The sequence below is a fragment of the Lactuca virosa genome, chromosome 9 (assembly GCF_052849685.1).
Source record: "Lactuca virosa cultivar CGN04683 chromosome 9, Lactuca_virosa_CGN04683_v6, whole genome shotgun sequence".
In the NCBI taxonomy this organism is placed as follows: Eukaryota; Viridiplantae; Streptophyta; class Magnoliopsida; order Asterales; family Asteraceae; genus Lactuca; species Lactuca virosa.
Genome location: NC_136434.1, coordinates 30,669,026 through 30,741,114, shown reverse-complemented (window position 1 = coordinate 30,741,114; position 72,089 = coordinate 30,669,026). Strand labels below are relative to the sequence as shown.

General features: G+C 37.9%; 2 protein-coding genes and 1 long non-coding RNA gene across 4 annotated transcripts; 2 read left to right on the top strand and 1 right to left on the bottom strand.

The window, feature by feature from the left end:
• The first annotated feature begins 10,170 nt into the window (after window positions 1-10,170).
• On the top strand, window positions 10,171-13,098 carry LOC145138748 (pyruvate decarboxylase 2-like). Of its 2 annotated transcripts, none has more exons than XM_079072775.1 (5): window positions 10,171-10,977; window positions 11,480-12,130; window positions 12,215-12,350; window positions 12,434-12,622; window positions 12,723-13,098. In XM_079072775.1, the coding sequence occupies exons 1-5, from the start codon at window positions 10,367-10,369 to the stop codon at window positions 12,891-12,893; spliced, it is 1,758 nt and encodes a 585-aa protein (XP_078928901.1). In that variant the 5' UTR covers window positions 10,171-10,366; the 3' UTR covers window positions 12,894-13,098. The 2 variants fall into 2 exon arrangements, with proteins under 2 accessions (XP_078928901.1, XP_078928902.1); XM_079072776.1 differs by having other exon boundaries at window positions 10,173-10,977; window positions 12,233-12,350.
• Window positions 13,099-13,745: 647 nt separating this feature from the next.
• On the bottom strand, window positions 13,746-14,256 carry LOC145135910 (uncharacterized). The gene is made up of 2 exons (XR_013720119.1): window positions 14,131-14,256; window positions 13,746-14,016 (listed from the first exon to the last, which is right to left on the bottom strand). It is a non-coding gene; the product is annotated as an uncharacterized LOC145135910 (long non-coding RNA).
• An 18,658-nt stretch (window positions 14,257-32,914) lies between these two features.
• LOC145137115 (6-phosphofructo-2-kinase/fructose-2,6-bisphosphatase-like) lies at window positions 32,915-38,726 on the top strand. The gene is made up of 23 exons (XM_079071252.1): window positions 32,915-33,322; window positions 34,006-34,069; window positions 34,267-34,559; window positions 34,647-34,847; window positions 34,929-35,138; window positions 35,231-35,320; window positions 35,405-35,503; window positions 35,809-35,838; window positions 35,949-36,002; window positions 36,201-36,254; window positions 36,324-36,401; window positions 36,517-36,608; window positions 36,691-36,748; window positions 36,844-36,918; window positions 37,057-37,104; window positions 37,230-37,327; window positions 37,517-37,592; window positions 37,677-37,739; window positions 37,821-37,912; window positions 38,025-38,093; window positions 38,177-38,240; window positions 38,343-38,408; window positions 38,527-38,726. Exons 1-23 carry the CDS (start codon window positions 33,137-33,139, stop codon window positions 38,602-38,604), a joined length of 2,238 nt encoding a protein of 745 aa, XP_078927378.1. The 5' UTR covers window positions 32,915-33,136; the 3' UTR covers window positions 38,605-38,726.
• The last annotated feature ends 33,363 nt before the right edge of the window (window positions 38,727-72,089 follow it).

Below are 72,089 nucleotides of genomic sequence, written 5' to 3'. Positions count from 1 at the left end.
TCTAGAAGGCGGTCGGATGGCCCTTAAGATGATATGGAGCAAAGATCTAAGGGATTGGAGAGCTGATTCATGTTGGTAATCATGTAGTTTGTTATCGTGACCATGTTTAGCATTCCATTGTGATGCCACTATGTGTTTACTTTCTAATTTTGGTGTTAAAACCATTTGCTTTGTGTTTATGATTGGATGAAACCTTGATTTATGGATTAATTTCTATTTGCATTGTTTTATTCGTGTTTAATTTATCTTGTTAAGCTTGTTAAAGATCCTCATGTATTGATGATAATTATTTTCTGTTAAATATCAAGTTATTGAGTTGCATGAACATCTTCTTAATTGCTTGAATCATATAGTTTTGTGAACATAAGATTATATGCCTAGGAATAGTGAACATGAAACTAGGGTTAACTAGAAAATAAGTAAATTAATGTGTGAGTATATGTGACGACCAACCACATATAAGTTGATTGAATTGACAAATTTAATTAACTATTATTACAAGTCTTGCTTGATACGAACTGAACACTAGGAAACATGTTAGTTTAATCAATTGATCACTGCTTGAACTGAATTGTTTGCTAAAGGATTAGTAATAGTGAACATGAACCTAATCATTTTAGAAATCGGTGAACATGAATAAATAAATCTGTGTGTGCAATTATCTATGATTTTAAGATGTAATCTGTCTAAACCAAAGTACCTAAAGAGATTTGTCTTCCTGTCAGTTTATCGAGATTTCCTATTTAGTTGTTCGTTTGAGATTTAATAAACCCTTTCTTTACTGTTTTTGTGTGTTTTGTGTAACCTATAATCAAACATTTTAAATTAATTCACTACCGTTCCCCTTGAGTTCGACACCCTTGCTTATCAAAGCTATACTATACTCAATCGGGTTCACTGCCTATAAGGTGTGGTTTAGATGCGATAAAATAGGAATTATAAATAAAAAACTAGTGCATTAAATATTCACATCAGCGTCATGTTGAAGGTCTCACTCTGGAAGGGCATGGTACGCTTTGGAAAGCGTGACAAGTTGAATCCAAGGTACATAGGACCATTCGAGATTCTTGCTAAAATCGGTCCAGTAGCTTACAAACTCCGACTACCCCAAGAACTAAGTAACATACATCCTACTTTCCACGTCTCTAACTTGAAAAAGTGTTTATCCGACGAGACTCTTGTTATCCCACTCGATGAAATAGAGATAAACGAGAATCTCAACTTCGTGGAAGAACCCGTAGAGATTTTAGACAGGGAAGTAAAGAGAACCAAACAAAATCGTATCCCGATAGTGAAGGTTCGCTGGAATGCAAAACGGGGACCTGAATTCACTTGGGAGCGGCAGGATCAAATGCGACAGACGTATCCACATCTTTATCCCTAGTGTTTCTGTAATCTAAATTTCGGGACGAAATTCTCTCTAACGGGGGGATAATGTAACATCCCGTTATTTTTCTATCTTGTAAGTCAAACAAATCAATCAAAAGTTAGACTTGTTTCGGTTATCTTTTAGCTGTGTTAAGGGTCATACATAGACTTTTAAGCCTTCTACACTTAAGGATATAGTGTTATGAAGTATTAGCTCGAGATCAGAAGGCTGCACCTGAACCAGAAAACCCAACATATGAGGTTCACGGTCGCAAACCCTGTTCACGGCCGTGAACACCCTTCTAGCCGTGAACCACCCTCCATATATAAGAGATTACTTTATTTTTTCTTCATTTCTCCAAACTCCAGCTGCGAACTATCCATTATCTCTCGAGTATCATCAAGTGAAGGCTCACTTTTCACTCCAAAATGTAAGCATCTCATCCCTATTCTTGTTCATGCTTAGAAACCCCTTTGTTCTAGCCTTGATTCATCACCTTTCATCATCATCTTCAAGATCTTCAAGGGTTTACGGTCGTAAACCCTTCATAAGGGTCGTAAACCCTTCATAAGATCATGATGTGGCCGTCAACCCTTCAAGAGAACAAGTCTTGGCCGTAAACACTTCATGTGTGTGGCCGTAAACACTTATAGTGTGGCCGTGAACCCCTTTCTTTCAATCGCATGTGATTGTAACACTTCATTTCAAGTGTTTCCTAGTGCCTAAGGTTGTTTACCTTACATGATTAGTTGTTATACACTAATTATACACATATATGTGTCATTATATGCTTAATAGGATTCATTTGTGTTCAAGACGTCACTTGGCATTCTTAACATCCTATATCGAGCTTACTTTCGAATCACTCACTACAGGTGAGTTCATACCCCCGTATTTTCATGGTTTTTACCGTTTTAGGGGAGGGGGGGATACAAGTCTAACACAAAGATTTTGTGTTACAAACAAATAGTTTCAAAATATCTTATCAAAATGGATTTCATATATCATCAAATCAAATGGTTTCAAAGATTGTGTTAAAAATAACATCAAGTCACCAAATGTATTTCAAAATATTATACTTCTTTTAAATGATTTTATAAACTTATATTTTTCCCCAAAAATCATATATATATATATATATATATATATATAATAATCGATACTATAGGCCCACATCCAAACAAGGAAAAGGAACTAAAGTGAGTTATCAGTCCTAAGCCTCTTAAACCTTATATATATATATATATATATATATATATATATATATATATATATATATATAAGGTTTAAGAGGCTTAGGACTGATAACTCACTTTAGTTCCTTTTCCTTGTTTGGATGTGGGCCTATAGTATCGATTATTTGTCCGAATGTCGTTTAAATTTTACTTATATATAATTGTATATGTATATAAATATAAAAGCTAGTTCATTCAGTTTAGATACCCTTTGTAGCATGTTAAGCAAGGGGTTGCATTTATGAACACTTAGTATCAATTCAGAAAGTACATATAAATTATAATAGGTATAATTTATGATTCATAGAACATTAATTCACGATTCAAGTATACTAAAATACACTGTTTTACAAGAACAAGGGTTTGATTCAAAACTAAACAAGAGTATACATTTTTAATATACTAATTCAAGGGCATACTATCAATCATTCATTTCAGAATGATTGGGTTTTCATAACTATTATACATGTAACGTCTATATCCTTTTTATGAGTCATTTGATTCAGGTTGTTTAGTTCATTTAAACAACATAGTTAAAGTCCTGACATTATAACTAGAATCTCCAGTCAGGGATCGAAACAATGTGTGTATAGATCTATATTGGGATTGACAACCCCGCACTCAGACTACTAGCTACAGTCAGGCATACACGCCTACGAGCAACAATTGTTATAAACAGTTTTTACGCCTTCAAAGCGTTGGGTCAGGCCATCTAGTCTCAGTATGGTTATAATAACTCATTAAAAATATATTAACAATACGTTAGTGTATAATTAACTAAACATAAACACATTTTCAAAGTATTAGTTTACAAGATACAATTTACAGTATTACATTACAGTTTACAATAACATCTGGTGGAACCAGACACACTCACAGTTACAAGTTTTACATAAAGGAATACAAATACAGAACATTGGTTTACAAATAGAACGATTTTATGAGATTAAAACTACTTTTCATATACAACAGAAAATATAGGATTTTCTGGAACAGTTTACATATTCAAGAAACAGAAAACATACTTTCTAACATAAATACTTATGCACTCACTCAAATTTATGTTGATACTCTCTTTTCAAATTACTTGTATTCTCAGGGAATCAGTAGACATGTACTCCCCGAGCTTTTGAGAAGATGGATCTATTTTGAGTCATGTCTTCTTCTTTTGTATAACTATTTTGGTTTCAATATACAGTGATTGAACACATGTAAATATTCATACTTTTTAAATACAATGGTTGTTTGTACTTTGATTACTATGATGCATGTGTTTTGATACTACAAATGAAGTCATCCACCCCCAGACATTTCCGCCGTCGGGTCCGGGGCTCATGGTACGAAATGCTTGTTCCAAGTCAGTTATGGTATAGGAATTTTCAGATGTGGCATATGCTTGTTGTGTAGAAGGTATCTGTAACGCCCCAAATTTCAATTGTTCAATGAAGGGTTTAAAGTGTAAATTTAGGAAGGGGACTCGACGAGTAGGTGCGCTTACTCGCCGAGTCGGAGCGGGATTCTATCGCGGTTTAAGTGGCCAACTCGCCGAGTCGGCGGCTGGGACTCGATGAGTTGGTGCTGAAGAGAGAAAACCCTAATCCCGGGGGTTGTGCCTTATATAAAGCACATTATAACCCACCCTCAGCCTCTTTGCTACCCTTTTGAGATCCAGAAACCCTAGAATCGAGTGAGCTTCCATTAATAAAGAGAATAGAGCTTGGAGGAGAAAATCTTGGAAAGGGGATTGAAGATCAAGAGGTTTGCTGCAAAGGAGTGGTGTGGATCTGGATCTACTTCAGTTGGAGCTTATTTTGGAGGTATTAATTTGTTGCTTGGGCTCTTTTGTATCTAGATCTTTTATCATTTGAGAATTGGGGCATTTTTGGTATGATTGTGAGCTATTTCGGGTTTGGAGTTTAGATCTGAGGTTGCTACTCCAGATCTAGGCTTGTGATGGTCCATAATGTCATAAAGTTTCTGTTTAAGAGTTGTTGGTGAAGCCCCTTAGTCCTTAAACCTAGCTATTGTGTGTTTTGGGCCTATATCTCCTTGGTTTCACGTAAAGTTTGAAACTTTATGTGAGGAATAGACTGTAGAAGAGTGGATCTATGGTTTGGAGCCCCTGCATGGCTCGAAAAGCCTCTGTATGGATTGAGAACTGGAGAGACTCGGCGAGTCACATGGGTGTACTCGGCGAGTTGTATGAACATATGCATGGACTCGGCGAGTTGGAAGAACAACTAGGCGAGTCTGTTGAAGATTGCCTTGGACTCGGCGAGTCTGTTCTTAGACTCGGCGAGTCTGGTCGCAGAACCCAACCTCTTGTGATTAAAGCTTCGGTTTGGTGAGTCGGTAGGCGACTCAGTGAGTCGGACAGGATGGGATTCCGAGATCGTTGAACTCGACGAGTCCTGGGGCGACTCGGCGAGTTGAGTCGTGTTATGGGAGTTTTCTGAGTATGAGAACTCGACGAGTCGACGGGTTGACTCGGCGAGTAGGGTCAACCAGGAAGGTTGACTTTGACTGAGGACTTTGACTTTGACCAAGAGTTGACCAGTTTGACTTCCAAGGGTACTTTGGTAATACCGGTATTTATGGAATTGGTTCTTTGGTAGTGTTCTGTGGTGAAAATCGTGTCGGTGGTCGGAGCAGCTTGATCTTATCTTTTCAGTCGGCAATTGCAAGTGAGTTATCCTCACTATATCAACAGGGTCTACGGCACCAAGGCCGGCCCTTTATGATTTACATCCTGGGCTAGGATGGTTGTTATGTTACTGCTATGTTAGATTTCATCCTGGTTTAGGATGGTTGCTATGTTAGATTTCATCCTGGTTTAGGATGGTTGTTATGCTAGAGATCGGTTAGATTGGTATCTTGGTATTTAGGGTGGTATTATGTTAGTGACCTGGTTAAGGTCGGTACCCAGTATATAGGGTAATGTTATGCTAGTGACCGGTTAGGTCGGAATCCTGGTTAGGATGTTGATATGCTATGTGATCTGTTAGACTGTTTGTCTGGTTAAGGATTGTTATGTGATTAATTGTTTTATGTGCACATGGTTGCTTGACGGGGGTTGGGTTGAGGTGGGTCCTGCTTTGTGTTGTAGGTCAACATACCCAGGGCGGACCGGATATTCCGAAGGCCCAGCGAGCGGTCCGGATAGGCTGAAGGCCCCAAGAGGGCGGACCAGACGTGTCGAGGCTCGGAGAGTGGACCAGGCCGACTGAAGGCCCGGTGTGGGCGGACCAGTCATACTGTAGACTCAGAGAGTGGACCAGGTGGATTGAAGGCCCGGTGCGGGCGGACCAATCACATTGTAGACTCGATGTACATGGCTAGACTCTGAGGGTGGACCAGGTGGACTGAAGGCCCGGTGCGGGCGGACCAGTCACACAGTAGACCCGATGTGCATGGTTGTTCTATTTGTGATATGTTATGAGTATGTTTATGTGTGGTTGGTATTTTGGGGGTAACTCACTAAGCTTTCGGGCTTACAGTTTCAGTGTACTGTTTCAGGTACTTCAGGAGATCGTGGCAAGGCGAAGGCGTGATCGTACCGCTCCTCATGTTTTACGATTTATGTGATATGGTTCTGGGGGATACTCTGATGTTTAAACTATTTTGAAAACGAGATGTATGAACTTAATGGTTTTTGAATGAATCAAAATGTTTTAATTTGGTTGAAATTTTATGGGTGTTACAGTATCAGACCCGACAAACCCGGAGCAGTGGAGCGGGGCTGGTTTGTTGGGTAGGGACAAGGTGGTGTGTGTGTGTAGGAGACCCTGAATATGGAGCAGCCCAAGGTTGGGAGAAAGGAGATAAATAGTGGGAAGTTGACCATTCCCTCCTCTTAAACTCAAACATATTCTTCATGTTCCTAATCTTATTAAAAATATAGTTTCTGTCCGTAGACTCACAAAAGATAACCAAATTTCTATTGAGTTTGACCCCTATGGTTTTAATGTGAAAGATTTGCGGACACGGACGCCACTCCTTCGATGCAATAGCAACGGCGATCTCTATCCTCTTACTCTCAGGCATCCTTCTCAAATCACTCATCCAGCAACTTTTGCAACCATCACAAGAGATCTTTAGCATTATCGCTTGGGTCACCCCGGGGCCGATGTTCTTAGCTCTTTAAATAACTCATTGTCTTTTCCTTTTAGAAACAAATTGCCATTTTCTGTTTGTGAACCATGTGTTTTGGGTAAACATATCAAATTACAGTTTCATTCATCTAGTTTTGTTACTATTTCCCCATTTGATATTATACATAGTGATGCTTGAACCTCCCAAGTACTTTCATCCGGTGGTCACAGTGATTTTTTACTTTTCTTGGATGATTACACAAACTTTATGTGGACTTTTCCGTTATCTCATAAATCACAAGTCCTCCCCACTTTTCAAAAATTTCATACTCTTATACAAACACAATTTAATAAAAATATAAAGTCACTACAATGTGACAACGGAAAGGAGTACAACAACAAACTCTTCCACGAGTTTGCCTCTCAACATGGCATTAACTACCGGTTCTCTTGTCCGTATACATCATCCCAAAATGGAAAATAAGAAAGAAAGATATTGTCCATAAACAATATAATTCGGACCATTATATCACACTCCCAGGTCCCTTCTCACTTCTGGCACTACGCTCTCTCCCATGCTACATATCTGCTCAACATTCTTCAATCCAAAGTGCTTTCTTACGACACACACACTCATAAACTTTAGCATCGCAATCCCTCCTACTCTCACCTAAGGGTTTTCGGTTGCCTTTGCTACCCTCTCCTAATCTCTACAACCATTCATAAACTTCAACCCCACTCTCATCCTTGTGTCTTCCTCGGTTACCCACCCGACCACTATGGGTACATGTTTTTTGATACATCCAAACAGAAAATCATTACATCTCGCCATGTCGTCTTTGACGAACATTCTTTTCCCTTTCAGCGTCACTCTCCTTCACATCCTAACTACTCCATATTCACCGACGAACCACATCACCCTCTAACGTGGCTCAGTTGTCCCACCGGTACTACTCCAACATCCCTCCCCCCCCCCACTCGACAACACTACTGGTCACTTCAAGACTTCCCAAGCCTCCCATACAATTCACCTATAGTCGGAGCCCCAAACAAAGTGGACATTCAGACACCGCAGAAACCACCAACACCACCGAACCCATCATCACCTCCAATATTCCTACCCGTACCACAAAAACCCGTAGCATGTCCGACATCTCCAAACCTAAATGTAACATTAATCTCCATGTCTCCACTCTTATCTCTCCCATTCCCAAAAACCCAACCGAAGCCTTGAACAATTTGGATTAGAAGAACGCCATGCTTGATGAATTTCGGGCACTTAAAGACAATAAGACATGGCAGCTTGTACCAAGACATCCTCACATGAACATTGTTCGGAGTATGTGCATTTTTCGCCACAAAATGACATATGATGGTACATTGAAAAGATATAAGGCACAGATAGTTTGTGACGGTAGGTCTCTACAGGTAGGAGTGGATTGTGGAGAAACATTTAGTCCAGTGGTCAAGCCAGCAACCATCAGAACCGTGCTTACCATCACTCTCTCACAATCTTGTCCAATTCACCAATTAAATGTTAAAAACGCGTTTTTTCTTCTTGTGACATCCTCAAATTCTCTACGACATAAATTAATGGGTCTCCTTGCCAAGGAGTTCACAATGAAAAACCTTAGGCCCTTAAGTTTTTTCTGGGTATTGCAATCACACGACAATCTGCAGGTTTGATGTTCCTTTCACAACAAAAATATGTTGCGGAAATTCTAAAAAGAGCAGGCTTCGAAAATTGCAAACCTCTTCCAACACCAATTAACTCATCCAGAAAAATTAGCGCCAACACCGGCGAACTTTTGGGGAATCCGACAAAATTTTGGTAGCTAGCGGGGGCTCTTCAATATCTCACTTTTACACGTTCGGACATTAGTTATGTGGTTCAACAAATTTGCATGCACATGGATGCCCCTCGAGTTCCCCATTTCATGACCATTAAAAGAATACTTCGATACATTTGTGGCACGATAGATCATGGCTTAACACTTACCGCCAACACTACATTGCTTTTATCCTACATCGATGCTGATTGGGCGGGCTATCCCGATTCGACATCTGGATACTGCATCTTTATGAGAAACAATCTCCTTTCTTAGTCCTCCAAACGGCAGACCACTATTTCCAAATCAAGTGCCGAAGCCGAATACCGAGGGGTTGCAAACGTCGTCTCCGAATCTTGTTAGCTACGGAATCTTTTATGTGAATTACATCACCCCCCTCGCAAAACAACCATTTTTTACTGTGATAACGTGAGTGATGTTTATTTGTCAACCAATTCGGTTCAACATCAACGCACTAAACACATAGAAATCGACATCCATTTTGTTCGCGAAAAAAGTAGCTAGGGCTGAAGTTCGAGTCTTTCATGTGCCATCATGGTTTCAAATTGCCGACATCTTCACAAAGGGACTCCCACGCGTTCTGTTCGATGACTCCAGATCCACTCTCAACATGCGGCCACCTACCGTTTCAACTGCGGGGGTGTTAGTCATATATTTTATATTAACCGAATATTTTGTATAATAATGAAATTATTTTGTAAATATTTTCCTAACTTGGATTAGGTCTTGTATTATAAAGACGATTAAGATTGGTGGAATAACATACGGAAGATTTTATCAACTTTCAATTACCATCTTTTATTTATCTTTCTTTCTTCACAACAAAAAATATCATAGGTCAGCATATTTAATTTACAAAATGAAAATTTTAGCCTATGTTGAACATCTGGTCAAAACAGTGGGCTGATTATACGATTGGGCCAACCCCACTAATGGGTTGTTAGATGTTGTTGTGGCTATCAGGTTTGCTGAGAAAGTAAATTGGAGTGAATGAAGACATGAAGTGTTGCTGTTGTGGTGGCCCTGGACCGAGAAGCCCAACACTATTGGGTCTATTCCAGTTGGGCCGATGGTGTTCTGTGGAGAGGGGACAACAAGGGCGTGACTCGAATCGTCTATTTTATGATGCAATGTGTTATGTGTGGAGAATAGTTATCTTTCTAACATGGGCTTTAAAGTTGTAATACAGAAAATCTTATTGGGTTGTGGTGGAACTTCAACCATGGAATCCGTTAACCGGAGAAAGAGATGACCAACTTAGTGTTATGGAAGGAGAGGACCTATAGAGAAGGAAAGAGATGATATTTAAGAAAAAAGAGAGAAGAGATTAGACATTAGATTTTTCTTTTTAATTGGCAAAAACGTGTATACAAGTAAACAACACATATATAGATATGAACAAATACAAAAGCTAATTAATTTGACTACATAGGCTAATACTAATACCTATTCATTTTACAAAAAATAAAAATTTTAATTTAAAAAAAAAATCATATATACCTAATATAAGTTTCATTTTCTGTTTTATATTTCCAAAAAAATTATCATCCATTTAAGTGAATCTAATTCGAAAACGAGGGATGGGTCATGTAAAATGAAAGAAGATCGGGGGCAAATCAAAATTCTTGAATGTAAGAATTCGCACGAATCGGGTTTAATTACAACCAAAGAAAACAACAAACTACCGTAAACCACCACCTCACAGTGTCCCTTCAATTTCGAATCTCACTCATCACCACCACTATATCACCTTCCACCACCCTATTCCCACACCCTCACACCACCACCCTCTTTCTCTCTCTAGACTCCCCCAACCTGAAAATGGAGGGAACGCATGAAGACGTAGGCAGCTTCGTCGGAAACAAGGACGCCACCCTGGGCCGCCACCTTGCCCGGCGTCTCGTGGAGGTTGGCATCACCGATATCTTCACAGTTCCCGGTGATTTCAACCTCACCCTCCTCGACCACCTCATCGCAGAACCCCGCCTGAAAAACGTTGGATGCTGCAATGAGCTGAACGCAGGGTACGCCGCAGACGGGTACGCCCGGTCCCGCGGTGCTGCCGCCTGTGCGGTGACTTTCACCGTCGGTGGTTTGAGCGTCCTTAACGCAATCGCAGGTGCTAACAGCGAGAATCTTCCGGTTATCTGTATCGTGGGTGGACCAAATTCTAATGATTTTGGAACTAATCGGATCCTCCATCATACGATCGGAATCCCGGATTTCAGCCAGGAGTACAGGTGTTTCCAGACGATTACTTGCTTTCAGGCTGTGATTAGTCATTTGGAAGACGCTCATGAACAAATCGATAGGGCCATCTCCACCGCTATCAAAGAAAGCAAGCCGGTTTATATCAGTGTCAGTTGCAATCTGCCCGGCATTCCTCATTCCACCTTTTGCGAGGAGCCCATCCCCTTCTCGCTCTTTCAACGGTAATCAACATCGCTTTTATTCTTATTAATTCCTTTTTTTTATCATAAACTTATATTATTAGATGATTATAACGAAAGTAAATTGTTTATATGATTAGGTTCTATTTAATTAAATGTAATTTTATTAAAACAAGCATTCTTTAAATAAAAGATTACCTTTAACACAAAAAATTATATAAATATTATGTACATTTAAAAAAATGTTAGATAGATATATTATTACATTTGTATGTTGAAGTAGTTTTATTTGATTGTAAGTATTTTAATACAAATCAAGTATGTTTTTTATCTGAATAAGTATTGTGCTTTAAATTCTTACAAAAGATTAAATTTTTAAATTTTTTTTGAACAATCACTATAAATAATAAACTAAAAATGTATAAAATTCAAAGTTAGAATAACCAAATCAAATTTGGTATAAATGAATAATATATTTGATAATCGAGTATGTTAACATCTCAATCAAATTTGTAAAAAATATGATGATTGTTGATTGATGTAGGTCGAGTAACCCGGCAGGATTAGAACAAGCAGTGAAAGCGGCCGCCAAATTCCTTGACAATGCTGTTAAGCCAGTATTGGTCGGCGGTCCAAAACTACGTGTGGCAAAGGCTCAACAAGCCTTTGTCGAATTTGCAGACGCGAGTGGATACGCGCTTGCCTTAATGCCCTCAGGTAAAGGAATGGTACCCGAGACCCACGAGCATTTTATGGGGACCTACTGGGGAGCAGTCAGTACTTCCTTCTGTGCGGAAATTGTGGAGTCCGCTGACGCGTATCTTTTCGCGGGACCCATTTTCAACGACTATAGTTCGGTCGGCTACTCTTTACTGCTTAAAAAAGAAAAAGCAGTGATCGTGCAGCCGGACCGTGTGGTAGTTGGAAACGGCCCGGCTTTTGGGTGTGTTCTCATGAAAGAATTTCTTGAAGAACTTTCAAAAGTGATCACCAAAAATACTGCAGCTTTTGATAATTACCAAAGGATACATGTTCCGGATGGTGAACCGGTCCCCGGTGAGCCGACTGACCCATTGAGGGTCAATATATTGTTCCAACATATACAAAAAATGTTGACCTCTGACACTGCGGTGCTTGCTGAGACTGGGGATTCGTGGTTTAACTGTCAGAAATTGAAGTTGCCAGATGGATGTGGGTAGGTAACTAATAACCATTATTTTTTTTATATTTAATTTTTGGGTGGTTTGATGTAATCGATGCATATAAAGAGGGAGAAAAGTGTGTGTTATACTTCCAGGTATGAATTTCAAATGCAGTATGGTTCGATCGGGTGGTCTGTTGGTGCACTTCTTGGTTATGCTCAGTCTATACCGGACAAACGGGTCATTGCTTGCATCGGTGATGGTAGTTTCCAGGTATTTAAAAATATTAAAAATTGTGAAAGCAAATGGGATTTGGGAGTGGGAGTTGTTTGATGAATGTGGTTTTGCATATGTAGGTAACAGCACAAGACGTGACAACAATGATACGACAGGAGCAAAAGAGCGTAATATTTTTGGTTAACAATGGAGGCTACACCATAGAAGTTGAGATTCATGATGGACCTTATAATGTCATTAAGAACTGGAACTATACTGGAGTTGTGGAAGCCTTTAATAATGATGATGGCAAGTTGTGGACTGCAAAGGTACGTAATAATTAGCTACTAGAATAATAATAATAATAAGTAGATTAAATACACTTGAATTGGAATTACATTTGATTTGTGGGATTAATTGAATCAACAGGTGAAAAATGAAGAGGAGCTGATAGAAGCAATAGCAACAGCAACAGGGGAGAAAGAGGATCATTTGTGCTTTATTGAAGTGTTTGTTCATAAGGATGATACCAGCAAAGAGCTTCTGGAATGGGGTTCTAGAGTCTGCGCTGCTAATAGCCGCCCACCTAATCCTCAGTGATTTTCTTATCTTATTATTATTATAATCATATAAGTTATGAATTTTGGTTTTGTTTTGTTGGAGGGCTTTTTATTGTTTTTGCTTTAGAGGAGTGAGATAGTTTTTAATGTAGTAATGTGGCTAAATTTGAGGACATTCCGGCGATTGGTCAAACAATGGGTGTTATTGACAATAAATATATATAGTCTATATATTGAGGCTTCCACATATACAATACAAATGTGTGTTTTTCACATTAAACTAAAAATACTAAGTGCTACATGTGCTGTGTGTGATATCCAATGGGTGTTATCGACATCTAGTGTTGGATCATCATAGAACATCCAATTCTGGTTGATTTTTAGAAGGGTTTGCTTCTGGTTTATATGGCCGAAGATGAATCTTCTTTTGTAGTAGAATCGGAGGATTGAACAACGTGGATTCTCAAGTCTCATATAAAGATACATATGAATATGTTTTTTACTTTTAAAATTATTTAAAAATGAAAATCTAATTGATTTTTAAAATGGTATGAAGATCATAAAATTGGGTTTAAAAGTTTAGAGAAGATGATCCAAGAACCGGTACTTCTTGTTTTAATTGTTTCAAGAGTTTGAAGATGCACGTCTCTACACAAGTATTTGATCGATTGTGAGATTGTAAAAGATTGTGAGATGTAAAGCGTTATGTATTTTAGTCCATCAAATCATCATATCCCATTACAATTACTCAGAACAAAGCATGTATTTTTCCGTAATAATATTATAAATCATGTTTCTTGAAGACTCTAGCAAATTGATTGATTCACAAGGATTTTAACCTCTAAACTAGCGCAAGACTAAAATCATGCTTGAGAATGATAGACACATGGCATAAACTGAAAAATAATTCAAATGTAGGAATGTTGATATAATCAGCAAACCATCTTCAAAATATATCCATAGCCAAATGTATCATCAACTACTACCGTAACAAGTACGGAAATTAGAGACAAAGACTATATAAAACATAAATTAAAACAGTAAAGCGACACCGGTAGAAGCAACGGAGACGATTCAGAAGATAAGCTTTCGTTCATCTACTTGGATCTCTGTCTCATCTTTCGACGCTTCCTCTTCAACCTCCTCATTCTCTTCTTCTTCCACTGCAAAATACAAACGCATAATAAACAAATATCAGATCAGAAATACCAAAATTTGTTGACAATCGTAAATCTTGAAAAAGATTACTGATACGTGATGTTGAATCGATCGATTACCTTAGCTCTCATTGCGACGCTGGCTTAATTTCAGAGCTCCAAAGGCAGCGTCTAAAGGAATGGGACGGCGTTGGGAGCGTTTTGTGGTTAGTGGATGAAGGTTTATAGTGAAACCCTAGTTGGTGTTTTTCACTTGGGGCGGGTTACAATGGATCGGTTATCATACCCGGGCAGTTCGAATATTACCTAACAGGACAATGGCAATTTGGGATGTCCAATGGATATTTGTAAAGGTGAATAAAATCGAACTCGAGAATTAAAAAATTAACAAAAACTGATGAAACATAAATGGAAAAATTAAAACCATTGTTTTTAAAAGGGATAATGACTTAAAAGGGTAATGTATTTTTTGATTTGTACACATTTAGTTATTGATTTTTTTTTCGTTCACATTTACCCCGTCAACTTGTTAAATTGTACACATTTAGTCCTTATGACCGGCTACTCCAGGTTAGCCGGTAAAAATGATTTAATAGGGTAATATATTTCTCACTTTGTACACATTTAGTCATTGATATTTTTATACACATTTAGTCATTAATAATTTTTTTTGTTGCAAAATAAGACATTTTTGTTTTTGTACTCATTCGGTACTTATGAATGATTTCTTTAGGTTTTTTCTCACGACATCTTACGTGGGATAACCATATCGTGGTGGGATAGATTGAGGTGATCCTGCTATATGTTGTAGGCCTAGATACCTGGTGCGGGCCGGTTGTAAGCCGTAAGCACGGAGGCTCGAGAAGAGCGGTTAGGTTAAGGCGGCATGCCAACAAACCCTGGGTATTCCAGTCCGATGACTACTTGGACCTGTTGCATGTTGGCATTTCAGTCCGATGACTGATTGAGCCAAGGTATTCCAATCTGATGAGTGTGGGCTTGTTATGTATGATAATACGTTTGTTGTATCAAGTATTTTGGGGGAAACTCACTAAACTGTGTGCTTACCCAGTTGTTTATGTTTTCAAGTTATATCGTTGATCGTGGGAAGGCGAAGGCATGATTGTACACACTCATCAACAATATTGAGGATTCCGCGTTTCTTATATTACTCTGGTTTTCGATAAATGTATTTTGGATTAAACGTTTTTTTTTCTTAATAATGGATTTATAATTAGGGATTTTTGCCTTATTTAAAAATGAAAATTTTTAGTTGTGAAAATGAGACGTTACACATAAAAATCAACACCTCACACACTTCACCAATGATTGTCCTTCATAAGATGTCGTAAGAAAAACCTAAATAAATCATTCAGAATGAGTACAAAAACAAAAATGACTTATTTTGAAACAAAAAAATATTAAGGACTAAATGTGTACAAAAATATTAAAGACTAAATGTGTACAAAATGAGAAATATATTACCCTATTAAGTCATTTTTCCCAGCTAACCTGGAGTAACCGGTCATAAGGACTGAATGTGTACGGTTTAACAAGTTGAAGGGGTAAATGTGGACGGAAAAAAAACTCAGTGACCAAATGTGTACAAATCGAAAAATATATTACCCTTTTAAGTCATTATCCCTTTTTTTTAAACCCAAAAAAATTGGTTTTTTAGGTTCAGAAAGTGGCCCGTTTTTAAAGAAACCGACCCATTTTTCTAGAATTTTTTATTATTTAATATATATAGTATATACTTAAAAAATAAAAAACTAAAATAATGAACCTAATCCACTAGGATTGAAGATTGGTGCTTTCATGTTTCGGTTGTAAACTTCTAAAATTGATGGTTTTAATATTTTTTTGAACTATTTAGTTGATTTTGATGTTTTTGATTGGTTTTAACTTGAAGGAACAATGGAAAGGAATACGATTTACTTGATCTACATTTGTTGGAAAATATATTAAAGCCCAAAATCGATGAACATATGGACTGAACCCGAGAAACCGACCCAGAAATCGAGAAATCAAACTCATTCATAAACCAAACCAAAAGAGTTCTAAAAATTAAATTTAACGAGTTGGTTTTGGTTTTACCTGAAAACCAACCCATAAAAACTCTTAGATGTTTGGATTAAGAAGTAACAAAACAAACGAACAAAAAATATAATTAAAAAAATATTAAATTATATAAATGGTATCCATAGTTTAGTAAAACTTGCAATTTCGGTTCAAGTTTCGGAGAGATATACCACACGTTTGTATAGTTATATTTGTTGTAGTTTTGGTCCAAGAAAATTTATTTTAAAAGGGTAATAATTTTTTTCAAATGGTCAAAAAATGTCATTCGACTTTTTTTCCTTGATTGTTATAGAATTAAACTTACTGAAGCAGTAAAAAACACCATTGAAATCGGGATTCATAGGTTGTTGATGGTTACATTTGTCACACCCCAAAACCAGAATGGCGCAAACGTTCTGGGGTGGAGGACGTCATATGTAGCATCACAACCAATGAATAATAGCAATCATAGCAACACAACCATTACAGTGAATACTTAAATGAAAATGTTTACATCAGTTTGAAACTTGTTTGAATTACATGTAATAGTTGTAATATATAACATAAAACTCTTATTGCTCCAGCTTTTCGAAAATCCAGCAAGTACCTGTCTACTGATTTTTTGAGAATACAAGCAGTTTAAAAAAAATATCAGCATAAAGCTGGTGAGTTCATAAGCGGTAGTTTGTAATGAAAACTTGTTGATGAGCTTGTAAAGGTGTTTGTATAGTTTCAAGAAAATCCAATATTTTCTTTAATGAGAAAGTAATGTTTTCAATTTTGTATGAAACCATGAATGTTTGTTACTGAAACTGTAGTGATGTGCGAAAATAATACTTCATGTGACTAGCTAATGCTAATCATGAAGTATAAGTATTTCGTACGTGAAACCATTGTATGTTCAGTTATGTTTGAAAACCCTGAAAGTTCTCCAATTGTAGTGCGTATTAGTTCTATTTAGCAAAATAAAACCGTTGAAGAATGACAGTTTGTAAATAAGAGTGATTTATACATATTGTGAGTCGTATAACCATACTTGATATGACTAGAGACCTTTCCAACGTTCTTCAGGCGTCGAGTTAAATGACATTTGTACACCCCAGGCGTGCCCGCCTAACTGTAGCTAGCAGTTCAGGTGTGGGATTGTCAGTCCCGAATAGATCTATTCACAAATCTCACGCTCTCCTTCCAGGAGACTCTAGTTATACTATGATAGGATTTATCCCTGTACACCTAAGGGTACAGTATTGAAGTAGCATCTCACAGTATCGTACAATCTAGTTTACATGTAGTGTAGTAGCGTTCTACCATAGTGAAAATCCGTATGTATATCGTATGTAGTGATAATTACAGTTATGAATACCATGATAAAGTAGTGATGTGAACTGTAAACTATTTTTGTCTTAGTGCATATGTTTAGTAGTGAAAGTTTATGTACTTGCTATGTTTAGAAAATCCCAAACTATACCGATTATAGTTTGCATGTATAACGTAGTGAATAGCGTGTCCGGAAAACTATCAATTTTAGTGAAAACGTCCCTTATGCTCAACATAGTACAAAATGGTTAAAGTATGAGAATTGCGTAAGTTTTATATTATTGAAAGCATTTATGTTTACCTTGTATTCCCCACCTGAAAACATTAAAAACATGGAAAATGTAGGGGTATGAACTCACCTGCAGTGAGTGGTTCTGACGTGTGGTTGGAAGAGGAGTGCAGAGTGTCAGGTGTAACCTTGAGCACACAACGATCCTAATAGACACATATAGACATGTAAATAAGGAGGGTAACACCCTTATTGGCTAGGAAACTCTAAGATTTATGGGATACAATCACATATGATTGCATAACTAGGGTATATGGCCACCCTATAGAGTTTACGGTCAAAGAGGTATGACCATTGGAGTTCACGGTCCAAGTGTTCACGGTCCATATGGGTTTACGGTCCCATGTGTTTACGGTCCTATGACCTTACGGTCATAAGGTTTATGGTCCATGAGTTTACGGTCATTGAAGGGTGTGCGGTCTAAGGAGATACACTAGACCGTAAACTCATCAATCTTGCACAAATGATAGTTTTCAAGGGCTTCATTCAAGGGCATCGGATTCTAGGGACCATGCTTAGCCTTAGGAAGGGTAAAGGCTATAAGAACACCCTTTATAAGGGTTTACGGTCTATGAAGGTTCATAGAACCGTAAACTCTTTTGTTCAAGCAATAGAGGGATGATCTTAAGTCCAAAATGAAGGATTTTAACTCGATTCATGAAGGGGGAGATGATACTTACGGTTTTTGAAGGCAAAGGAGGTATTTTCGGTCCAACACAACCGTGTTTTTGAGGATCCCTTGAGCAAAACTCGAAAATGGTAGAGAGAGAGAGAGAGTCTTTGGAGTGCTTAAAAGGTGAAATGAAGGCTAAATTCCATATATATAGAGAGTAGAGTTCTCGGTCGATGGGGGTCCACCTGACCGTAAACAGTTTCACGGTCTACACGAGTTTACGGTTACCTGACAGTAAACTCAAGGTCTCGACCGTAAACTCCTTTTTGAGGAGGTTTACGGTTGCTAGGTAGTTTAGAACTTAAACTGACACTTCCAAATACTAATTCCTTTGGTTCTCTAGAGTTAGAATACTCAAAACAGGTTCCAAACAGTGATAACTGGAAGCAAAATGAGTCTAACACTGATAAATTTGAATGTTTACACAAGTTAGAAATTTCGGGTTGTCACATCATCCCCCCGATAGAGGGAATTTCGTCGGGAAATTTGAACATAGAATACAAATCATGAATCAGGAAAGAGATGCGGATACTTCTGTTTCATCTGGTCTTCGCGCTCCCAGGTGAATTCAGGTCCCCGCTTGGCATTCCAGCGAACCTTCACTATCGGATGCGACTTTGTTTCGTTCGTTTGATCTCTCTATCCATGATTTCGATCGGTTCTTCCACAAAGTTGAGGTTCTCGTTGATTTCAATCTCATCGAGAGGGATCACAAGAGTTTCGTCGGATAAGCATTTCTTGAGGTTCGACACGTGGAAGACGGGATGGATATTGTTGAGCTCTCGGGGTAACTGGAGTTTGTATGCTACAGGACCGATCCTGGCAAGGATCTCAAACGGTCCAATGTACCTTGGGTTTAGCTTTCCACATTTTCCGAAACGTATCATGCCTTTCCAGGGTGAGACCTTCAAAAGGACGCGGTCACCAACCTGGAATTCCAAGGTTTTTCGTCGTTTATCGGCGTAGCTCTTTTGTCTATCTCGTGAGGCCTTCAGTCGTTTTCGGATTTGTACGATCTTTTCGGTTGTCTCTCGGATGATTTCAGGACCAGTGAGAGTGCTGTCAGGGACTTGACCCCTGGCTAGCTGCGTGTCACCCACCTCGGCCCAGCACAGAAGGGGTCTGCACTTACGGCCGTAGAGGGCTTCAAATGGCGCAGCCTTGATACTGGTATGGTAGCTGTTGTTGGAGGAAAATTCAACCAAAGAAAGATGAGTGTCCCATGACGCGCCGAAGTCGATGACGCAGGCTCTCAACATATCTTCCAATGTCTAAATTGTTCTCTCACTCTGTCCATCTGTCTGAGGATGATAAGCCGTGCTCATATCCAATTTAGTTCCAAGAGCCTTCTGTAGCGATTGCCAAAATCTCGAGGTAAAACTGCTATCTCGGTCGGAGATAATGGATACAGGTACCCCATGAAGGCGAACTATCTCTTGAATGTAGATCCTCGTGAGTCTCTCCATCTTGAAGTTTTCTTTGATTGGCAGGAAGTGAGCGAACTTCGTCAACCGATCGACAATTACCCAGATGGCGTCGTGCCCACTCGGAGATCTGGGTAACATGGTGATAAAATCCATCGTTATCCCTTCCCACTTCCGCTCAGGTATCTCTAGTTGTTGAAGTAAACCCGAGGGCTTTTGATATTCCACCTTTACCTTGGCGCAAGTCAAACACTTGCCCACGAAGGTTGCAATTTCCGCTTTCATGTTCGGCCACCAGTAGAGTTGTTTGAGATCCAGATACATCTTATCCGAACCTGGGTGAATGGAGTATCTAGACTTATGAGCTTCGTTCATGACAACCTCTCTGTAACAACCGAACTTTGGGGTCCAGATCCGGTTCATAAAATAGTACACACCGTCTCCCTTGATCTCCAATCTCTTGTCCATTCCCCGCAAGGCTTCATCCGCCACTTTCTCTGGTTTCAAGGATTCCAGTTGAGCCTCTCTGATTTGCGCGGATAAATGGGAATGAATAGTCATCGTTAATGCTTTCACCTTTCGCCCTGAATGCTCCTTCCGACTGAGGGCATCTGCTACCACGTTGGCCTTGCCGGGATGGTAGCGAATTACGCACTCGTAGTCACTGAGTAACTCTACCCATCGTCGTTGCCTCATGTTTAGCTCCTTCTGATCGAAGATGTGTGTAACATCCCAAAATTTAGAAGTATGATTGAAGGATTTAATTGTAAATTGAAGAAGGTACTCGACGAGTAGGTATGCTTACTCGTCGAGTCGGAGCGGGTTTTGGTCGCAAGTTAAGTGACCAACTCGCCGAGTCGGCAGCTGGACTCAACGAGTTGGTGCTGAAAAGAGAAAACCCTAATCTTAAGGGTTGCACCCTATTTAAAGGACCATATGTCCTCCCTTCAGCCTCCTTATTGCCCTTGGGAGTCAGTAAACCCTAAAATCGTGTGAGCTTCCATTGTTAAAGAGATTTGAGCTTTGGAGGATGGATTTTGAGAAGGGAGCTTGAAGATTAAGAGGCTAGCATCAAGGGATTGGTGTAGATCCAGAATCTACTTCAGCTTGGGCACATTTTGGAGGTAACAAGCTGTTACCTTGACTCTATTGCATTTATATCTATCCAAGAATGAGATTTGGGGCCATTTTGGCATGTTAAGGATCTATTTCGGGTTAGGGGTCTAGATCTGAGGTTGCTACTTCAGATCTAGACTTGTCTTGGTCCAGAAACTCACAAAGTATCAGCCTTTGGCTTGTTGGTGAAGCATCCTTGTCTTAAACCTTAGCCCTAGATTGATTTGGGCCTATAGCTCTTTGTTTCCACGTAAAGTTTGCAACTTTACGTGAGAGTCATGCCCTAGAAGAGTGGATCTATAGTTTGGACCCCTGCATGACTCGGAAAGCCTCTGTATGAATAAAGGACTAAAGGGACTCAGCGAGTCTGTTCTTGGACTCGGTGAGTCTGTTGAAGATAGGCATGGACTCGACGAGTTGGAGGAATAACTCGGCGAGTCTGTTGAAGATTGTCGTGGACTCGGCGAGTCTTTTCTTGGACTCGGTGAGTCAGAACGCAAAACCCCAACCTCTTCTGGTTAAGACTCAAATCATTGAGTTGAGTGGTGACTCAGTGAGTTGGACATGGTAGGACTCAGAGATTGTTGAACTCGACGAGTCATGGGGTGACTCGGCGAGTCGAGTCGTGATATAACAGTTTTCTGAGTTTAGGAACTCGGCGAGTCAGTGGGTTGACTCGGCGAGTAGGGTCAATCAGGAAGGTTGACTTTGGCCAGGACTTTGACTTTGACCAGTTTGACCTTCAAGGGTATTATGGTAATTTGGATATTTATGTCAATGGATCATTGATGGCTATAGGTGTTGGAGTTTGGGGCAGTGCTTCGGGATTGTGCTTTCGTGGTTCGGTTCGACAGTTGCAAGGTGAGTTATCCTCACTATACCCAAGGGTCTAAGGCACCAAGGTCGGCCCTTTGATTTGTTATTTGAGATAGTTACTGTTGTGTTATGTTAGTTGGCATCCTGGTAGATAGGATGGCTATATGATGGTATGGTCTGTTAGATCGGTATTCTGGTAGATTGGATGTGGCTATGCTTAGTGACCTGTAGTTGGTCTGACTGTCTGTATGCTGGTAGGAGATTAAATGTTATATGTGCACGTGCTGAGCAGTAGTAGAGGGTATTCCATCCCGGTAGGATGATAGGGCCCTAGTATGTTGTCTTGTAGACTGTTATATGATTATTTAATAGGTGCACATGTTTTCTAGTATGTGGGCATTCCAACCTGATGGTTGAGGGCCAGGAGTATTCCATCCCGGTAGGATGATTGGACTCATAGTAGGTGGGCATTCCAACATGATGGTTGAGGGCCTGGGGTATTCCATCCCGAGGGATGATTGGACCCATAGTAGCTATTGTATGTATAGTAGGTGGGCATTCCAACCCGGTGGTTGAGGGCCAGGAGTATTCCATCCCGGTAGGATGATTGGGCTCATAGTAGGTGGGCATTCCAACCTGATGGTTGAGGGCCTGGGGTATTCCATCCCGAGGGATGATTGGACCCGTAGTAGTTATTGTATGTATAGGTGTGTGGGCATTCCAACCCGATGGTTGTGGGCCGAGAGTATTCCATCCCGAGGATGATTGGACTCGTAGTATGTTGGCATTCCAACCCGACGGTTGAGGGCCTGGGGTATTCCAACCTGACGGTTGATTGGACCCATAGTATGATGTTCATTGTTGTATGTGTATGGTTATGTGTGTACGAGTATTTTGGGGGAACTCATTAAGCTTTCGAGCTTACGGTTTTCAGTTTATTGTTTCAGGTACATCAGGTGATCGTGGCAAGGCAAAGGCGTGATCGTATCGCTCCTCATATTTCATGATTTTGTGATTTGGTTATGGGGATACTCTGATGTTTAAACTATTTTGAAAACAAGTTGTAATAACTTAATGGTTTTTGAATGGATTAAAATGTTTTAAATTGGCTTAAATTTTATGGGTGTTACAATGTGCTGCAAGCTCTTATGGTCGGTGAAAATAGTGCACTTGGTTCCATAGAGATAGTGTCTCCAGATCTTTAATGCAAAGACCACTGCTCCCAACTCTAGATCGTGAGTTGTGTAATTGACCTCGTGCGTTTTCAACTGCCTTGAGGCGTAGGCGATAACCTTTCCTCGTTGCATGAGCACACAACCTAGGCCCTGATTGGATGCATCACAGTAGACAACGAAGTCCTCCGTCCCTTCGGGCAGGGACAAGATAGGTGCGCTGCACAGGGCCTACTTCAATGTTTGAAATGCAGTGTCTTGCTTGGCTCCCCAACTAAAGGTTACACCTTTCTGCGTCAGGGTAGTTAAAGGCTTAGCGATTCTGGAGAAGTTCTGGATGAACCTGCGATAATAGCCCGCGAGACCCAAGAATTGCCGGATTTCTGTGGGTGTCTTTGGTGCGGACCAATTCTCAATCGCTTTGATCTTGGAAGGGTCCACGTGTATTCCTTCCTTGTTAATCACGTGTCCAAGGAAATTTACCTTCCTGATCCAGAACTCACATTTCGAAAATTTTGCGTACAACTTTTCTTCCCTTAATGTTTCCAACACCTGCCTCAAGTGCTGTTTATGATCATCCTCACTCCGCGAATAGACAAGTATATCGTCGATGAACACAATCACGAACTTGTCTAAGAAAGGGCGGCACACCCGATTCATCAGGTCCATGAATACTGTCGGTGCGTTGGTCAGACCAAAGGGCATTACTACAAACTCGTAGTGTCCATAGCGAGTTCGGAATGCTGTTTTGGGCACATCACTCTCGTGAACCCGCAACTGATGGTACCCTGAACTTAGATCTATCTTCAAAAAATAGCTGGGTCCTTGAAGTTGGTCGAAGAGATCGTCGATCCTGGGTAAGGGATAACGATTCTTGATGGTCAGCTTATTCAGCTCTCGGTAGTCAATGCACATCCGAAAGGATCCATCTTTCTTTTTCACGAATAATATCGGAGCTCCCCAGGGTGAAGAACTCGGTCTTATAAATCCCTTGCTGATTAGCTCATTGAGCTGGCTGGATAGCTCTTGCATTTATGCCGGTGCTAAACGATATGGAGATTTAGCTACAGGAGTAGCTCCGGGGATTAAGTCGATACGAAACTCGACTTGGCGCTCGGGAAGGATTCCTGGGAGATCTTCAGGGAAGACATTAGAAAAGTTGCAGACTTCGGGGAGACTCTCGAGGTCTTTAACTTTTTGCGTCTCATCAACAACGTGAGCTAGGAATGCATGGCATTCCTTCCGCATATACTTTTGGGCCTTGATGCATGAAATAATACGAAGGTTCGAGCTAGGCTTATCTCCGTAAATCATGAGAGCTTCACCAGAGGAAAGATTGAGACAAATAGCTTTCTCAAAACAAAGAATATCAGCACGATTGGAGCTCAACCAATCCATGCCGATAATGACATCGAAACTCTTGATGGATACCGGCATAAGGTCGATGGGTTAAGAATAATTGTCTAGGGTAAGAGTACAACCCATGAATATGTCGTTAGCGCTCTCTTTCTTTCCGTTAGCCATCTCGACAGTGAACGTTTCGGTTAAAGGTTGGGATTTACATTTAATTAGATGTTTGAATGCATGACTAACAAAACTCCTCTCCGCACCGGAATCGAAAAGAATGCATGCATAAGAGTTGTCAAGGAGAAACGAACCCCGTAACAACAGTAGGATCAACGACTGCTTCCTCCTGGCCCATCACCAGAACTCTTCCTGTATTGCCACTAGTTGTTGCCTTGGGGCAGTTTCTCCTGAAGTGCCCAGCCTCTCCACATCCATAACAGGCTTGACCAGCGCCCGCTCCCGGAGCCTGGTTGGTTGGTTGAGCTGGTGTCTTGCAGTATCGAGCTGTGTGTCCCTTCTTTCCACAGCTGTTGCAACTCAACTCACGGTAGGGTCCGTGATGATGGAAGTTACACTTGTTGCACAGAGGTAGTTTCCCAGCATAAACACCGGTAGGAGCTTGGGTGGTTGGGACAGTAGCTGGAGCAGCAGCAGGAGCAGTAACAGCACGAACTGCCACTATTTGTTTTTTCTTGGAGGGCTCCTGTGAAGACTGAACCTTCTGCTTGTTCCATGATTTCTTCTTCTTCCCACCACTTTCCTTTTGTGGCTCGGAGACAGCTGCCACCTCATCCAGATCGATTCCATGATCGATCAGAGTCTGTGCCAGATCCTTGGCGCTTTCAAATGTAGTCGGTCTAGCAACCAAGACATTCCATTTGGTGGGTTGCGTCAGTCCCCAAATGTATCTCTCGATTTTCTTGCTTTCTGGGGTGACCATTCCTGGACAGAGGAGAGCCAGATCACAGAATCTAACAGTGTAGGCAGCGATGTTAGATCCCTTCATCTTCAAATTCCAAATCTCGTGCTCCAACTTTTGCACCTCGCCCTCCGGGAAGTATTCAGCAAGCATGAGTTCCTTCAGTCTTTCCCAACCCATGGCATTAGCCACTGGCAGGGTTAGGGATTTGACTTGACCATTCCACCAGGTCAAGGCTCGGTCAGTGAAGGTGCAGGCGGCGAACTTCACCTTGTTGGTCTCTGAACAGACACAGATTTCGAAGATGGATTCGATCTTCTCGAACCATCGAGTCAGAGCGATGACTCCTCCATTTCCGTCGAAGGACTTGGGCTTTGCAGTCATGAAGTCCTTGTAGGAACACTCCTTTTGCTGTCCCTGACTTCCGCCTTGTCCTTGAGGGTTGGTTCCGCCTCCAGCCCCTCTAGTGTTCACTTGTGCCATTGCTGCAGTCACGACGGCGGTAACTGCGGCCTGGAACATGACGGGGTCGAACTGAGGGGGTGGTGGTGGTGCGTCGTCGTTTCTCCTGTCGGATCTTCGACGGGGAGGCGTCTTGTTCTAGAAACAACCAGGAAGAAGAGGATGGTAAGTCCTCAAGATATATGAAACAAAATATATCTCATCCTGATAATAAAGTGTTCTACCAAGCGATAAGCAAAGAAAGGTCACTAATGCAAGTAAGTTATCGCTATGAAACAAATAGGTAGCAACACTAGGAATGAATCTCCTCACTCAATTTGGCTCTAGCAAAATACTCCTATATTATTTTATGATGAATGTTTGTTGGTAAGTTTTAGGCCTGCTGCGACTCCACCGTCATTCCCAAGCACATGTTGGTCATGTCTTGACTGAATATAGTTGATCAGGCTATATTCACCCTAAACATGATTACATAACTGCCCAGGTTTAACCGCAGTGTCCCAACATCCAAATACTTTTTGTGTTGACTCTGATTCCGTTATATATGCATGCTCGTATACTTTTTATAAAAATACTTATATTTTTGAAAGTATACTTTTAGTGTAGAGCACTTAGGCCCCTTAGTGTTTATAGTTGTATACCACGTAAGGTTCGGTATACCAATTCGCTATAAACAAGGGCTCTAATACCAATCTGTCACACCCCAAAACCAGAATGGCGGAAACGTTCTGGGGTGGAGGACGTCATATGTAGCATCACAACCAATGAATAATAGCAATCATAGCAACACAACCATTACAGTGAATACTTAAATGATAATGTTTACATCAGTTTGAAACTCGTTTGAATTACATCTAATAATTGTAATATATAACATAAAACTCTTATTGCTCCAGCTTCTCAAAAATCCAGTAAGTACCTGTCTACTGTTTTCCTGAGAATACAGCAGTTAAAAAAAAATATCAGCATAAAGCTGGTGAGTTCATAAGCGGCAGTTTGTAATGAAAACTTGTTGATGAGCTTGTAAAGGTGTTTGTATAGTTTCAAGAAAATCCGATATTTTCTTTAATGAGAATGTAATGTTTTCAATTCTGTATGAAACCATGAATGTTTGTTACTGAAACTGTAGTGATGTGCGAAAATAATACTTCATGTGAATAGCTAATGCTAATCATGATGTATAAGTATTTCGTACATGAAACCATTGTATGTTCAGTTCTGTTTGAAAACCCTGAAAGTTCTCCAATTGTATTGCGTATTAGTTCTATTTAGCAAAATAAAACCGTTAAAGAATGACAGTTTGTAAATAAGAGTGATTTATACATATTGTGAGTCGTATAACCATACTTGATATGACTAGAGACCTTTCCAACGTTCTTCAGGCGTCGAGTTAAATGACATTTGTACACCCCAGGCGTGCCCGCCTAACTGTAGCTAGCAGTTCAGGTGTGGGATTGTCAGTCCTGAATAGATCTATTCACAAATCTCACGCTCTCCTTCCAGGAGACTTTGGTTATACTATGATAGGATTTATCCCTGTACACCTAAGGGTACAGTATTGAAGTAGCGTCTCACAGTATCGTACAATCTAGTTTACATGTAGTGTAGTAGCGTTCTACCATAGTGAAAATCCGTATGTATATCGTATGTAGTGATAATTACAGTTATGAATACCATGATAAAGTAGTGATGTGAACTGTAAACTATTTCTGTCTTAGTGCATATGTTTAGTAGTGAAAGTTTATGTACTTGCTATGCTTAGAAAATCCCAAACTATACCGATTATAGTTTGCATGTATAACATAGTGAATAACGTGTCCGGAAAACTATGCAATTTTAGTGAAAACGTCCCTTATGCTCAACATAGTACAAAAGGGTTAAAGTATGAGAATTGCGTAAGTTTTATATTATTGAAAGCATTTATGTTTAGCTTGTATTCCCCACCTGAAAACATTAAAAACATGGAAAATGTAGGGGTATGAACTCACCAGCAGTGAGTGGTTCTGACGTGTGGTTGGAAGAGGAGTGCAGAGTGTCAAGTGTAACCTTGAGCACACAACGATCCTAATAGACACATATAAACATGTAAATAAAGAGGGTAACACCCTTATTGGCTAGGAAACTCTAAGATTTATGGGATACAATCACATATGATTGCATAACTAGGGTATATGGCCACCCTATAGAGTTTACGGTCAAAGAGGTATGAACACTGGAGTTCACGGTCCAAGTGTTCACGGTCCATATGGGTTTACGGTCCTATGTGTTTACGGTCCTATGACCTTACGGTCATAAGGTTTATGGTCCATGAGTTTACGGTCATTGAAGGGTGTGTGGTCTAAGGAGATACACTAGACCGTAAACTCATCAATCTTGCACAAATGATAGTTTTCAAGGGCTTCATTCAAGGGCATCGGATTCTAGGGACCATGCTTAGCCTTAGGAAGGGTAAAGGCTATAAGAACACCCTTTATAAGGGTTTACGGTCTATGAAGGTTCATAGAACCGTAAACTCTTTTGTTCAAGCAATAGAGGGATGATCTTAAGTCCAAAATGAAGGATTTTAACTCGATTCATGAAGGGGAAGATGATACTTACGGTTTTTCAAGGCAAATGAGGTGTTTTCGGTCCAACACAACCGTGTTTTTGAGGATCCCTTGAGCAAAACTCGAAAATGGTAGAGAGAGAGAGAGAGAAAGAGTCTTTGGAGTGCTTAAAAGGTGAAATGAAGGCTAAATTCCATATATATAGAGTAGAGTTCTCGGTCGATGGGGGTCCACCTGACCGTAAACAGTTTCACGGTCTACACGAGTTTACGGTTACCTGACAATAAACTCAAGGTCTCGACCGTAAACTCCTTTTTGAGGAGGTTTACGGTTGCTAGGTAGTTTAGAACTTAAACTGACACTTCCAAATACTAATTCCTTTGGTTCTCTAGAGTTAGAATACTCAAAACAGGTTCCAAACAGTGATAACTGGAAGCAAAATGAGTCTAACACTGATAAATTTGAATGTTTACACAAGTTAGAAATTTCGGGTTGTCACAACATTGACTACAAATGTTAAAATGGATAATAAAATTTTATCTTTTGGTAGAAAAAAAATTATTAAATTATAATAGTTCATAATGCTTTTTTTTTTACTTTTTACATTAAACTTTTTGCTCTCTCTCTCTCTCTCTCTCTCTCTCTCCCTCTCCCTCTCCCTCTCTCTCTAACATCCGTTTCCAAGTATTTTCATTTTCAACCCCAACATCCATATTTCCTTGCAAATCAGGTCTGTACGTTGGGGGTATGTGTGGTGTATGTCGGACGTACAGGTTAATGACTTGTAACATCCACAAAAAATCATGCCAAATTTGAACTTTTCAAAAAATTTCAAAACCATTTATTATTACAAAACTTGTTTTCAAAATAATATAATATCAGAATATTTCAGAAACAAGTCATAAACATGAGGAGCTGTACGATCACGCCTTTGCCTTCCCGCGATCATCTGATGTACCTGAAACCAAAACTGAAACTGTAAGCCCGAAGCTTAGTGAGTTCCCCCAAAATACCCATACATACAATAATACACATATAATCACAAACATCATACTATGGGTCCAATCAACCATCAGGTTGGAATACCCCATGCCCTCAACCATCCGGTTGGAATGCTAACATAATATGGGTCCAATTATCCTCGGGATGGAATACCCCAGACCCACAACCAACAGGTTGGAATGTCCACATACTACGAGTCCAATCATCCTCGGGATGGAATACTCACGACCCACAACCATCGGGTTGGAATGCCCAGGTTTATTGGCTTTCACACAAAACAGATAAGCCTCAACCATCAATCAAACATGTGTACATATAACAGATAACCAAATAACAGTCTATAGACAGACAAACCGATCTAACCGATCATAACCGCATATAACATCCTATCTACCAGGATACTGATCTAACGGATCATAACAACATATACCATCCTATCTACCAGGATACTGATCTAACGGATCATAACAGCATATACCATCCTATCTACCAAGATACTGATCTAACGGATCATAACAGCATATACCATCCTATCTACCAGGATATCGATCTAACAGATCATACAATACTCAAGCATATAACATATCCGGATAACAATCCAAAAGGGCCGACCTTGGTGCCTTAGACCCTTGAGTATAGTGATGAAACTCATCTCACAACTGTCGAACTGAAGTAAAGAATCGAACTCCCGAATCGCTCTCTCACCACAAATCCCGAACTATCAAATAACGAATATTAAGTCAATAAATGGGAATGTCAATCTTGAATAAGGGTCCTCATAATTCATTTTGTCCTTCCTCGTTACTGGGCCAAGGCCCATTTGCCAAATCCATAATCTTAAAAGTCCATATATCCAAGGCCCATTAATGGCCCAAATTTCCCAATTTGGGTCTAACTCCCTAATTGGGCCTTATTACAGGGTCCCTTATCAAGATTGGCCCAATTGCAATTATTCAGAGGGCCCAACAAGGCCCAAGTCCAGTTAGTCCAAAAGCGGCCCAATCCCAAAGCCCAATTTGACAAAAACCCAACATCCGGGTGGTTGATTCTGTACGCTGGGCGTACAGGATTTACGCGGGGCGTACGCGGGGTTTTGCTAAAACCTTAATAAGTGCTTAATGGTTTAAGCACTTAAGCCCAAATTCCAGATCCATTTGACCAAATGTGTCTTTGAACCATAAAGTCGCGAACTTTAAGACTTTGGACGTCCAGAAAGCTCTTAACACATGGTCTTAATCCATTAAGACCTTCCTACTCCATGCATGAGACACATTTAGCTATTAGGACATCATTTTTATCACTTAGGACCTCCTCAAGGGCCTGAAAGGACAACTCATTTCGTCCAAATCATATCATGCACCAACTTGGGACTTTTAGGACAAAGAATGGTTTCATAAAGCTAGCATTGCAAGATCTATAACATACAAGCATAAAGTTTGAAGCTTTTTACCTTCTGGAGCTTCTATAGCACAAGGAAACTTCAGATCCACAAGCTTGCCTTCTTTCTCCAACTATTTGATGCAATGCCTTCACCTTCAAGAGCTTAAAACACATTAACTCACACTCACATACAAAACTAGGGTTTAGAACGTTTCTGGAATATGGAGGCTAGGAGTGATGAGAGAAATGAGCCATACGAATGTTTATATAGCCCCCCAACCCTAAATATTAGGGTTTGCATCTGACGCGAGTACGCTTAACATACACAAGTGTACGCCCAACGTACTAAGGCGCGCCCTAGTACGCTTAGCGTACTAGCATTGTCTCCAAAGTTGCAACTTTAGCCCTTAGGCTTCTCATGGGTCTACTTTTCTAACCACAGGGACTACAAATGGCAAATAATGATAGAAGAGAGGGTTCGAAAATACCTGCAAAATCTCGGGATGTTACAATTCTCCCCCACTTGACCTAAACTTCGTCCTCGAAGTCCGCGGTGGTAAGCAGATCAGGGTAATGCTCCCGCATCTCTGACTATGGCTCTCATGTCCACTCAGATCCCCTCCGATGTCGCCACTACACCTTTACCAGAGGTATCTCCTTGTTGCGCAGAACCTTCACCTTCCTTCCCAAAATAGCCACCGGCTGCTCCACATAGTTCAGGCGCTCGTCAACTTGAACGTCATCAAACGACACTACTGCACCCTCTTCCAATATGCACTTCCGTAACTGGGAAACGTGGAAAGTGTTGTGTATCTGACGGAGCTCCTCCGGAAGATCCAGTCTGTATGCAACCTTGCCAACCCTGGCAATAACCCGAAATTGTCCAATGTATCGGGGACCCAACTTTCCCTGCTTTCAGAAGCGAATCACACCCTTCCAGGGTGAAACCTTCAATAATTCCATGTCACCCACCTGGAACTCCAACTCAGATCGGCGTCTGTCGGCGTAACTCTTCTGCCGAATCTGACGATCTGCAGTCGTTGTCTAATCTGCTGAATCTTCTCGGTAGTTTGCAAGACTACCTCCGTCCGTCCCATCACTCTGTGACCAACCTCACCCCAACAGACTGAGGTGCGACATCTCCGCCCATACAACAGCTCAAAAGGTGGGGCACCAATACTATAATGATAGTTGTTGTTGTAGGCGAACTCTGCAAGGGGTAGGTGGGCATCCCAACTCCCACTGAAGTCGATGACGCAAGCCCTCAACATGTCCTCGAGGGTCTGTATAGTCCGCTCACTCTGACCGTCGGTATGCGGATGATAAGCTGTGCTAAAATGCAACCGCGTGCCTAGCTCCTCGTGGAACTTTTGCCAGAAGCGGTATTCCAATCTAGGGTAGATCCATTCCTCGGAGCTACCTCTGCGGATTGAGTTTATTCCTCGGAGGTAGCTCCGCGGAATGGATATTGAGTTTTTTTTAATACCCTGATTTATTTATGATTTTGCCATTCCGCGGAGCTACAGTGCATTCCGCGGAGCCCCTCGGAGTTATCTCCGTGGAATACATGTCTATACCCGGAAATCCAATTTTTTATGTCAATATTTTTGAATTCAACCCCAAAAAATGTCTATACCCGGTATTTTCCCTTTAACTCATAAGAATGTGGAATTTAAGGGGCCAAAACTGCCCAAACCGAAACTTTTTGTTTTCTTCGCCGGTAAACGAGTACGCAACAAAGGGTCCTATGAAGCCAACGTTCAAAAGATAATGCCGTTTCCTTTCATTATCAAAACAACGCATCGTAACATAACACCTAATAACGCCGGGGCGGGACAATGTTCGAAGCTTGTAACGGCATCTTTGGAGGTATCCCAAGAACCACAATAACGCCGGTGGGCGTTACCCACACGGGCCAGTCTAAAAGGTTAGTGGCTTGTACTACTTTTTTTTTTTGAACCGGCAAATACACATATTATAATCTATTCCTAAACTAACACCTAATTCCACCTATGTCCACCACGAGACTTGAACCCTCAACCTCAAGGAGGGAGGGCGCCACCTGATACCGTTGGGCTAGAAGCCCTTTGGTGGCAAAGGTTTACTCGATTCAAGAAAAACTCAACACAACCGTTGTATTAAGATGAAAACTATGGACTCGAAATTCATTTAAGACATGATTTTTTTTTTTAAATGCTCCATAAAATAACCGTTGTATTAAGATGAAAACTATGGACTCGAACAATCAATACAAAGGTTTACTCGATTCAAGAAAAACTCAACATCACTACCAAGCCAACATGATTTGATGACGAGGCCACGAGGGCTAATTTGATGCTTCGGACCGGTCGCCGCGCGGTTCCACCTGGAACTGGCCGGCCCCACCGCAAAAATTCTCAGCCTCCAATGCAAAACACAACTGCTCACCACACCAGTCTTCTGATTCTTATCGAAACCTCCATCTCACAATTTCAATCTATTCAAATATGATTGATATCACTCGTGTTTCTTGTTTAATTTCAAGAAAACCCATCTGGGTTCTCTTCCAAAATCGTTAATTTAAAGATTGATATTCCGACGTTTACTGAACCACAAGTTCACAATGGGAACCGGTTCATCAAGGCACTTTGACAGTAGCGCTCATGGCAGTGGAGAAGAGAAAGATGACCATGGCGGTGGTCAACTCTATGTCTCTTTAAAGATGGAGAACTACAATCTCAAAGGAGACCTTGTTCCTCACGTCTATGGCTCCGTCCCTCTCGTTGGTTCTTGGGATACCTCCAAAGCTGTAAGTTTACCCTTCTTCTAGAAGGTTTATTACAGAAAGCTTTTAGTTTATGAAGTTGAAATGTTTGATTATTTGGCTGGTATTTTGCTCCAATGCAACTTATAATTCTGTTTGTGTTTAGCTTCCATGGAAACCTATTTGCTTCCCCTCTTTCAATATCCATTTTTTTTTCTTTGGTAATTTTCTGATATGTTGTTTCCATTGAAACCTGTTTCTAATGCCTTTTAATATCCATGTTTAAAAAAATCTTGTAGTTATCCTTCATTGAAACCTATTTATGGTTTTTCCTCAATATCCATGTTTCTAATGTTAATAACAATTCTGTATTTAGCTTTGATCGAAACCGATATGTAGTCTTTATTAATACCCGTGTGCCTGATTTTGATGAACTTTTATATTTAGCTTCCATTGAACCCTATTTATAGTCCTTTTTGCATATCCATGTCCTTAATCTTGATAATTTTCTTTATATTTAGCTTCCACTGAAAACTATTTATAGTCATTTTTGCATATCCATGTCCTTAATCTTTGATAATTTTCTTTGCATTTAACTTGCATTCAAACCTATTTATACCCCTTTTCAATACCCGTTTCGATTTTTGTTATATTTAGCTTCCATTGAAACCAATTTATAGTCCTTCATAGTGTTCATGTTTCTAATTATGATAATTTTCTTGAATTAGCTTCCACTGGAACGCGAATCAACCTCGATGTGGGAATTAAGTTTTGTTGTCCCTCCTAATCATGGTAATTCCTTTTTTGTTTATCTTTCTTTGTAATTTTCTGCTTTTAGGTCCATGTAATTCCCATCCATTTGAAGTCCCAATAGAGGAATTTTCTTGTAACAGACCCCTTAAATCTTTAACAAAGTTGTTTATCAATTTTGGAGTTTAAAGATACATGACAGATAAGTTATTAACTATATTTGGTTTTTCTTGAATTAGAAACCTTGGATTTCAAGTTCTTATTGAAACCCAAAGACAACAATGTCCCATGCATAGAGGAGGAAGGCATAAACAGGCAGTTCATGGGGGGTACATTGCAAGGGGTTGCAAGATTAGCTGTTTTTAATTTAACCCCAGATGAGATTCTTGAGTATAGGGTAAACATCAAAACCAACAGGGTTTCACCATTTGATCTTGCTGCAAGTTGGAGAGCTTATCAAGAAAATCTTGAACCCTCAACTGTTCGTGGGATTCCTGATGTTAGTATAAATTCATTGCCTGAAGGTGTCGAGGTACTACTACTAATACTAATATACCTTTTTCAGATTTTCCCATAAATGGTTGAAATCTTTATAATTCTTGAAATTATTATGATTCAGAATCAGAATGGGTCTTCAGCCAGTTTGGACCTTGATCTTGAACAATACCTAGTCCCTGCTCCTGTAACTTCTGTGGTTTATGCTGCTAATTTGACTGAGACTCCAAGGTCTTTAAAGCGTGGTGGTACTGGTGTGTTTTCAAATGCTGAAAGTTCAACCAAAGATTCGGGTGTTTCTGTTGATCGTCCTGCAACCATAAAGGTTATTACTTTCATCTTTAGATTATACAGTATATGATTATATATGTATGTTGTTTGACTTAATTTGATACTTAAAAAATAGGAAATGGAAGTGGCTATTCCTGATCCTCCAAAGTTATATCATCCACCTGGCATGGTTGAATCAAAGTCAGTGGGAACAATTTCACCCTCACAAAGACAAGAAAGTCACCGTGGAATTTTTGTGGATAGGGGGGTGGGGTCCCCTCGGTTAGTCAGATCAGCCAGTGCAGCCACTTTGACTACCGGAACTAAACGTGATCCAGGAGCTAAGGTTTGTATATTTCTTTACAAATTACAATAATGCCATTGGATTGGATTGGATTGGATTTCTAAGTTTGTAACATTTGAAAATTCAATGTGAAGATGCCAGCTGCTGCTGGGGCAGTTGCAGCTGCAGCTATTGCTGATCAAATGCTTGGCCCCAAAGAAGATATGCATCTTGCCATTGTCTTGGTAATCTTTTTTAATTTATAATATAGCACCAAATGTGTCATTTTCAATCTAAAATTGGAAATATTTTTTTGTTTTATTTGGTAGGTTGGGTTACCGGCTCGTGGCAAAACTTTTACTGCTGCTAAACTTACGAGGTATCTCCGTTGGTTAGGTCATAATACCAAACACTTCAATGTTGGCAAGGTGATTTATTTATTTATTTTTTTATCATCCATTAGACCCCATTTGTTATACATGACATGACAGAACACGTTGTACTGTATTTGTCATGCATCAGACTATAGATTGAGACTGACAGTCTGAGATTGACAGACTTGACTCTGACAATCTGAGACTGATAGACTCGGTCTCAAAGACCGGACTTGCTCTTGCTTTCTCACCTTTTGCAAAAGACGTGGATGCCCTTTTCTTCCTCATCGTTGAAAATAGGCCTAGAAAGCATGTGGAATCCATGGAAAATTGTCTGATTGTTTTTCTTGTTGTCACAGTATCGACGGCTGAAGCATGGAACAAATCAGGTAGGTTTAATTTTTGTGAAATGTGGTTTATATGCATATCAAGAATCTCTTGGTGTTGAGATTCTACTTATTTTGATGGTTTTTTATTGATATTTTATCGTTTAATGCAGACTGCAGATTTTTTCCGGGGTGACAATCCTGAAGGCATGGAAGCCCGTAATGAGGTGATTTCAAAGTGATTATTGGGAGTTAAAGAATCAAAATTAGAGTCAATAATTGAATAATCATTTTAAGTGAAGTTAAAGATGGTTATGTGTTCTGACTATTATTAATCAAATGTCTAAAACAACACCCTTTTAAAAAAAACGACTAATTATGGGATCTTTGTTTGCAAATAGTTTTAATACATCACATGCCACTAGGTAGCAGCTCTGGCAATGGATGACATGACAGCTTGGATGCAAGAAGGTGGCCAGGTAAGTCCTATAATTTTCAATATTTTTTCATCGTTGAAAAATGCTAAAAGGAATTCAAAATTTATTTAGGTTGGGATATTTGATGCCACAAATAGTACTAGTGAGCGAAGGAATATGCTTATGAAAATGGCTGAAGGCAAATGCAAGGTAAGATGCTGATGTCAGCCACCTAGCGGGCCACTGTGTACCTGATTTGATTTACATCTGCTCAGGGGTTGCTGAAAGAATATATTTTTTGATTTCTATTAAATGCACGTTACAGATCATATTTCTGGAAACAATTTGCAACGATCGACAAATAATTGAAAGAAATATACGTCTCAAGATTCAACAAAGTCCCGATTATTCCGAAGAGTATGCTTACTTTTTAAAAAATATTCATTATTTTTTATAAAAAAACTTTTGCTTACATGAGTAAATCTATATATTTTTACAGACCGGATTTTGAAGCTGGATATCAGGACTTCAAACGACGACTTGATAACTATGAGAAGGTACCTTTAAATTATTTATTAGTTTTTTTCTTTTTTTGGGTGATTTTATAGATTGTTTATTATTGTAATTTACTATAATTATCTCTTGTGACAAGATCTATGAACCGGTTAATGAAGGATCGTATATTAAAATGATCGATATGGTTAGTGGTCATGGTGGGCAGATACAAGTAAGTTGTCTCATTTTTATTGTGGATGTGATACTTATATATTTTATAATTATACATATGATTATTAGATGTATTACTTATATCTTATTTGTATATATATATATATATATATATATATATATATATATATATATACAGGTGAACAATATCAGCGGATACCTTCCTGGGCGGATTGTGTTTTTCTTGGTATGTAATCAAATCTATGCCATTTTTTCCCTTTAATTTTTGTGACATCATCTTAATCCATAACTCTAAATTATATTTTTAGAAATATTCATAAAATATATAAACTTGGTATATTGTCTTTGCAGGTGAATACACATTTGACACCTAGACCAATTTTGCTTACAAGACATGGAGAAAGTCGTGATAATGTGAGAGCAAGAATTGGAGGCGACACTGTCTTGAGGTTTCTTGTTTCTTCTCATCTTAAATGAATATTCAATAAATATTTAAGAAAATGATTCTATTAAGTCATTCTTTCTACATTAAGTAAAAAAAAGAAGATTGATCTAGTTTATCCTTTTGTTTGGCATTCGAGCTCTAAATGAACCTTAACTTTGACACACTTTTTGTAATCTTTTAATTTGTTTGACAGTGGAAATGGGGAGCTTTATGCAAAAAAACTTACTAATTTTGTCGAAAAGCGACTAAAAAATGAAAGGGCTGCTTCTGTAAGTATTATAATTGTTGTATTTCACCTTTTGATTAAAAAATTCTCAACATACAAGTTTTAATTACTATGTAATGTGACCTAGATATGGACAAGCACATTGCAACGAACAATTTTGACTGCAAATCAAATTGCTGGATTCCCAAAGGTTAGCATTACACTTTTCTCATAACTTGCTTCTTTGATTACTTACTAATTATGAAAATTATTAATTTTTTTTTTATTATAGATACAATGGCGTGCACTTGATGAGATAAATGCTGGTGTATGTGATGGTATGACATATGAAGAAATAAAAAAGAATATGCCCGAGGAATACGAGTATGTTTTATACTTTTATATGAAAAATGAAAACCTCACTTGTTTTTTATATACTAATATGAATAATTTATATAAATTTCCATTTATGTGTCTTTTTTTCAATTTGTTGAAGGTCCCGAAAGAAAGATAAACTTAGGTATCGATACCCTCGTGGAGAATCTTATCTTGATGTGATACAAAGGTAACACAACTAACTAATAAAAGAAACTTTGGTATTTTGTAGTATATGAAAAGACCATTATGACCTTACTTGATCTATTTTAGGTTGGAGCCGGTTATCATCGAGCTAGAAAGACAACGTGCACCGGTTGTGGTCGTATCTCACCAGGTCAAGTCAAATGACCGAATTAGCCTTCATTTTCCGCCTTTGTATTTTTATTTTTTTCTTTAATAATAATAATAATAACAACGCGTGCTTCGATTATTTCAGGCAGTTTTGAGAGCGTTATATGCTTATTTTGCTGATCGCCCTTTGCAAGAAATACCGCTTATGGAGGTAATAAACAATTTTAATTTTTAAAATTTAGAAAGAAAAAAAAAACATAACAAACGGTTTGTATGAATGCACATTGAATACGAATAATGAATAATGAATTAAATGGTTGAAATTACAGATGCCGCTTCATACGATAATCGAGATACAAATGGGAGTTACGGGTGTACAAGAGAAACGATACAAACTCATGGATTGATTCTTGATTCTTGATTCTGTTTTTATGTTTGAACGAATATAGAAATATAAAAATTTAAGAAACTATTCATGTTTAAATACTCAAGAATTATTTGTTAATCGAGAGGATTTCCTTATTTATAATGGCTCCATTTATTGTATAGAATCTTATAGATGTTATGGATTTATTATAGTAAATCATAATCATAATCGCTAATGTCGATAAGACGTATTGTCGTTAATTTAACGGATTTGGACATGGGTTAGGGTCGATATCAGTCATTGGTAGATACTAAATAATGTTTTTGTTTTTGACCTTTTTCTCCCTGAAAACATGCATGAAAGTTGGCGTCCTGCTTTTATTCAATTTAGTCATGGACTCATGCTGATTCTTCCATAAGAATTATGACTTTAGGATGCGGTGGTTGTAGGGTTATTTTCGTCATTCTAAACTTCTGAACAAAAGGCTTATTTTATTATTATTATTTTTTTATATATATAAATAATATACTTTTAATTTAACTTTTAAATTTAAATGATAGATATAGAGATGGTATAATTGTTTTCTTCCAACTCCTTAAAATTAATAAATAGTGAATTTTTTGAAATGTTAAGATAAAAAAAAATCATTTAGTTTATATAGAGACAATATGTAACATATTTTATTCAAACAGATATCATTATTCATTCAATACATCGAATTAATCAAACTCAACCTCACAGTTAATTCTACCATGATTAACAATGATAATACCCACAACCAAATAACAAATACTAAAACCCAATACTTTTTAAAAAAAATATCAAATTATAATAACTTGAACTCTTGAAGATGATTAATAAATACGAATTATTATATATTTATTGACTACTAGTCAAGCTTTTCATGAAAGCTTGGGTCAGCGTAAAAGAATTGCGTCTTTTAGGGCATACGAAATAATTTCGATTTAAATATAACTTTGACTTGATGAATAGTTTAGTATAATAATAACTACTTAAAATATATTTTCATAAAAGAAAAACATTTGGAAAACTTACCAAGTAAAGTCAATAAATTTAGATAACGACCTTACTAAGAAAGCATCACTTTTTTAATCAAAATACCTTAATAGCATCAATTTTAATCACTTATAAGTAATACTAGATATACTATATCTCACTTTTGACTGTAATGGATACAAGTTTGGAAGGTGTGAAGCACTTGTATGTGTGCCGTCGAAAGAGTCAACGTAATGACCTGAAACATATCCACAATGTAACAAATATATCAATTTGATAATTTTCCGGGTAACACCAACACGTTTATTTCCAACAAACGCGACTTTCTCGCCAATTTCAACTGAAATTAACAATTTTGTTCGTTTTCAACAAAAACGACTTTCTTGTCAATTTCAACTGAAATTAACACTTTTGTTATTCTAAGCACATGACTTTGGTTTTGGCAGATTTTGTTAGTTCTTCTATGCGTTTTTCTATAACGAGTTCGTATATGCAAAATAACATTTGTAATAAACGGAATGTTGGGCTCGTGTTAGACATGATTCCCGAGTCGTCGTCTTTTTTCAGGGTACAACAACTGCAACAATGTGTAATGTTGGATTAGACCACTTGTCTGAAAAGTTTGTCGGAAAATGTATAAAAGAAGGAGAAAAGAATATTCGTTTGCTTTAACAGTATTCATTGATTCAAAATTAAATGAATACAAAACCCATAATTTGCATCCCCGTACAACAACTGCAACAATGTGTAATGTTGGATTAGACCACTTGTCTGAAAAGTTTGTCGGAAAATGTATACAAGAAGGAGAAAAAAGTATTCGTTTGCTTTAACAGTATTCATTAATTCAAAATTAAATGAATACAAAAACCATAATTTGCATTCCCATTGCTTACAAGCATATATTTATGTTTATAAACCATTAATAGTTTACTTTTTACTATACCTAGAAGCTTATAAGCCTACTACACATCTATGCTTATAAACCCATTAATAGTTACTTTTTACTCCTATGTGGGATACATTTCTATAACTACTTTATTTGCTAACTTTATTTTCAAATACTCATATTTGAATATCTATATCTCATTTATATATATACTCCATTTTGGACACAACATGTATTGTTTCGAAGTTCTTATGGAGGAGAACATGACCCGCTATCGATTAATAAGTTATACAATATATAAATATATGTAAATGTGTCTAAAATTTAATAAAAAAATATATTTTTTTATTAAATTTTCCAACAGATTTTACCTTTCCTTTTACAAAATTCTGCAAATTGTTCTCTAAGTTGAGCATTATGTGTTTTTTTAATCTCAAGTTTTGCCTGAAATCGAAATATAAATTTTTTCAGATTATCACAAACGTGTTCCGGGGCGTATAATCCTGTAATCAAAATTACATATTTTAAAATTGTTTATATGATATTCTATAAATATCTTTTGGTATTCTAATTTCTAACCTTATTATTTCCAACAAAAAAACTATATTTGGGTAGCATTTTCTCCAATTAAAATATTGTATTGGGATCCTCCTCAAATACTAATACTAAATAATAATATATTATAATTATCATCATTTTAGGTGCATGCCGTCGACTTCACGGGACTTTTTAGTCTTTCGGTGGCACCTCTTTGTTTGCAAACCCTCCAATAGTATTATGCCACATCACCAAAAAAACCTTAAAAACAGGAGACACATAAGCCGACCGTACTAAACTTTTAACACACACCTACAAACAAACACAAACAGAAAAACATTAAACATAATGGTAGGCTCGTTTTATATTTTTTGTTTCGTAAGTTTAAAATTTGATAGGTTATATTTTTATGGCATGTGAATATTGCATTGCAGTTCATTGTTCAATATATATATATATATATATATATATATATATATATATATATATATATAGAATTAATATAGATTATTTATAAAACTGTTTTTATTTTTTTAAATTAATTATCTAAGTTATATAAAATCATATTATTGTTTATTTTTAGATTCATTTATTTATCTTCTTTTGATGGTTTAAAAATCTTTTAATATTTTTGACGTTTTATTTGAATATATTATTTGATGTTGTTTTTTTAACGTTTTGTTTGTTTACATTATATAATGATTTTTTTAAAGTTTTATTCCAATAGAAAAATTAAAATAATAACCTGGATATTTTTGATGTTTTATTTGGATATATTATTTGATGTTTTTTTTAACGTTTTGTTTGTTTACATTATATAATGATGTTCTTTTTAAGTTTTGTTTGAATAAAGAAATTAAAATAATACACTAGATAACTATAAATTGTCCAATATAATTATTTAATGTTGTTTTTATGTGTTTTTTGTTTACAACATTCATTTATAAGTTAGTGTTTGTTATGTTATTCGGTTTTAATAGATTATATGGTTTTATGTGTTTCTCGTTACATCATTCGTTTATATGTTGATGGTTCTTCATTTATTGCCTAAATAATTATATATTTTTTTGTATAACTATTTATGAAAAAAACCAAAGTAAAACTATTCAATCTAACACACACACACACACACACACATATATATATATATATATATATATATATATATATATATATATATATCGTTAAAAGAAAAAGAAAAAACGAACATAAATAATTTTATTGGAAAACTGATAGTTATCCGAGTTATGCTTTAATTTTTTTTATTCAAAAAACGTCAAAAATATCATTATATAATTTAAACAGATAAACGTAAAAAAAACAATATTAAATAATATATTCAAATAAAAGGTCAAAAATATTAAAATATTTTTATACCATAAAACAAAGATAAATAAATAAAGCAAAAAATAAATAATAATAATAATAATAATAATAATAATAATAATAATAATAATAATAATATGATTTTATATGATTTAGATAAATGATTTAAAAAAATAAAAATAGTTTTATAAATAATCTATATTAATTCTATTAAAACAAAGATAAAAAAACAATGATATATATATATATATATATATATATATATATATATATATATATATATATATATATATATATATATATATATATATATATAAGAAAAAAAAAGGAAAATGTAATTTGGTTTTTACTAGCAAAGACCTGAATTGCAATATGCACAAGCCACAATGATATAAACTATCAAATTTTAAATTTAAGGAGCAAAACTGCAAATTCTATCGAACCACAGGGACCATTTGTATTCATAAAAGTGTTAAATCTACCAATATAATTTAAGACATTTAAAAGATATTAAAAGTGTTAAATCTACCAATATAATTTAAGACATTTAAAAGATATTAGTTGAGCCACAAACTGTTCATGTACGAATAAATAGATTGAAGAAGAAAACATTTCCATATACGTCATGTCTTTAAATTTTGATCGGCAAAAGTCAGAGTACAGATAGAAACTAGTCTCATCTGCTCATATGCTAATCTTCTTCTTCTTTTTCTTTTTTATTTTTATTTATTTATTTTACTTTTTTTTTAAGATTGGAGGAATTCCAACTCATATGTATGAATCTGAATGCATGTTCTAAAACTAATTATGTTAAATTAAATGATCTACTATAGAGTATAGATAGTGTTTGGACGTGTTTATATTATGTGAAGTTGTAATTAGTCTTATAATCCGTTGTTTGAGTTATTGAAAAATCTAGCGTAAATGATAAATTTGGTCCTCTTGCTCTTTCAATTTTGACCAATGGTCTAAAAACTAAAAAAATTGTCGTTTTAATGTTGGGTATTTTGGGACCAAGTATATATAAATAATGTTATCATTAACATTATATTATTATGAAAATTATATAAAATTGTTGATGGATCGATATTTATAATAAATAAAGATATACACTTATCATGTTTATCTTGTGGGTTCAGTTTTTGGTTGTGATCAAGATCTCCTAAATCCTTAATATCTCTCACATTCTATAATATCTCCATTTATATAAATACGCGATGAGGAAGATATGACACTTTGAAATTATTGGCAATATTGGTCCCTAATGGACAAAAGTGGCAAGAAGATACCATGCATGCAAGGTGGCCAGCGCGGAAGTACGCCCAACGTAGAGGAGTAAGTGGACGCGAGTGTTGGAGGCGTACGCCCAACGTACGCTCAAAGTTCCTAAACCCTAATTTTAGGGCTAAGCACTATATAAAGAACATAATGCCCTAGATATCAGCCTCCCTCTCACCCTTAGACAGCCACCACGAAACCCTAATCCTTCTTTGAGTGTTCTTGGACTGGAGCATATAGTATTATGTATGATTCTTTATGTGCTAGTATGATTATATGACACTGTTGTATGTGTATAGAGGACGGGGCCCAGACAGGCGGGGCCTGGAAGAAACAGATATGTATACCGAGCGGGGCTCGATGCCAGGCGAGACCTAATGTCGGGCGGGGCCCGATGTAGGGGTGGGGGCCCAATATATGTGATTATGTGTATGGTATGTGGTAGGTTGGGGAACTCACTAAGCTTCGTGCTTACGGTTTTCAATTTTGGTTTCAGGTATTTCCAGTTGCAGAGAGAAGAGCTCGGGATGACTGCATTGCACACACCAAGATGTTTTAGTCTGGGATGTTTACTCTGATGTTTTGATACTCTGATAATAATGTTTTGAGATATTTTGACTATGCTTTGATGAAATGATTTGATAACTATGGTTTTATTTAATGATTTAAAACAAAATTTTTGGTCATTATTTTTGGGATGTTTCAAGTATAATACAATGAGGAGACTCACTTCAATCTAAGATAACCGAATACTAGAGCCGCTGCTACCGGAATTCGTGCACTGACAACATCAAATAATATTTCATCAATAATTGGTTCCCGACCTAACCAGAATTCTAGTCCAATAACCAAACCTTCAGGGTAAAAGTCCATTTTACCCTTTTACCTTACTTGCCAAAAATCCAAAGACCAATCCACAAGTATCATAAGCCCAAACCATGAAATGACACCACAAGGCCCAATAAGGCCCAACTATCCAAATTGGTCCCAACCCATCATGAACCTATCCCGAGTACGCCTAACATACTCAGCTGGTACGCCCAACGTACACTCTTTGGGGCCAGTATGTGCAACGTACCAGATGGGTACGCCCAATGTACTCCCCTGAACCCCATCCTTCTCCATTAAGCACTTAACCACTTAAGTCCTTGCTCCAAACTCTCAAATCTGATTCATATGGATGACTTATCACGTAAAGTTGGCAACTTTACTTGCATGCATGGCTTAATGTGGATTTAGAGCTCAAAAGAGCTTAATAAAGGGTCTTAGCACATGCATAAGTCCAAATAAACCATAAAGATCACATTTTTATGCCTTTGGGACACCTAAAACGTCCAGATCTACAAGATTAAGCCTAAAAAACAACCTTAGCTCACAAGGACCAACCAGAAGAGGCTAAAATGACCATAAACAAACCCAAAAGAAGATCTATACAATGAGTAGACAAGATAGGGACTTTATACCTCCAAAGTCACGAAATGAAGATGCTAACACTGGATCTCTAAGTTCCTTTCCAAGAAACGAGTCTTCAACCTTCTTCTTCTCTTACACAAACCACCAAAAACACTCTTCCAAGCTCGAAAACTCATTCAAGGCACTCTAGGGTTACAATGTATGCTAAAGGGGATGTAGGCTGACTTAAAATGCCTAGAGGAAGGATATAATGATGCTTATATAGGGGTAGAACCCCGAAATTAGGGTTTGGTGCTGAAGGGAGTACGCCCGTCATACCCCTTAGTGCACCCGACGTACTCAAGGACCATCCGCGACCAACTCACCCATTACGCCTCGCGTACACGACGAGTACGCCCCGCTTACTCATTGAACCTCTTGTTGGATTAGTGTCTAAGTCCATAACTATTTTGGTATGTACTTGACCCGATTATGAGCATGGTCCTTTTGGGTTGCCTTCACCATAGCAATATGTAGGATGAATTAAGGAGAGAAAGGTTTAATTATGATTTATTAATATATTATAAGAATAATATATTAAAGGAGAAATCATATTGTTTAATTAATATTAGTCAAGAATTAATTAAGAATTAATTTTGTGACTAAAAGAGATTAATTAAACTTAGGGGACTAGAATTGTAATTATAGGATAATTGCAATTGGGCTATGGATCACCTTGGAATAATAGGTTGGACGAATTCTATGGGGAAGCCCATTAGAAATCGTCCAAGGCATGTTCCAGAAGGGGTCCATGGGCTGCTTAGGGCTTAAGCAGTCAAATTAGGGTTTCCTTGTTGGATAACCCTAATAGCCTAAGTATATAAGGAACCCTTGGGCACTAAAAACGTGGCTAACACTTGGATTAGGGTTTCCAGCCGTTTTTGGTGCCTCCTCTCTCTTCTCTCCTTCATTCAATTGCTTAGTGGTGTTTGTGACTCCATTAGAGGTGCAACACTTGAGGCACTAAGCTTTCTGAAGCCAATCAAAGCAAGGAATTGATTGTTATTACTATATAACAATCAAAGGTAATTACTAAACCCTTATTTCAATTCTTATTTGATAGATCTAGGGTTTATAGCTTTAGATTTTCAATTGCATGTTCATTAGACAAACTAGATCCAAAAGCTATTAGGGTTTGCATGTACACCATAGGAATGATGTATTGCTCGAAACCCATCAGTGGTATCAGAGCCTAGGGCTGTTTGTTAGTGAATTTGATGCTTGCTTGATCGAAAATTGGCTGAAAAACGATTTTTTTTTGAATTTTGGGGCTGGACTTGCCGAGTCCATGACTGAACTCGCCGAGTCCACTGGGTACTCGACGAGTCCAGTGCTGACTCGACGAGTCAGCGAGTCTGGCAACGTTTTTTGGCGATTTTGTTGCTGTTTTGGCTTGGCATACTTACCATAAACGTTTTTAATTCATAAGATCCGATTTTTATTGATATTGGGTGATTATCCTTGCCAAAATAGAAGATAATTGTCAAAATTTAGATAATCTTTTGTTTTATTAGATAAAGATTGATTATTTGTAATTTAGATTTGAATTATCTTGTGAAAAAGTTTGAATTTTCCCCTTTACGTTTTATAGTTTAAATTTGAACTTAAAAGTTTTGTTTTTGAAATTTAAATAGTTAAACCCTAATGTTTTGAAAGGTTTCAAAACTTGCCCTCAAGTTTTGGAATTTAAATTTTTGATTAAAAGTTTAATTTTGAAATATTTAAATTCTAAACTCTAATGTTTTGAAATGTTTCAAAACTTGCCCTCAAGTTTTGGAATTTAAAAGTTAATTAAAAGTTTAATTTTGAAATGTTAAATTCTAAAACCCTCATATTTTTGAAAAAGTTCAAATTACACCCTTATGGTTTTATTAATTAATTAAAGTGTATAATTAAAAGAGATTTAATAATTCCATAAAGTTTTGGTTTACATTTGATTAAATTAAAAGTATAATTTATTAAATTGAACTACCTAGTATTTTAAAAGTGTAAAATACACCCTATACTATATATATGTAACATTAAAAGTCTAATATTATATATATGAGTAAAAAGTCAGTCTTACCGTTAGTATGCCTCATTCACGAAGCTAGTCTATAAGGGATGTTTAAGGAAATTGCCTATAAAATGGCGATTGGATGGGTATCCACTCTTACCCACCGCACTCTTGACTAGTGGAGGGTCGTTAGCCGAACGGGTAGGATAGGACGAAACCTTCCATTATAAGTATAATGAAGTACAAAGTAACTAAATGCTTTTATAAATTCCCAAATCATAGTTACTTTAGGTAAAATGTGAAATTGTATGCTAATCCATGGAATTACACTTCACACCCTTGCCAAACGTTAGTGGAGCGTGCGTGGTTAACCGGCACACTAATTTGCGGTTGACATTGGTAGTGAAGGGTGGCTCGATGTTTATCATATATCAATAGAGCGTGTGTGGTTAACCGGCACATTGATTAGGTGATAGTATCATTGAGTGCATCACGTAGATTCGTATGGTTATTCACACCTTGTTTGTGATCCTCGGCATCCCAGTCGCAAATTTGAAGGGCATAATCGAGATCAAACATGCCATTGAAAAGTTCAATGAATCTCAAAAGACCTAGGAGTTTCAATTCATTTAAAACTTAAACTTCTTTTTCGTTTTTCATGGTGGAAATTGGTAAATCATCATTTGCCTACCTTCAAATATTCTGCAACTAGATTACGGCATCCCTCTTCTAGGTTGTGGAGTATTGTGTTGGATCCTAGCCTTACTGTTTCATTTGGGTGTTACATCAAGGATTCTTATCCACTAACTTGAATTTTCTCCCATTTTGTAGATGTCTAAATCTTACAATGGCCTTCCCAAGTCCCTTGGAACAAGCTTTCCAAATGAAGATGACGTTCCACGATACGATCAAGGAAATGAGAATCATGCTTCACTTCCTCCACCTCCTCCAATTAATCTCCCTAACCCACAAGTTCAAAGGCTTGAAAAATTCAAGCTCACTCAAGCCCTTTTGGCAAGTAAACACGAAAATGGAAAACCTGTGTGTGCACACATCTTAGAGATGAAGTCACACATTGATTGGTTAAGGATGATGGGTGTCGATATCTCAAAAATGTTGGTTGTTGACTGGGTTCTTCAGTCACTTCCTGAATCATATAGTGAGTTCGTTAGAGAGTACTATATGATGGACCATGACGTGACCCTCATTGATTTGACCTATTTGCTTATAGCCGCTGAATCAGAAATGATTTGGCGTGCTGATCGAGCAAATTTGTCTGGCAAATCAAACTCCCAAACTTCAATGGACAGTGAAAATGGTGACATTGGAAATCCAGAAAAGGTAAATTTTGAGATAGTTCCTTGTGCCATTCCAAAAGAGTCCATCTGCTTCTACTGCCAAGAGAAGGGGCATTGGAGACGAAGCTGCCCTGTTTACCTGAGAGATCTAAGAGATGGGAGAGTCAAGACGTATGGCTCTACTTCAGGTAAAATCTATTAACTAACTCTATAAGTTCCTATTCTTTGATTCTTAATACATGATGTGATAAGATTACATTTTGATGTTTTTGTAGGATCGAAGAAAAGAGAGGAAGCTTAAGGAAGAAGCGTGCTGAATCTGATCATGAAGAAATGGATTTCGATCGCATGGACTTGAGGATCAGATTTTTGAGCTGCTACTCTAGAGTTAGGATAGAATGATAAGAAATATGAAATAGCATAGTTTTTCAGTTGAATTGCATTGTAAGGACAAAATTTTTCCGCAATAAAATAAATTTTGATTTTGTCTTATTTATTTATCCTTGCAATGGTGTGTATGAAAAATTGATGTTTAATTGTTTCTATTGTTAGCAATAATGGATTCTTTATTATGTAATTTTTGGAAATGTCGAGAATTTGCCAAATAAGGGAAGATTCTCATCGCCCAAGTTTCAGTTGGACAGAAACTTGGAGTCATGCAACCTGATTGCGTGATGAATGAGAAACTTCATATTTGGAAATTAGACTAATTCTTTGACAAAGTGTCAAGAGAAGGACTAGGAGATCGAGTAGACTAGGTTGTGCATTGATCAAGTCCACTACAAGAGTGATAAAGATATTTGTCATGATTTACTAAAGTTTAGTAAATATGGTTATACTTATAAGATTAAGTATAATTCTGAGTTAATTGAAAGAGTTTCAATCAATAGCAGAACGAATAAGAAGAATCAAGTAGGCAGAAAGATAAAAGTTTCTCTATTCTAAGAAGGGAGAGTACCTTTTATTGTGTTTTATGATAAGTCTTAATGATTAAGAACTATTTCTCAATTGGTCCTTTAAGTGAGTCTTAGTGCATTTGTATGTCTAAGAAGAGGAATCGAGAATTATGGAAATAGTTAAATCAATAAGTCAATCATACTTCGTTCTAATATCAAGTCTTAGAGTCAAGATTCTGGCATGAGTGACAAGTCTTAAGTAGGTTTATAACACTCGACAAATGTGGAATTTAGAAAAGTTTTCTTATTCTTGCACATTTGAAATTAGTAAGTTGTGATGTCTTGGATAAGACAAATACCAACCAGGACCAATTGTGTGAAGTGTTAAACTTGACAAAAGGCTACACTAACTCTTGAATATTTGTTTGTCAAGAAATGTTTCTTGACAAGAGAACCTTATATGTCAAGGAGTCAGTGGGAGTCTTAATGGTCTTGAAAAGTTTCAAGAACAAATCAAGAGTAAACCTAGTTAATCATCACTAGCGCACGACTTGAGGCTTATAACCTATCGTGTTGACATTATTTTGTTTCTGTGCCATTCCAATTAAGCTAAATATGTATGTGAGTTCTATGAGTTCTCATTTGAATGCATAAAGACAAAGTACCTTGATCAATGGAAAGTACATTGATATGTAAGGGTGAGTTGCTAAACCACTTGGAAGACATGGTGGGCACTCGTGTTACCATGAGGCAAGAAATCAAGATTGAACAAGTTCACTCCATATGGTTTTGGATTTGTCGCAAACTTTCGTTTTGACAAATTCACATGGATAGGAACACATACATCATAAAATCTAAGTGTCATAAGGTTTCCCTCCTTCATGAAAAATGATTGTGAGGAAATGCTTTCACTAAGAGAGATTTCAAGAAGATAGCAATTGTGAAAATTGTATTCTCAAATTCGATTATGATTACGAAAATTGTATTCTCAAATTGTATTGTATGTTTTCCGGACTTCGGTTCGATGCCGGGGCGGTCCCGAGGAATGTTAGTATGTTACCAGATTACGGTCCGATGTCGGGCGGGGCCCAAGGAAATGTTTAAATGTTATGATATATGTTAGGGTTATGTGTATTATTTGATTATGCTCACATTTATTCGAAGATCTGCTCGATGACGGGCGGGGCCCGATGCCTGGAAATCCGATCCTGAGCTTGACTCGATGTAGTAGTGGCGGGGCCCAAGATATGTTATGTGATATGTGTATGGTATGTGGTAGTTGGGGAGACTCACTAAGCTTCGTGCTTAAAGTTTTTAGTTTTGGTTTCAGGTACTTCCGGTAGCAAGGGGAAGAGCTCGAGATGACTGCAGTGTACACACCATTATGTTTGTAGCCTGGGATATTTAATCTGATATTTCGACAGATGTTTTGATATGAGATATTATTACTTATGTTTTGATGTGATGGTTTTGGATAACTGTGGTTTATTTATTAATTAAAAATGAAATTTTAAGCATGATTTTTGGGATGTTTCAACAATTATATATACATTTATATATTCGTGGTCCAGTGGGAGATTGTTGGATATTTTGGGACCACTAATAAATGTATATAAATAATGTTATCATTAATTTTATATTATTATGGAAATTATATAAAATTGTTAATGGATCGATTTTATTAATAAATAAAGATATACACTTACCATGTTTATCTTCTGGGCTGAGTTCTCGGTTTGACTTAAGATCTCCTAAATCCCTAATATCACTCACATTTGGTTATATCTCAATCTATATAAATACGTGATGAGAAGCAGATTTACAATATACAAAAATTCATACAAGAAATTTAATTTAGGGTTTGCTGTGGGATTTAGAGAGAGTTCTTGAGACCAACTGGAAAACCCAACCATAGTTCTTCGGATCCGAAGATCATAATGAAATCAAATATGTAATCGTTCTTTCAGGTTTAAAGTTTTCTTTTGACAGATTCGAGAATCAAGATCTAAAATTATGTTTCCGCGATTTATGTTTTGGTTATCAAAATAACCCACATTTAATTTTTTTTTCTATCTATTAAGATCTATTTTGTATTTTAAAAAATGAAAAAGTTAACACCACAAAATATATTATAACTATAATATTGTAACTATAACCAATTGTTTTGGAATAATCACACATTTAAAGTTATGGTATTTATTTTTCGTTTGATTGATGGTATTGATTTTTAGCTCTTTCAAGCTAAAAAGCTATTAACTTTAGGTTTGATTGATGTTATGGTATTGATTTTTCATTTTTGGTTGAACTTGGTTTGAATCCAACGTTTAAAATGAAGGCGATTAGTGATGCTTTTAAGGGTTTCATTGAAGAAATGAAGATGATGAAAAAGGCGAAGAGAGTAGAGACTAAAAGTCAATACCAAGAACTTTCATTTGACATAAAATCCCTTAAGTTTTCCAAGAATTGTCGGTTTTACCATTGGAGAAGTTTTTGGGTTAATAAAGTCGGATACTTTCATTAAATTGTTCAAATCTCTCATTTATCAGGTTATACCCATCGTAGCCGGTTACCTTGCATATGACTTGGCAGATGGCCCCATGTTGACTATTATTTGGCAGTCAACATAAACATCCCCCCTGTTTATAACCAGTTCTTGCATCCACAACTGTCTCGCTTCCACAATTGGCTCCCACGCAAAATGCCGACATATTCTGCAAAATCAAGCACGAATGTGAATTCACGATACAAGAAAAAGGTTGAAGTGAAGTGTAGGTGTGAAGATGTTTGCCCTGTGTTCGTTTCATGCACACCAGACAATCCATGCAAGAAATTTTGTGGGTATCCTAATTATAAGGTGACAGTAATTTTTCCCTTTTATTTATTTAATCATCCTAAGTTTTTCTAGAGGGACTGCACTAAGGGTATTATGCACTGACCTAATTATGTAGGTAGAAATAGGGTGTGGGTTTTTCAAACGGGTTGACGATCAAGGGGTTCAAAAACTAGATATGATGGCAGAGTAAAATGGGTTCACAAAGCGGGGAAAGATGATGGCATTAATGCAGATGGTTGTTGTTTTGTTGTGTGACATCCCCATTTTTTTGTGGCAAGAAAAGACTGATTTGTTTATGCTTATTAAATCAGAGTATTCTTAAAAAGATTCATTATGCAGAATTTGTCCCAAAAACATGATAATATTATTATCAAAACATTTTTGAAGAAATATGTTTTATTTATAAAACACGGGATGTCATCGTCAATACATAAACATAAGCATAAATGGAGACTTACTATGTCTCAATAATCTAACGGTCTATATCTGCTTGAATCTCTCATCATGCATGTAACTTTGTATTGCTTCCTGTGATACAAAGAAACTGAGTGAGTCAGGTTGGGAAACCTGGTGAGATACATAGGGTTTTCAACCCAAAATATTATAATCTTTAATTATATATTCTCCAACATTCAAATAACTCAATTACCCTATTCCCGTTATCCTCACTTTCTAATCCTAGTATGGTGATCTCGAAAGATCTTTCCTAAAGGATCTCTATCGGCAATATGATAACATTTTGGGTAAGCACGGTAGTACAAAAGTACTTGGATAGGCACGACCGCACGGCAGTGCAATAGTACTTGGATAAGAACGACTGTACAATAGTACTTGGCTACGCACGACATGCACAACAGTACAATAGTACTTGGCTAGACACAACAGTATAATAATACTTTGGATAGGCATGATAGGTCACAATTTACTAATTTGCACAACTCTCACACAATCACTAACTTACACGACCTTAGCACAACCTCTCATTTATTATTACGCATAACCATTTACTACCCAATTTTATTATTAAGTATATGATTAGATCAAGTAACAATCATATCATACTGTATAAATATATTAAACACAACAAAAACAACATACATAGCATTTAAGCAATTACAATACTTGTATCTATGTGTAAGTTTTAAAGTAACTATACACTCACTTGACAAAAGTGTCTGGTGATTGGTGAATCGGTCAGAGCTTCGCCTTACACCTTTTCCCAGAGACCTATATGTACATAACACTAAGTCTTAGTCTATTATCCTAATGATTTAGATTCCTCAATAACCACAAAGTCTACTTCAAGATCTAAATAAGGAATAACCATGTAGGATCATATCGGAGGTAGGGTCCGTTTGGTATACAGAGTATACTGTTTGGAAATCCCACTTTAAACACCTTACTAAATCCAGCTTAGACATCACTCCCATAAATAGATCAAGTAGTATAAACACTTGTAAACATTGATAAATCTTACTTATAAGTTCCTAGTAACGACTTATAATTATAATTATGAATTACACAAAGGTAGAGTAAGTGTTGCTCACTTACAGAGTACTATAGATGATAACCAGGAATTAGTCGGGCATAATACTGAATCGGGATCTCCTACTCGAAGGCTACTACTCAGATGAGTACTTAGGGGCGTCGCATGGCTTTTCTGCAAAATAGAAACGAATGAAAAGGGGGCCAAATGTCGAATATTTTAGAGAGAAATCGATTGAAATAGTGTGAGGATTGAAGAAGGAATGAGCTGCTATTTATAGGGAGATGAATACTCATACGTGTTGCGCCATAGAGGTGCATGTCGTGCCTTCTGAACACATCGATCCTCTCATTTGCTGACACGTTTCACTCGTCGGATGGAGCAGCGTGGTCTTCTAGAAGCACGCGTGCCGCGCACACGTGCGTACGGATATTCAGATTTTCAAAATTGCGTAACTTCTTCATACGAACTCTGTTTTTGATGTTCTCTATATCTCCGAAAAGCTCTCGACGAGATCTATAACTTTCATTTAGACTCTATCGGCTAATTTTGATTTATATTTTTCACACAGGCTTAGACTGTTAAAGCCCGTATAAAAAGCATAACTCTCCCATCCAGTGTCCATTTTCGACATACTTTTTATTGTTGAACTCCTATTAACGAGATCTTCAACTCTCATTTAGATTATTTTGACTAAAAGTCGACCGATCTAAAATTTGATTTTTGAGCAGAATATGTTGTGACATCCCCTAATTTCTCGGCCAGAAAAGACCGATTTAATTTATGCTTTTTAAAATAAAATCAGAGAAATCTTTTCAAAAGATGTTGCGGAATTGGTCCCCAAACAACATATGATAAAAGTTTATCAAAACCCTTCATTAAGAAGGTATATATTTTTCATATATATCAAAACCTCGGGATGTCATGTTCCGATACATATCAAAAGCATAAACAAGACATTATAAGCCTTACTACAGTTATTTACAACTACTGGCCTATAATCCAAAAATCCCACGTCATCCACCGACTAAGCTCGGGGTCCACTACCTGTAATCATAAAAAAACTGAGTGGGTCAGGCTTGGGAGCCTGGTGAGCATATAGGGTTTTCAACCCACAGTAATAATAAACTTATTAAGTTCACCAATCAACAATAACCCTGATTACCCATTCCCGTTATCCTCACTTTACGTCCCTAAACACTTTTCACAAGGGATCTAGCCTAAAGAATATCATCGGGATGGACACTACTGCTAAGGGGTTTCCTCAGCCATACATGTCCTAAAGGCAACCATGAGGGGGATGGAGTACAACGAATAAACACCCAAGTTCATTAACACCTACAGGTTGCGGACCTGCTAATGTTTCCCACTGGACTGTCTAGAAAGTCCGTGGTCGTCATCCAAACTCCGCTAGATGACTGAATCACAAATCACAACGAGGCCTCTCATCACTTTTATTTTATCACACATCACTATCTACCCATGTTCTACCCAACATATTTGTAGATAAAAATACTTATACAATTTAAAACTTGTACAAAACATCAACTCAACAGTCACCTCAAATAAACAATTAATATATTTACACATAGCACGTATTATAAGGTAAATACTTCATATCTATGTGTAAAATGAAAGTGACTATACACTCACATGTTTTGATGATAATCGGGCAGCAATTCGTTTCCTAAAACGTTCGTTTCTAATAAAACCGGGAGTTTTATTGAGAAACCGGGCTCTGCAAAAGTCTGCCTTGGAAACCGAAAAGATAAATTTTCCGGGCTTTACAGGCTCTTCGTGGCGTATTCCGGGGCTTATAATCGATACCGGGGCTTCGGGGGATGTTAGTATGAAGAAAATATGAAGAAAGGGGTGAAAAGTGGCAAAAATCCAAAAGTATCCGAGAAGGCTCGCATACCCCTTGTATTTATAGGGGTCCGAAGTCTTGATCCGACGGTTGAGAAGGAGCCAGGTGTCGCAGAGAAGGCTCGCATACCCCTTATATTTATCGAAAACTCACTTTTTACGACATTCGGCCCCGTGCCGGTTTGTCGCGAAACTTCGACAGGTCATAACTTCTTCGTTACTCGGATTTCGGCATTCTTTATATATCCGTAATACTTGTCACGCCCACTACAAGTTTCTTAATAGATATCGGCTTTATCTAAAATTTAATTTTTGACGCTCATTTTTATTCTTAATTAATTAAGCCCTAATAATTAAGCATAAAAAACATAATTCACATAATATTCACATAATTCCTTTTCATTTCTTCAAAATGAGTTACAAAGGTTAACCTAGACTATAATGTCAATATAAATGCCTAGCCTAGAAACACGGACATTACAATTCTCTCCCCCTTAGGATGATTCCGTCTCCGGAATCACACATCAGCAAACAAATGCGGGTAGCGACTCATCATGTCACTCTCCGTTTCCCAAGTGAGATTTGGCCCATTCGTATGTTTCCAACGCACAAGCACTAAATCGACCATCTTGCGTCTCAGCTTCTTAGTCTTATGGTCAACAATTGCCTCCGGTTCTCCGATCAACCTCTTGTTTTCATCCAACCTTAACTCAGAAATCAGAATTATGTCGGGCACATCTCCCGTAAACTTTCTCAAATAACACACATGAAATGTGTTATGAATACCCTCCAGTTCTTCCGGTAATTCTAGCTTGTAAGCTTGATTCCCGATCCTCCGAAGAACTTTAAATGGTCCAATAAACCTTGGACTGAACTTCCCTCTCTTACCAAATCTTATAAGTCCCTTCCACGGCGAGACTTTAAGTAAAACCGAATCTCCAATATCGAAGGATATCGGTTGTCTTTTCTTGTCAGCATAACTCTTTTGTCGATCTTGAGCAACTAACATCCTTTCCCTTATCACTTTCAACTTTTCAGCAGTTTGATGGACTATCTCAGGTCCCATAAACTGCTTTTCCCCAGCTTCCAGCCAGCATGATGGCGTTCAACACTTCTTCCCATACAAAGCGTGATAAGGTGCCATCTTGATGCTCGAGTGGAAACTATTATTATAGGAAAATTCTAGTAGAGGTAAGTGTTCATCCCAGTTACCTTGGAATTCTAGGGTACATGCTCTCAGCATATCCTCCAATGTTTGAATCGTTCGTTCGCTCTGACCATCGGTTTGAGGATGGTAAGCTGTACTCAAACACAACTTGGTACCCAATTCCTCTTGTAGACTTCTCCAAAACCTTGAGGTAAAACGACTGTCACGATCGGATACAATCGTTAACGGAACACCGTGTAGCCTCATAATTTCCTTCACGTAATAATTCGCAAGTTTATCCATGGACCATTTCTCGTTAGCGGCTATGAAATGCGCACTCTTAGTGAAGCGATCAACGACCACCCAAATCATGTCGTGACCGTTCCTTGTTCTGGGCAGTTTAGTCACAAAATCCATAGTGATATCTTCCCATTTACCCATGGGTACAGGTAAAGGTTCTAAACTCCCATACGGTTTCTGATGTTGTGCCTTAACCCTAGCACATGTTACACACTCGGCCACATACTTAGCAACATCGAGCTTCATCGTCGGCTACCAGTAATAGGGTTTTAGATCCCTATACATTTTCGTACTGCCGGGATGAATCGAGTACATGGTTTTGTGAGCTTCTTCCATCAGAAGACCTCTTACTCCTCCCGTCTTAGGTACCCAAATCCTATCTTTGAATACCTTCAATCCTTGACCGTTTGTATCAAACACCAACGTTTTACCCAAACGTTCCTCCTTCCGGTCAATTTTCTCTAATGCTTCCTCCTGAGCTTTCTTTATACTTTCCACAATTGTCGAGACAACTTCAATTCTCAACGCTCTTGGCCTTCTCTTTTCAAGATTTACCTTCCGACTGAGAGCATCAGCAACAACATTTGCTTTACCAGGGTGGTAAAGTATCTCACAGTCGTAGTCCTTGAGTAGTTCCAGCCAGCGCCGCTGTCTCCTGTTTAATTCCTTCTGATTAAAGAGATATTGAAGACTTTTATGATCAGTGAAAAGTTTACACTTAGTGCCGTAAAGATAATGCCTCCGTATCTTTAAGGCGAATACTACCGCTGCCAACTCCAGATCATGAGTGGGGTAGTTCTTTTCATGTTCTTTCAACTGCCTCGATGCATACGCTATCACTTTATCCCTTTGGGTCAGAACACATCCTAACCCAACTCCAGAGGCATCACTATAAACTGTGAAGTCATCAACTCCTTCAGGTAACGAAAGAATCGGTGCTTTACATAGTCTCTTCTTTAACTTTTCAAAGGCCTCCTTATGCTTTTCATTCCAAGCATAAGTAGCTCCTTTGTGGGTCAAAGCTGTTAATGGAGTAGCGATCGAAGAAAAGCCTTGGATAAATCTTCGATAATATCCAGCTAATCCTAAAAAGCTTCTAATCTCCGTAGGACTTTTTGGTTGTTCCCACTTCATCACAGCTTCAATCTTTGCTGGGTCAACCATTATTCCTTCTTGGTTAACCACATGACCTAAAAATTGGACTTCTTGAATCCAAAATTCACATTTGGAGAACTTTGCATACAACTTCTCCTTTTTTAAAACTTCTAGCACTTCACGCAGATGCTTGTCATGCTCCTGCTTGCTCTTCGAATAGATCAAGATATCGTCTATGAATACTATCACGAATTTATCAAGGTATGGTTTACAAACCCTGTTCATCAAATCCATGAAAGCTGCTGGGGCATTGGTTAATCCGAACGACATAACCAAAAATTCATAGTGTCCATATCTTGTTCTGAACGCAGTCTTTTCGATATCCTGCTCCCTCGCCTTCAGTTGATGGTATCCTGACCTAAGATCGATCTTCGAGAAGTATCTCGAACCTTGCAACTGGTCGAACAGGTCATCGATCCTCGGCAACGGATACTTGTTCTTTATTATCGCTTTATTCAGCTCTCGGTAATCGATGCACATTCTCATACTCCCGTCTTTCTTCTTTACAAACAACACAGGGGCTCCCCAGGGTGATAAACTAGGTCGAATGAAACCTTTGTCCAATAACTCCTGAAGTTGTGTCATAAGTTCTTTCATTTCGGTTGGCGCTAATCGATACGGTGCTTTGTCTATCGGCGTCGTTCCTCGTAACAAGTCGATACGAAACTCAACTTGTCGATCAGGGGGCAATCCGGGAAGATCTTCGGGAAAGACTTCCGGATAATCACACACCACCGCAATATCCTGCACCTCCTTCTTTTCCTTCTTAGCATCGATCATGAACGCTAAATATGATGTACACCCCTTGGCCAAACACTTTTTGGCTTTCATTAGGGAAATGATTCCAGAGTTTACTCTGCGTTTGTCTCCGTACACCATAAACGACTCTTTCCCTGGCGGGTTTACTTTTACTATTTTCTTCCTACACAATATTTCGGCGTCATTGGCGCTAAGCCAATCCATTCCTAAAACTATGTCGAATCCATTTAACTCGATAGGCAATAATTCCTCGTGGAACTTATTCCCATCCAAGTCAATAAGGATATTTTTCATACGATGGCTAACAGGTACAAACTTGCCACTAGCAATCTCGACTAATAAGGCATTAACTAGTCTATCTACAGGCAAAACTAGTTTTCTACCAAATTCATGCGATATAAAGGAGTAATTGGCTCCAGAATCAAACAAAATTTGGGCAGGCAATTCGTTTACGAGAAAGGTACCTGAAGTGACATCGACTTCTTCTTTTGCAGCTTCAAGGGTTATCTGAAAGGCTCTCGCCTTCGGCTTTGGTGGTAGATTGGGCTTTGCTGCATCCTTCCTCTTTGGACAGTCTTTAAAAACATGCCCTGCTTCATGGCACTCAAAACATAACCTCTTGTCGGATGGACACACGTTGGCATAATGCCCAGTCTTTCCACATTTGTAGCAAGTCACCTCCTCGCTACATTTCCCAGAGTGCTTTTTCTTGCACTTCTCACACCATTTCACTTCACCTCCTCCTCCTCCAAACTTCTTAGACTTAGAAAATTTGCTTCTCTTGTTGGAACCTGAAGTTCCTTCAAATTTTCTCTTTTCACCAACTTCTGCCCTCTCCAGACCCTTCTCCCTGATCTGAACCTCCACATTCTTAGCAGCCCAGATGGCGGCTTTCAAAGTGGTTGCTTGCTTAACCATCGGACCAAAGTACACTGGTAATCCGAGGGCAAACTTGTTGACCTTAGAGAGTTCAGTTGGAACTAGGTAAGGAACAAGCTTCATCTTTTCAGTAAAACTAGCAGCGTATTCAGTAACGCTCATCTTTCCCTTCTTTAAATTCTGGAACTCATTATTAATTTCCAGAAGGTCCTACTCAGAACAGTATTGCAGTTTCAGTTGTAGCACAAAGTCTTCCCAAGACATCTTACTAGCTTCTCCCTTGGGCATCGAATCAGCTAATAATTTCCACCAGCTCAACACACCAGACTTTAACAGAGGAATTGCAAGTGCGGTCTTTTGTTTGTTGCTGCACTCATAGCTTTCAAACATTGTCTCCATTTCGGAGATCCAGTTCATGACTTTTACCGGTGTCGGACTTCCAGATAGACATGGTGGTTTAGATGCAATGAAATCTTTATATTTGCACCCGCGTCCATCAGCTCCTCCATCCTGGTTGTCTTGTCTAACTATCGGTGGGTTGGCTTGACCAAGGGTCCCACTATAGTTCCCTCCTACTGATTGCCCTTCATTCAATACGGGCTGTTCAACAGGCATCGTAGTTTCTTCCCTATTCTGTTGTAGTAACCGCCTCGTCTCCTCCATTTGGCGATCCAACATCATCTGCATCATTGCTTGTACCCCAACCATCGTCATTGGCTCAGGTGCAGCTCCTACAACAGGTACTTGCTCAACTACTTGAGGTTGAGGTTGTTGATCCCTGTTTCCGTTTGCATTCGCAACTCCACTACGAGTTCTTGCCATTACAATTTATATACCGAATAAGGCGAATTTAGGTCTTTATCCTTGTTAGACATTTCAATTCCCTTATCACTCAGAAACGTTTACATGTTAGTTCTAATCTCATAATCATACGCTTAGAATCCTACACACATAAGGTTTCCAGATCCGGTCGGCAACAGACCATAGATCCGAACAATTAATGGCACACATGGCAAACACATAACATTTAGCACATAAGGGCATTTTATGCATCTTTCCTAAAATAAACTAGTGCTCGTGTCAATTTAGGTGTACTACCTAAAATATAATAGACACACTCAACTCACAATCATCTCTTAGCATTCTAAGTTTAAGTCTAGAAATCGTAGGATATTTCTTAGTTCACTTAAACTAATGCTCTGATACCAACTGTGACATCCCCTAATTTCTTGGCCAGAAAAGACCGATTTAATTTATGCTTTTTAAAATAAAATCAGAGAAATCTTTTCAAAAGATGTTGCGGAATTGGTCCCCAAACAACATATGATAAAAGTTTATCAAAACCCTTCATTAAGAAGGTATATATTTTTCATATATATCAAAACCTCAGGATGTCATGTTCCGATACAGATCAAAAGCATAAACAAGACATTATAAGCCTTACTACAGTTATTTACAACTACTGGCCTATAATCCAAAAATCCCACGTCATCCACCGACTAAGCTCGGGGTCCACTACCTGTAATCATAAAAAAACTGAGTGGGTCAGGCTTGGGAGCCTGGTGAGCATATAGGGTTTTTAACCCACAGTAATAATAAACTTATTAAGTTCACCAATCAACAATAACCCTGATTACCCATTCCCGTTATCCTCACTTTACGTCCCTAAACTCTTTTCACAAGGGACCTAGCGTAAAGAATATCATTGGGATGGACACTACTGCTAAGGGGTTTCCTCAGCCATACATGTCCTAAAGGCAACCATGAGGGGGATGGAGTACAGCGAATAAACACCCAAGTTCATTAACACCTACAGGTTGCGGACCTGCTAATGTTTCCCACTGGACTGTCTAGAAAGTCCGTGGTCATCATCCAAACTCCGCTAGATGACTGAATCACAAATCACAACGAGGCCTCTCATCACTTTTATTTTATCACACATCACTATCTACCCATGTTCTACCCAACATATTTGTAGATAAAAATACTTATACAGTTTAAAACTTGTATAAAACATCAACTCAACAGTCACCTCAAATAAACAATTAATATATTTACACATAGCACGTATTATAAGGTAAATACTTCATATCTATGTGTAAAATGAAAGTGACTATACACTCACATGTTTTGATGATAATCGGGCAGCAATTCGTTTCCTAAAACGTTCGTTTCTAATAAAACCGGGAGTTTTATTGAGAAACCGGGCTCTGCAAAAGTCGGCCTTCGAAACCGAAAAGATAAATTTTCTGGGCTTTACGGGCTCTTCGTGGCGTATTCCGGGGCTTATAATCGATACCGGGGCTTCGGGGGAAATGCCTAGCCTAGAAACACGGGCATTACATATGTCATGTCGAATCTTAGAAAAATCATAACTCCTCTCACGAAGTCAGGTTTGGACGTTCTCTACATGCATGATCTCGGTTTAACGACTACTATGAATTTTGTTTAGTCATATTATACTAAAAAGAAATTTATCAAAAATTCACTTTTTGCGATACGCAGATCCATGCTTGTTTAATCGCGAAACTTCGAAGAAACATAACTTTCTCATACGAAGTCAGATTTTAGCATTATTTATATGTGTGGAATCCTTGTCACACATACTATACCTTGTTCAAGATTTATTTATCCTAAATAATCTTCTACCAAAGTGTCATTATTATGGCTTATAATAACTTATTTGCCTAGCCTGAATTTGCGGGTGTTACGTGTTGGTAGCAATATTGTTCATGCTTGTTTTAGTGGTGTACAAGATTTAATGGTATTTGGATGTTATGACACTGGTTTTCTATTTGATCTTCAAATCTGTGTATAGTGACGCCGAAAAGGGATCTAATTCTAGTCCTTGGTGGCAGTGATACGTTGAGAGTGACAGGGTATAGTGACGTCGACTTTCAAACAATTAGAGAAAATATTCGTTCTCAATCTGGATAAGTGTTTCTGTTAAATGGAGGAGCAGTTATTTGGAAAAGTTCCAAGTAGGACACGATGGCTGATTCTACTTGTGAATTAGAGTACATAGTAGCGAGTGAATCATCAAAGGAAGCATCTTGGCTGAAGAACTTTATCGACAATCTCGGAGTAGTTCCGACCATTCAGGAGGCAATGGAACTTTTCTGAGATAATGAAAGAGCGATTACGTTGACCAAAGAACCGAGAGATCATGGTAAATCAAGACATATCGACAGAATGTACCATTATATCAGACATAGAGTTGAAGAAGGTCATCTCATAGTGAAGAGAGTTTCATCAGAAGATAATCCTGCAGATCCTCTCACAAAGGCTCTGAGTAGGATTAAGCAGAGTCAACATGCTAGGAGCATTGGTTTGAGATATCACATTAGTTTTAGTAGTTAGATGATTAGTATGAAACTTGTAACAAATAAATGTAAAACTGATTTTGGTGATTGAATAATAGATAGTATTTATAAGTATTGTTTATTGTCTTTGTCAATTATCTATTCTTGGGTTTCGTTTTACATGTTTTACTTCCAGGCTAATTTGATTATTCAAAGCTCCACAATCGCTCATACTTTAGGAAGTGAGTAGTGAATGAATACTGTCATGAATTGGATTGTAGATTGTCTAAGGGGTTTAGACATAGCAATTGTGTTGCTACAACGTTCATGAGTATTTAGAAAATGGAGATTTAAGTATTAGATAAACCCACGCTCAGAGAATTACTTCATGGATTATATCACGAGTAATGCTGATACGATAATATCCTATATTCTTGAAATGGAGATATATGAGTTGTAACTTACAAGTCAGTTATACATTGGTATTGCGAAAACGCATCAATAACTTGATGTTATAAACGTAGTGTCATGTGCAATTTGATAAGTAAAAGATACAAGCATATAAGTCAAAGTTTATTCGTTCCTTTTTCCCTAACAAAAAAAGCTATATCTTTGGGCCCCTCGGTGATTTGGTGTTGACTTATAATGTTTGGCCCAACCAGGACTAAATTGATGTGTTCAATTAGAAGTCTTATGACGCCAATCACAAATAAGGAAATCTGGAAAACAAAATTTTGGACAATGAGATTGATTCTAATCAATGTCTCATGTCCATATGATATCTAGAAGAACGGAGGAATATTTGATAACTTATCTAAGGACAAATATTTGATCGGATCAGAGTTCGACAGTTGCTTTGGAAAGCACCATTTGCTGTTTAATTTAGAAGTTATACCTATAATTTAGTTTTAGACTTATCCAAGTGGGAGACTGTTGGATTAGGTGTCTAAGACAATAACTAAATTAGTATGATTTTGAATTAGTAGCAAAGTCCTTTTGGGTTTCCCTCAAACATGGTAATTAACTAGAATGTTATTTGGAGAGAGAGACTGATTTGTTAATTTATTATATGGTTAATAAATTAATTAGAAATAAAAAATAATTTATTAATATATTATGAGAATAATATATTAATTATAAATAATATTATTTAATTAAGAGTTAATCAGAAGATACTGGAATTAATTTTGGGATTAAATGGAATAATTAAAAATAGAAGGACTAAAGGTGACAATGTTGAAACGTTGAACATTGACCAATTCTAGAACCTCCCAAGAGGGTGTATGGTTTCTAGATGGTCTTTAGGTATTATCTTGGGCATTAAGGAAACCTAGGAATCCTTACAGAGCAAGAAAAAGGGATAAAGCTTATCCAAGGAAACTGTCTTATCCTAGCATCCATAGTCACCTTATAAACCCTCATAAGGGTTATGATTTTCGGCCATCACAATTCCTAAGAGAATTCCAAAAATTCCCTTCCTCCTCCTCTCTCCTCTTTAGCCTCCAATTTGCTAGGGTTTGGGTGTGAGCCATTAGAGGCACGAGACTTCTGGTGCTTGCTTTCTAAAGACCAACAAAGAAAGCATTACTAGTTTATTTGCAATAATAAACTAAGATACGTATTTTATAATAACCCTTTAGTAATTTCAAAAATAGCAATATACTTTTAGGGTTCTTGATATTCATAGTTGTTTGCAAATCATAGTGACAACATAGATCTTTTAGGGTGCATGTGAACTTAGGGTTTATGTTTTTCCGCCAAAAATAGATTTTTTGTAACATATAAAACCCATCATAAGATGCCTAATTTGCTTTTATGTGCTAAATGGTTTGTATTATATCATTCATTAGGACTGCTTAAATTACTATTACTTGACTAGATTAAGGGCCTATTATCGACCATAACTTAGGATAAAGAAATTTTATATGTTCAGGTTTCTAAATGTTTAATTACGGTATTAGAACTTGCATATAAATTTTTGAGTGATAAGGATAATTATGCGTCTAAGCCTTCCCTGCCTATATTCTCGTCTCGGTACACTTAACGCTTGCTTTGATGTATAGATCGTCATGGTGAAGACTCATTGCGGACAAGGAAATATCAATGAAAGTCAGCAGCCTAAGCCTAAGCATGTGATGGGTCATGCATTGGTCATTGCACCTACACCCGAACCTATGACAAAGGCATAAGTTCAAGCAATGATGCAGACCATGTTAGACCAACAAATGGAGGAGACAAGACAGCTACTTCATAAGAATAAGGATGAACTTACTGCACAAGTTGTGCAATCTAAGTTGAATAAGGAACAATTAGAAGGAGGAAACTGTGGTAGAGCCGATAGACAGGTTGAATCACAAAGGAGTAGGAAGGACAATATTGAAGAAGAGGTTGATAGAGATGAATGCAATTATGGAGACTTCATGGCATCCCAACCACTAAGCCTTTTCGGAAAGCCAATGCCAAAGGCAGTTATGGATTGGATCTATGAAATGGAGATGCCATTTGATTGCTGCGACTGTAGCGATAGATGGAAGACAATCTCCGTAGCTAGAAAACTTCAGAATGGTGTCTTAAGCTGGTGGAAATGGGTGGTCATCACTGTGCCGAAAGGAGAAGCATGGAAGATGTCTTGGGAAGACTTCCTTGTACAATTAAAAAGAGAGTACTGCTCAGAAAAGGACCTGGTAGAAATAAGTAAGGCATTCCATGATATAAAGAAAGAGACTTGAGTGTCGACATATATGCTGAAGTCTTTACTGAGAAAATAAAGTTTTTTTCTCACTTGATTCCTACTGAACCCTCCAAGGTAGAAAAGTTTGTTGATGGACTACCAACGAATTTTTGTCCAATGGTGAAATTAGCAACTACTTTGGAAAAAGCCATCCGAATTGCCAAATTTCTTGAAGATATGATCAAGGTAAGAACCATCACCCAAACAGAATTTGGAGAGAAGAGGAGTAATGAAGGATCCTCAAAATCCAACAAAAAGGGTAAATTTTCAAAACCTAGCCCCACCGGCAAGAGGTCCGAGGATAACAATGAATCCAAGTGGTGCGACAAGTGCAGAAAGAAACACTTCAGAGGATACATTGAAAGAGTGACCTGCTTCAAGTGTGGGAAGACGGGTCATTATGCTAATGAATGTAGAAACATTGAAAGGTTATGTTTTCAATGTGAAGAAGAAAGACATGTGGCAAAGGACTGCCCAAGAAGGATGGAAGCTGCACAAACATCTCAGGACGATAAAGAGGAAGCATATGTAACTTCAGTAAGCCAATAATAGAAATTTGCTTATCCAAAGTTAAAGATATGAAGCAAGTATCTTAGTATTAGGTTATGTACCCGATGTAATAGGCGTAACATTTAAATACCTATTGTAATCTTTCTATGACGCAATGCAATTTGCTAAATTATGTTATGTGCCTTCTATGCGGTTTTCTTTTTATAACTTAGTGGACTGCGAGACAATACTTGGGACGGGTATGAGTAGGTGTGAAAGGTAGTAGAGGCCTACACTACCAGAAGCACATGACTCACACTTGGATCAGGGAAAGTCATATGGTTACTAAGACACTAGTAGTTAAGCTATCTTGTTCATTTCCATCATTACCTTTTTCTTGGTAATGACTACGAGGATAAATTCCAACCTTAGTGGTCATATCGAATCGAGTCTGACTAACCTACGAAGTAAGTTCGATGTAACATCCAACTTTATATTGAAAGGAAAAGATAATCGAAGCGATCAATCGCGTTCGCCGTTAAGATTAAGCAGCCTGTAGCTAGAAGTGCTACATGATAAAATGTGATTATATCACATTAGAACATGAAGGAAGGTATCCTTCATGTTAGAGTCTGACTCAAAGAGACTTGAATTTAACTGTTGCATCATACGATGAAAGGCCATTAGAACATGACCCCTCGGGATGTTACGGTAGTCGAAGTACAGACCTTAATTTAAGAGGAAGAGTAGGTGCAACACCATCAACAATCAATAAGTCTAAGAGTTGGAAGCTCAATATAAAAGACATAGGAGTTACGACTATAAAATAGGATGGAATGGTAACGTGCGGAGTCATTATACAAGCCCTGTTTTGTTGATGATTCTAGGACGTAATCATCCTAAGGGGTCGATAATTGTAACGCCCGCTAAATCGGGCTAGGCATTTAAGATATAATATAAGTTTCGTATTAAGAAAAATAGGAAAAATCAACTGAATTGTCCGTAAATCGTAAAAATAAGTGTGCCAAAACACACACACACACACACACACACACACATATATATATATATATATATATATATATATATATATATATATATATATATATATATTGAAAGTATACGTCAACGTGATCCAAAAAATATAAATTTTGTAGAAATCCGAGTTCATATGAAGGAGATATGAATTTTATAAGATATAAAGATCAACCGCGTAGTTAAAAATTATTAACGTCAAAAGGTACGAAGATAATAGTTAACATTTGGGTAAAGTCACCAAAATGAAAGTCGTAGTACTCTTTAAGATATGAATTTTGGTAAAAGGAACACCAAAATTGGAGTCCATACGAGAGAGTTATGATTTTTGCAAAATCATTAAATCATATAAAAATAAAGGCTAAAAATAAATTCAGAAATAGCTGATGAAGTCTAAAGGAAAGTTGTAGATCTCGTCGAGTACTTTCTGGGGATATAAAGAACGTCGGAGATGGAGTCCGTATGAAGAAGTTATGGAATTTACAAAATCTGCTATTTGCATTCTGTACAATGCGCGTCAGGTGCGCGACACACGCTTCTAGAAGGTGAAAACGTAGACCACGGTGAGCCTGACACGTGGCACAAAGTGGTTGGGGAGACGTCACCTTACAATGCACGACGTGCACCCCAAATTTGGCTATAAATAGGCTGTAGCGCCCCATTCAATCCTCAAACCATCCTCTCGAGTTTCTCTCGATTTTTGCCTAGTATCCCTTAATTTTTCTGCATTTTGGAGAAGCCCTGCAACCCCTGAGTGCTTGACACTTAGTAGCGATCCGGTAGAAGCCCTACTAGTGCAATTTCCAGACTTTTGTCTAGGTCTGTAAGTTAAATTACACTCATCCCTATATTAGTGTAATTTATAGTAATAGTCGTTGTTATGAATCTATAAATAATATTTATCTGTAATTCCATGTCATTATGCTGATTGATCTACTTACATGAGAAGTGTCTAGAATGGTCACGTTTGCTTGGTTGTTGGATTTCAGAAAGGCTATATGCCAAAATAGTCCTGCCTTACAACTATCCTGCTTGGCTGACCCTTACTTGATAGATCTTGATGTAGACATTGGGATTAGTGAGGATTCTAGACTATAATTATTATAGTCGCCGAAATTATGAAACTAGACTAAGATTTAGTGTTATACATTTAGGTCATTGAAAGTGCTAGGGCGAGGTTCTGCCCAAATTCCGAGGCATCCACTTTTATCAAGTGAGTGCATAGTTACTTTCAAACTTACACATAGATACAAGTATTCTAATTGCTTAAATGCTATGTGCACTATTTTTGTTGTGTTTAGTATATTTGTATAATATGATATGATTGTTACTTGATCTAATCATATACTTAATAATATAATTGGGTTGTAAAAGGCTATGCGAAATAACAAATAAGAGGTTGTGATAGGGCTGTGTGAGATTGTGGTTATGATAGGTTAGTGAAAGTCGTGCGAATTAATAATTTGTGTATATCCCAAGTACTTTTGCACTGCTGTGCCTATCCAAATACTTTTGTACTGTCGTGTAACGTCCCAATTATTAAGACCAAAAAGATTTGTTTTTAAATTAAATAAAACTGTAATTCATAACATCATCATAAAACCAAAGTGTAACAAAGTGTATCAATACATCATAAAACGTCAGAGTAATCAGACAATGCGGAATGAGGTGGTGTGTGCACTGCAATCATCCGAGGCTCTTCCCTTTCGAACTAGAAGTACATGAAACATAAACTGAAAACCATAAACACAAAGCTTAGTGAGTTCCCCAAAATACCACATACCGTACATAATAAACACATAATGGGCCCCGCCCGACATCGAGCCCCGCTCGGTATATAGATCTGTCAGTCATCAGGCCCCGCCCGGTATACATATAACATATAAACATATAATCATACAAACACATGCGATAATCACAAAGATAATAGCATCTAGGATAGTCATCGGGCCCCGCCTGGCATCGGGCCTTGCCTAGTAAGCATACAAGCACATAACAAATGCAAGAGTCACGCAGACATCTAGCATCCTAACATAATAAACCATGGGCCGACATTGGTGTCTTCGACCTGCTAAACACAGTGAGGAAACTCACCTCTAGCTGCTGAAATCCTCAAATGAATATCGGTCTGTTGATCCAAAAAATCCCCGCGCTAACATCATCAAAATAATACCAAATTAATAATTGGATCTCGACCCACATCAAGAATCAAAGCTACTTGACCAATATCCAGGGTAGAAGACCGTTTTCCCTTTTCTTACTTGGCCTAAATCTAAAGCCCAACCCAATAACACCAAAAAGCCCAATAGTGGCCCATCTTCCTAAATGGGCCCAAAACCCATCATGGGCCTAACCCAAGAAGGCCCAAATCCATGAATGACACCCAAGGCCCCCAATGAGCCCAAGCACAGTAAGGCCCAAATTCAGAAACTAGTGGCCCATTAAGGCCCAAAAGTTAAAAACAACGCCTCACATTGTGACCAATTCTTGGTCATGTCGTGAGACCTGTCCGATCCGAATCTAGGACTCACTCTTAACTCAGACGACTCAGCGGGGATGGTGACTCATGCTCACGTTGTGAGACCTTATGTCTCGCGTCGTGAGAACGGTCTAAAACCAAAGTCGACTTTTCAACGTTCTTAATCCATTTATCCCTTAATTCCACTTCCTCCAGAAGTTAAAGGGGACCCTAATGGCCCATAAAAATGGTTGCTCTATGGACATGCTTGCACTATGCATGTCCCTTCCCCATTTAAGGCCAAAATGTGCAAATATGGCCTCAAGTCCCCATGCAAGCTCGAATACTCCATCAAATCCCATATCTGAAATATATAAGACTTAAGAGACCATTTGAATCCATAAAGTGAAACATCACAAAAATACAGTCCAAAAATTTCATTTTTAATCATTAAATAAAACCACAGTTATCAAATACATCTCATCAAAATATAAGTTATAGTATCTCAAAACCATTCATAACAAAACATCTGTCAATATATCAGAGTAAACATCCCAGGCTAAATCATCAAGGTGTGTGGAATGCAGTCATCCCGAGCTCTTCCCTTTGCTACCGGAAGTACCTGGAACCAAAACTGAAAAACGTAAGCACGAAGCTTAGTGAATTTCCCCTAAACTACCACATACCATACACATAACATGCAGCTAGGAGATACGGTCTCCCGCCCACACTCAAGGAGATACAGGCCCCGCCTACACTCGGCTATCTATAAGATACGGGACTCGCCCACACTCAGCTAACTATGAGATACGGGCCTCGACCTCACTCAGCTGTCTACGAGATATGGGCCTCACCCACACTATGCTAACTAGGAGGTACGAGCCCTACCCACACTTCGTTATCTAGGAGATACGGGCCTCACCCATACTCTGCTACTAGGAGATACGGGCCTCACCCACACTCTGCTATCTAAGAGATATAAACCTCGCCCACACTCCGCTAACTAAGACATGCATACAAGTATCACACATACAACAAGTATAATCAAACTCTATAATTCTATATCCATACTAAAAAAAATGGTAAGATACGGGCCCTGCCCACACTTAGCTGCTAATCATCACATATACTATACACGGGCCGACATTGGTGCCTTAGACCCATTCAAACCAGGAGGAAACTCACCTCGCAAAGCTGAATGCAGAATGTCACGGTAAGGAATCTCTAACGGCTACTACGACGACTCCCCGAGCTATCATTACCACCATAACACTTAGTCAAAAACTAATAATCCTTATTCGGGTAAAATGACCATTTTACCCCTGATCTAATTTGGCCCATGCTTAAGGCCCAAAACCATAACAAGAAAGGCCCAAATGTAGATAGCCTTACCAAGCCCACTAGTGCCCCACCTGTAACGCCCCATTCCTGGTACGAAAGTAATTCTCTAAATGTTCATTTTATAAGAGCTACTCGACGAGTTGGTAGCCCTAACTCGTCGAGTAGGTGCGAGCTGGACCGCGGGGTTTAAGTGGACTACTCGACGAGTCGGAAATGGACTCGGCGAGTAGGTCCATCAGAAGGAAACCCTAATCCTTAGGGTTTGCACCCTATTTAAGCATCATTATGAGTCCTCACCCCAGCCTCCATCACCTCCACTGTCCATTCTCGAAACCCTAGCAACCATTGAGTGTCTTAAAGCCTTTCTTGCCATTTTTGTGTGATTTGAAGTTAGGAGAAGGAAGAGATCCATTGGTGATTCAAGAAGAGGCAGAAGATCCAGAGTTTTAGTTGCATTTCAGAGCTCTTGAAGGTATAAAGTTTGTACCTTGACTTATTTTCACTTAGATCTTCTTGAAAGCTTGTTGTTGCCACTTTTGGGGTCCTTTCCAAGATAATTTCGGGTAGAGAGCTTTTGGGTCTATAAGGACTTTAGATCTAGGCACTCTTGAGCTCCAAAAGCTCAAAATTACCACCTTTATTCAGCCAAGATCCCATTCTATGCCCTAGACTCTAATTTCTAGCTTGTTTTGGGTGATTTAGCTTCATTGCATCATGCATGCACGTAAAGTTAGCAACTTTACGTGTTATTCTAGCCTAAGGAGTCCAGATCTATAAAAAGGAGGCAGTAGAATCACCTAGGTGAGACTCGACGAGTAGAATCGAGATGTCCCGATGTTATGACCGTTTGAACTCGACGAGTCGGTAGAGGGACTCGGCGAGTTGGGTTGACTGAGAGTTGACTTTGACCTTTGAGTTGACTCTGATCAGAAGGGTAAAAAGGTCATTTTACCATAAGAGTAGTTATCAGTATTTGATTTAGTGTTTATGGTATTTGTAGCTGGGGAGTTCCGGAGCAACAGTCAGACAGTTTCAGATTTAGCATCTCAGCAGCCAGC

Excerpts from the sequence above, each read along its gene's own strand:
- LOC145138748 (XM_079072775.1), top strand. The coding sequence starts at position 10,367 with ATGGAGGGAACGCATGAAGACGTAGGCAGCTTCGTCGGAAACAAGGAC. Across the intron at positions 12,131-12,214 it reads AAGTTGCCAGATGGATGTGG|TGTGTGTTATACTTCCAGGT; the intron begins GTAGGTAACTAA and ends GAGGGAGAAAAG. Across the intron at positions 12,351-12,433 it reads TCGGTGATGGTAGTTTCCAG|GTAACAGCACAAGACGTGAC; the intron begins GTATTTAAAAAT and ends TTGCATATGTAG.
- LOC145137115 (XM_079071252.1), top strand. The coding sequence starts at position 33,137 with ATGGGAACCGGTTCATCAAGGCACTTTGACAGTAGCGCTCATGGCAGT. Across the intron at positions 36,609-36,690 it reads AGTCCCGATTATTCCGAAGA|ACCGGATTTTGAAGCTGGAT; the intron begins GTATGCTTACTT and ends ATATTTTTACAG. Across the intron at positions 37,105-37,229 it reads GGCGGATTGTGTTTTTCTTG|GTGAATACACATTTGACACC; the intron begins GTATGTAATCAA and ends TTGTCTTTGCAG.